The sequence below is a fragment of the Euphorbia lathyris genome, chromosome 6, assembly GCF_963576675.1.
Source record: "Euphorbia lathyris chromosome 6, ddEupLath1.1, whole genome shotgun sequence".
NCBI classification, from domain to species: domain Eukaryota; kingdom Viridiplantae; phylum Streptophyta; class Magnoliopsida; order Malpighiales; family Euphorbiaceae; genus Euphorbia; species Euphorbia lathyris.
The window spans coordinates 59167848-59239936 of NC_088915.1; the positions used below are offsets into that span (position 1 = coordinate 59167848).

At 35.4% G+C, this 72089-nt stretch overlaps 2 protein-coding genes and 1 non-coding gene across 3 annotated transcripts; 2 read left to right on the forward strand and 1 right to left on the reverse strand.

The window, feature by feature from the left end:
- The first annotated feature begins 12667 nt into the window (after positions 1-12667).
- On the forward strand, positions 12668-19522 carry LOC136234029 (ras-related protein RABA1d). Its single transcript, XM_066023784.1, has 2 exons — positions 12668-13077; positions 18840-19522. The coding sequence occupies exons 1-2, from the start codon at positions 12857-12859 to the stop codon at positions 19273-19275; spliced, it is 657 nt and encodes a 218-aa protein (XP_065879856.1). The 5' UTR covers positions 12668-12856; the 3' UTR covers positions 19276-19522.
- Positions 19523-36549: 17027 nt separating this feature from the next.
- LOC136231963 (probable WRKY transcription factor 65) lies at positions 36550-38215 on the reverse strand. The gene is made up of 3 exons (XM_066021001.1): positions 37867-38215; positions 37639-37788; positions 36550-37310 (listed from the first exon to the last, which is right to left on the reverse strand). The coding sequence occupies exons 1-3, from the start codon at positions 38043-38045 to the stop codon at positions 36767-36769; spliced, it is 873 nt and encodes a 290-aa protein (XP_065877073.1). The 5' UTR covers positions 38046-38215; the 3' UTR covers positions 36550-36766.
- A 26237-nt stretch (positions 38216-64452) lies between these two features.
- LOC136234475 (small nucleolar RNA R71) lies at positions 64453-64559 on the forward strand. The gene has a single exon (XR_010691357.1). It is a non-coding gene; the product is annotated as a small nucleolar RNA R71 (small nucleolar RNA).
- The last annotated feature ends 7530 nt before the right edge of the window (positions 64560-72089 follow it).

Sequence of the window (72089 nt, forward strand, 5' to 3'; positions counted from 1 at the left end):
CAGTGCCTTCTACATCTATTTCCCCCTTGAAGCTGATCTTGTGATCCTGAAGAATTTTGGTGATGAGAGAACCCATCCTGAGGATCCCGGTGCTGCGTTGGAAAGCTCCAATTGGAAAGACTGGCATGTTGAGTGGTTGATAGTTGAGCATATGCTAGATAAAGCATTGTTCAAAGTTAGATGCGGAGGAGGCAGCGTTGACCTTTGGAAAAAGGTAGTTGGTCAGGATGTAGTGTGCTTGTCTTTGAGGCTGACCCAAACTTGTACTGGCGACTTCACCCATATGATTCTTAGGCTTGCAGAACTCAGCCTTGTACTCAACATGCTTATAATCGTTTGTTCTCCTCAGCTCCGCTCCTTCTTCCTTGAGGTCTAGTAGAATGGCGAGATAGGAAGGGGTGATGATGATCTCATTGTTCTTGACTTGAGTTACCATATGGTCGATGTCATCGTCAACGACTTTCAGGTTAGCGTAGAACTCAGTCACTAGTTGTGGGTAGGTTGTTCCAAGGAGTGAGAAGAGAGTGGTCCATCCGTTCTTTGAAATCCACTCGCAGAAGGGTTTCTCAGCTTCAACGAAGCTTTTAGAGAACCAGCGGGAATAGAAGACGTTGAGTTTCTTGATACTGCTGAATACAGGAGTAAACTTCCTTTCCTTAGGTTTCTTGTTCTTCTTCTCCTTCTTCTTCTTCGAAGGAGTTGATTGGTTAGTACGTGGGTTTTCACCGAGGATGCTGACCTCACCCATTGGCTGGTCATGCTGACCATGGGTTTGTCGCTGGGACTCGGAGGAAGATGTTTCTTGATACTCCTGCTCAGCTGGAGAAGGAGGATCCATATCGGAGCAGTTATCCTCGTATTAGTCACTGAAATTATTCTAGGAATCGTTCGACATGGTGTTCTTGAGGAGTTGCAGAAGATTTGGGATTTGAGAGAGAGAGAGGTTTAGTGCGAAATTTTCAAGCGTAAGAGGGAATTAGTGAGAAATCGTTCACTATTTATAGCCGGTGCGTGTTGATCTGATAGGTCAGATTGGCGGTGGGTTCTTGATTCAACTCTGACATTAATGACACATTCGGCGTATGGTTTTCTAATCATTACGCTTACGTCACCCTAGGTATTCTAATTAAATACGCGTGTGACGCGGCCTCACGCGAATTGAGGAGGAAGGCCGATCTTAGGGATAAGTGTACCCCGTCGTTATCAAGTAATAAAATTCTGGAAAAGTCCAGGTATCGTCCACAGGATTTATTTCTGCAAGTATCAAGCTACTTGGTCTAAAGGTATTATCTAGGCTTTGGGGGTTTTGAGTTTGGTTTTTCTTAAGTTAATCTACTCCTAGGTTGAATTATACTATTCCTAGCTAAGTTATCTAATTCTAACTAAGTTATTCTACGCCTAATTAAGTTACTCTACCCCTAATTAAGTTAAACTACTCCTAAGTGATTTTTTACCAATGCAATTATCCGAAGGAACATGAAGGGATACGATGATAATGAAAATAGATTGGTTAAGCAATTGTATTAAAATCTAAGTCACTTGTGTCCGAGGCGATTAACCCGACCTATCCTCCTAAAGTCCCTAGTTCATGATTCCCTTGTAAGGTCGAAACTAGCTCTAAGGCTCAGTAATTTGGGCTTAATCTTCTATAGGGTCGTCAATCCTATAGGCACTGACTAGGTCAGATTCAGCTCGCAATATGTGCCAACTTAATTTTGGGATTATCAAATGAGTTAAACCAATCAGACAAAGCGTAAGACAAAGATTAAAGCATTAAAACAATTGAATGAACAAAAACTATAATATATATCAAAGATGAAATTATTGTCACGAAGATACAATGAGCCTAGGATTCATAACATGGATCAGAGGCTAGACAGAATATAAAAGAAGAAAAATCCCTTTCAGAGAACCTGTCTACCAATGCAGGCGTCTTCCTAGGACTTAAGGATGAAGCTTGAGCAATCCTCGGTGAGCGGAGCTTCGGAGGTGTCTTCAATGGAGGTTTGAAGGATATGGAGGAGGTGGAGAGGATTTCTCAAGATGAAAAGCTAAGAAAATTACAAAGATAAAAGATAATTAATTTACATTGGAAAAATCCTATTTATAGGCGCGGCTCGGGCCCTTTTCTTGACCTATTTCGTGTCCTTATGCAGGTAGGAAGTCGTGGGGCCGGTCGTGGAGTCGTGGGGGCGGAATTGGTCTTTTTGACCAATTCCCGCAGGTCAGCTCACCGAGCAGGGCGAGCTGCTCGGCGAGCAGGCACTGCTCGTCGCGAGCAGGCTCCCTGCTCGCCCGAGCAGGCCTCTGAGGGCCTGCTCGGTGAGCAGGAGCAGTGCCTGAGCAGTGCCTGGGCAGCGCCTGGGCTGCTCACCGATGCTCAATTCGTCGAGCGACTGCCGGGGGTCCCCGAGACACGATTTTTGCCTGAAATTGATCATGTTTTAACTTGCACACGCACATAAACTCCAAACAACATTAGTCCAAAGGCTAAATTGACCCGCCAATCGCTTATTTTGAGCAAACGCTTCGTTTGGTGCGACTTTTGACGGATCAATTAGCTTCAAAAGATAACGGAATTATAATATGCATGCCATTTTGGCCGTATTTGCCTAAATTGATCATAAAACGAGCCTGAACAACGAAAAGCAAATAAAACATTTCCAATTTCTAACTAACTCACACAAAAGCATTTAAATGCGAGAATTGCTCGCTTATTAACTGAATAACGCTAAAAACCGTTCTAAAACCGTACCCAAAGATAGGGTTTTTTGACCCCTATCAGCGTGCAAGCATTAATTGTTCAAGTTATTTAACTCAGCATCTAAGGTTTTCGACGTTTGAAGTTCTGAGTGTATAGTTTAGTGTAGAAGGGATACTCAGCATCATTTAGCAATCACTCAACATGTATAGCAACTCAGTATATAGTGATTTCATAGCATTCACATTTACTCAGCCTATGACAGTTACTCAACATGTAATAATCACTCAGCATGCATTAATCACTCAGCATTTATCGTTCTTGGAAATCTACTGAAGAGGATTAGATATACCAATAGCTTCTCTCAGTATGCTGAACTGTTCACGAGCCAGTGGCTTCATAAAGATATCAGCAAGTTGTTCATCCGTTGGGACATAGGTCAGCTTGATCTCACCTTTGAGTACATGATCTCTGATGAAGTGATGCCTTATGCTGACATGCTTCATCCTGCTGTGCTGGATTGGATTCTTTGACAAGTTAATGGCACTTTTGCTGTCACATTTGACTTCAATGGTTTTAGTTTTAACTCCATAATCATCCAGCTGTTGCTTGATCCATAGGACTTGGGCAACATAGCTTCCAGCAGCAATGTACTCAGTTACAGTTGTTGACAGGGCAACTGGCGACTGCTTCTTACTGAACCAAGACACTAGACAGCTTCTAAGGAAATGACATTCTCCTGAAGTACTTTTCTGTTGAAGCTTATCTCGTCCATAGTCAGCGTCAGTGTATCTAATAACTGTAAAGTCACTGGTGTTAGGATACCACAAACCTGCATTCACTGAGCTTTGCAAATATCTAAGGATTCTTTTTACAGCTATGTAATGAGATTCCTTGGGGTTAGCTTGATATCTTGCACAATAACATACTGAGTACTGAATATCTGGCCTACTTACCGTTAGATGGAGTAGAGAGCCAATCATACCTCGGTACAACTTGTTGTCTACTGACTTACCTTTTTCGTCAGCACAAAGTACAGTGTCAGTACCCATTGGGGTAGATATTGGCTTACAATTTTCCATTTTGAATTTCTTCAATATCTCATTGGCATACTTAGTCTAGCTGATAAAGATGCCGTTTTTGCCTTGTTTAATTTGAAGTCCAAAGAAGAAGTTGAGTTCTCCCATCATAGACATCTCAAACTCAGTTTGCATCGGCTTGCTAAATTCCTTGCACATAGACTCATTAGTAGCACCGAAAATGATATCATCAACATATATCTGTGCCAGCAGGGTATCTTTACCCTTTTTCTTAATGAATAAGGTTGTGTCAGCTTTTCCTCTGACATAATTTCTGGTCAGTAGGAAGCTGGTCAGCCTTTCATACCAAGCACGTGGTGCTTGTTTCAGGCCATACAAAGCCTTTTTGAGTTTATAAACATGGTTTGGGAACTTTGGATCCTCAAACCCTAGAGGCTGACTAACATAAACCTCTTCATTTATAACTCCATTAAGAAATGCACTTTTGACATCCATTTGGAATAATTTAAAATTCATAAAGCTAGCATATGCACATAATATTCTTATAGCTTCTAATCTAGCTACAGGAGCAAAGGTCTCACCATAGTCAATACCTTCCTCCTGACTGTAACCTTGAGCTACAAGTCTTGCTTTGTTCCTGATTACGTTCCCTTGTTCATCTAGCTTATTACGAAATATCCATTTTGTTCCTATGGCCTTTTGGTTTCTTGGTTTAGCACTAAATCCCATACTTCATTTCTTTTGAATTGATCGAGTTCTTCTTGCATTGCATTTATCCAGAATTCATCGCTCTCAGCTTCTGAGAAGTTTCTTGGTTCAAGAACTGACACGAAGGCTACGTTGCTGAGATATCTCCTGAGTTGATTTCTGGTCATCAGGGTGTTCTCAGCGGCATCAAGAATGCTACTTTCGGAGTGTCCTCTTGGAACCTTGATCTCTTTCGGTAATGTAGTGTCTTCAGGGGTAGGTGTTTCAACAATCTCTGCAGGATTATATTGGTCAGCAAAGATAATTTAAGGTTTGTTTTTACCTTTGCTCAGCCCTTGAGGTAGTGACTCAGCGGCTCCATTTTGGTCAGCGGAGGTTGAGCATGGGTCATCTTCGGCAGGCTGACTTATCTTCCCTACAGGGTCAGTTTCATCGAACTCAATATGTACAGACTCTTCTAAGACCTGAGTTCGTTTATTGAACACCCTATATGCTTTACTATTTGTTAAGTAGCCTAAGAATATAGCTTCATCAGCTTTTGAATCAAACTTAGCAAGGTTGTCTTTAGTATTTAGAATAAAACATTTGCAACCAAAGGCACGAAAATATCCAATGTTGGGTTTTCGTCCTTTCCAAAGTTCATAGGGGTTTTTCTTAAGTATGGGTCTGACTAGAGCCCTATTGAGTATATAGCAAGTTGTGCTGACAGCTTCACCCCATAAGTACTTTGGAAGCCTATTCTCACTCAGCATTGTCCTAGCTATTTCGACTAAGGTTTTGTTCTTCCTCTCAACTACCCCATTTTGTTGAGGAGTTCTAGGAGCAGAAAAATTATGGTCAATGCCGCTGACTTCACAGAATTCATCAAATTGTTGATTTTTGAATTCTCCGCCATTATCACTTCGGATGTGAGCTAATTTTAGGTCTTTATCATTTTCAAGTTTTCTAACCAATGTTGAGAACATCTCAAAAGCTTCATCCTTGCTACTCAACAGGATGACCCAAGTGTACCGAGAAAAGTCGTCTACAATGACCAGGGAAAATTTCTTACCACCCAAGCTCAGCGGCTGGACTGGTCCGAAAAGATCCAAGTGTAATAACTCTAATGGACGCTTGGTTGAGACTACATTTTTACTTTGAAAAGATTTCTGAGTTTGTTTTCCTTGCTGACAAGCATTGCATAATTGATCCTTTTCAAACCTGAGTTTGGGCAATCCCTCAACTAATTGCTTTCTTGCTAATTTGGCAAGGAGGTCCATGCTTACATGACCAAGTCTCCTATGCCATAGCCAGGAATTATCTTCCTTTGACACTAAGCATATATTCTTTGAAAACTTCTTTTCTAAATTTAGCATGAAAATGTTGTCAACACGAGGTGCAATTAAAATCAATTCATTTGTTTTACCCTCGAGTATTTTACACTCAGTGGCATCGAATACAACCTTTCTACCACTATCACACAGCTGAGCTACGCTCAGTAGGTTATATTCAAGTCCTCTGACTAGGGAGACTGACTCAATAGTAGGATTACCTCCAACAGTACCTGACCCTACTATCTTACCCTTTTTGTTGTCTCCAAAACTTACATTTCCACCTCGTTTATGCACAAGTGTGATGAACTGAGTTTCATCACCAGTCATATGCCTTGAGCATACGCTGTCAATGTACCACAACTTTGACTTCCCAGCACACCTCAGACTTGCCTGCAATACAACTAGTTATCTTTAGGTACCCAAGTCTTTTTGGGTCCTCGTTTGTTAGGGTCAGCAGGTGATACATCATACTTAATTTTTTGACGGCATACATTTATAGTGTGGCCATTTTTCCCACAAAAGTCACAATACACTTCCCTTTGGGGGTATTTCCATTTTTGGCCAGCACGTTAGTGATGAGCATACCAACACACCTTTGTGGTGTGTCCTTTCTTTCCACAACAGTCACATTGACCATACTGCTGAGTATTCCATCTTTGCTGATTAATACTTGAGTACTCAGCTTTTGGATAAAACCTTTTCTTTGCCGATGAACTCAGCTGGTTCTGTATGGATGTGATGTCCTTTCTCAGTTTCTTAGAATCTGATTGGACTTCAGAGACAAACCTATGCATGATTTTTAAATTTTCATCTTGCCTGGTATTGTCCTGGAGAAGATGTCGGAGGTCACTGAGTTTGACCTCTTCAATCTCATCACATCGCCTGCTGAGTGCTCGTATTTTCTTATTACCCTTTTTGATAAGTGTATAGAGATCACTCAGGGCATTTATCATTTCATTTCTGAGCAAAGGTAGAGACATTACCTCAGTTGAGTGTTCCTCAGGGTCAGACCCACCAGAGAGCTCAGCTTGCTCAGAGTGGCATGGGTCAGCAGATTCGTTAGCAATGAAACAGATATTTGCCGACTCGGTGGCATCAACTTCTGACGAGGTTGACTCATCACTATCACTCCACGTGGCCATCATTGCCTTTCTACTGTCCTTCTTGTCTTTCTTCAGGGTAGGACAACTTGACTTGATGTGACCAGCTTGATGACATTCAAAGCAAGTAACGGGTTTTGTGATGTCTTTCCTGTGTCTGCTGTTGCTCGACTCAGCTTTGTATTTATCATTTTTCTTAAATGACTTCCTGCTGTATTTGTCATTCTTTCAAAACAGCTTTTTCATTTTTCTGGTGAACATGGCCATTTCCTCATCATCTGATGAGTCAGCATCAGTTGAGCCAGCTTTCATGATAAGAGATTTTTGCTTCTTGTCTTCAGACTTTTCTTTTACTTCGAAATTCTTCATTGAAATCTCGTGGGTCAGTAGAGATCTAATGAGTTCATCATATTTGTAGGTAGTCAGGTCCTGAGCTTCTTCGACAACTGTCTTCTTTGCTTGCCAGCTTTTGGGAAGACTTCTTAGAATCTTCTTCACCTGTTCTTCTTCAGTGAAGTTCTTGCTGAGTCTCTTGAGCTCGTTGATTATGTTAGTGAATCTTGCATTCATCTCAGAGATGTCTTCATTATCATTCATCTCAAACAGCTCGTACAGCCGCATATGTTGATTCACCTTGGACTCTTTAACCTTGCTAGTTCCTTCATAGGTTACCTCCAGCTTTTTCTAGATTTCTTGTGCTGACTCACAACCTAAAATCTTATTGTATTCTGCAGCATCTAAAGCATAGTGAAGCATGTTTATAGCCGAAGCATTATTTTGCAGTTTCTTAAGGTCATCCTCTGACGATTTAGCCTCGCTTTTGACAGTTTTTACTCCATCAATGATTTCATAGGGAACAAAAGGGCCTTGGACTATAGCTAGCCATGCACTTATATTTGTTGCCTGAATGAAGTTTTTCATCCTGTTCTTCCAAAACGTATAGTTTGACCCGAAGAACAGCAGAGGCCAACTGATAGATAATCCCTCAGGGAGTATCTGAGTTGTTTGATTTCCTGGAAGGAAACGAGTGTCGTTCTCAGCCATTATAGGGATCAGCTCAAGATAGTTTTATCTTGAATAGTGAGCTGTTAGGCTTTGATAACACTTGTTGGTCCCGTGTAACGTAGTAGAGTTAATTCCAAGGGGGGGGGTTAGGAACTATTATAATTTTTTTAAAAATTAATGCTGACTTAATTATGATTTGATGCTTTAACTCAGTTTTAGGTCAGCACGGCTGAGTATGGTGTGAGACAACTTTAGACAGACGTTGACTAGAGCTGTTTCAATCGTGAGTTGGGAAGTAACACTTAAGTCAGTTTCCAACTTAGCACTCAGATTACTCAGTTTTAGCGTGTATAGATTATTTTACCGAGTAATGTTAAGCAAGCAATACATACATACATATATCAAGAGAAAGGGTTAGAAGTTACTCAGCAGACTTATCCTGGTTCGGCCTCTCCGCCTACGTCCAGTCCCTAGAATCCTTCCGAGCTTTTTCAATCCTCTACTGAGCTCTTTAAAGGTAGAGCACAAACCGTTTACAATAGCAACTGAGTATGCAAGAGTACCGTCCTCTATTCGTCTACTCAATCCTATCTACCACTGTGTACTATAACCGAGTACTCAGCTTCTTTCTACCACTGAGTACTATAACCGAGTACTCAGCCTTTCTAACCTTTAACAAATGATACAAGATTTGTTCTCACTTAGTGAAGAACACTTTAGATGAATAAAATCACTCTAGACTTTTACACAAAAATAGGAGTTGGTGTAAGGGCTTGCTTTTTCTTTTCAGACAGCTTCTATTTTGGACTTTGCAAATGAATTGACTTGATGAAGATTTGCTTATCTATCTTATTTGATCCAAGTGATGAATTGGTCTTTTTATAGTGATCTTTGAGGCGCCAATGATTTGAATTCCGACATAGCCGTTGTGGGGAAACGGTCTTCATTCGTCATCACTTGGTCAGCACTCAGTGCTGCAGGCCAATCCTGTCTTCTGTTTTCGTCAGGAGCCAAGTTTGCCAGGTTTGTCTTCTTACGCCAGGTTTGTCTTCTAGTAAATGTCAGATGGTCCATGCTCTTTCTCGAAAAAGTCTTCCAGACAGATTTCTGAGACTTCTGATTATTTCAGCAATTTGTCAGACCTTGTCTTCCAAGTTGACGGATCATTGACGCTGACCTGATGACTACTCAGCTTGACTCAGCGGCTTCGCCTTCAAGCTTTTCTGAAGAAGACATTTCATTTGTCAAAGCTGAGTTACATTCTACTCAGCTCTGGCTGTGTGAGTTGCATCTGCTGACTTCGTCTTGACTTTCTCTTATACATATTCAATTCCTGTTCTTGTTAATTTTAACTTACTCAACATTGAACAAACACATTAGTACAATTAAATCAAAGCACTTAAATTTAATTGTTGGAATATTTAATCATGGGATTAACTTACATAATTTTATCAAATCAAAATCATGTGGAAATGTGTTTCAATAGTCTTCAATACCCCAGATGGGATTAATCCATTAGAGCTCCAAGTATGGATCAATGTAGCATTCGACGGTTAAATCTTCTTGATGGACTTAGTCTCTAGAATTCAGTTCCAGTTGCAGATTCATCCTACAAAATAACATAAATTGTCGTTTCAGATTCAACTAAATTAACATTTCAGATTCATCCTGGGTAATATCGCTTCAACTTCTACCATTACTTTTGATGAAATTTTTTGAGGAATTCTGTGTAATCGTGATTACGACAAGAAATTTAGTTTTAAGGAAGCTTTAATTTTCGTAATTGTAGACCTAGTAAAGGATAAGAAAGCTTTAATTTTCGTAGACTCAATGCGTTTCCGATGTTGGAATCATTGTTTGTTTATAATGTGATGAATTTGGAGAAGTTATGGCAAGGACAACTCACAACAGAATTGTTTTGTAGACTGAGAATTCTGAAAGTGGAGCATTGTGAGAAATTGAAGAATCTATTTTCGTTCATCATTGCTAATGGTTTTTTTTGGAGCTTCAAGAAATCCAACTGATAAACTGTAAAAACATGGAACAGGTCATTGATATACTTTCCTGGTCATTCCGATGCTTTTTTTTTAATTCAATGATTTCTCCAAGCTTCCAAAACCAAGAAACGCTATAAACGCTTAAGCATTGCAGAAAAACATAGAAGCTTAAAAAATGCAATAGAAGCTATATAAAATTGTAGCAACAAAAAATGCTAAGGAAGCTTTAAAAATTACAGTAGCAAAAAAGGTTATACAAGCCTAAAAAGGAAGCAACTAAACATGACAGAAGCTGTATAAAATGCAATATAAAGCAAAACGTAATAGCAACTACAAAATTGCAGTAGCAAAAATGCAATAGCAGCTATAAGAAATACTTTTTTTTTTCCTTCTTTTTGACTATTAGATGAACTTACAGAACAAAATGCAATACGATGGGAAAACTTTTCCCTAATCAGCTTCAAATTTTAGAGAGAGAATGAGGAGAAGGTAAAGAGAAAAATAAAGTTCAAGAGAGAAATATTTAAATGGAATAAAAGTAATTATTAATTGGTGGTCCTATGATTTTTTTGGAGTTGAAAGGTGATGATGTGGCGGTTTGATCAATGTTGACCGGTCATAATTATAAGTTGTATATCATAGTGGGAGATCACTCATAAGGTCGTATATTTTAGTGTGACAAATTAAAGATTGTATATCAAAATATGAAATAGGGTAAAAGTTGTTCAATACGAATAACTCCAAAATAGATAGTTTAAAGATGATGTAGATAAAGAATTGGAAAGGAATTAAGAGCGAGGGTTTCAAGATTCTCGTTTTTAAAAAAAAAAATATGAATGAAAATGAATTTGAGAATATGAGATGCCAATAAAATTGTTACAATTTGATTTCAAATAAAAACAATTTTAAAAAAATACTACAATAAAGTAATAATTATATGTATATATATCATAATAAGAAACAAAAATTTAACCACTAATATTAAATAATATTATCACTTTATTCAAAGAATAAAGTAATAAATTCAAATATTATAATTAAAAGTTGTTCTATTTGCAATTGAATCACATGGGAGAGAGTGGTATAGTTTTTGGATTGAGTCTGACTCTGTTTATGGTTAATTTGTTTAAGGGCAGAGATGTAAGGGTTCTTTGGCAGGTTCGACAGGAATGACTTCAGGGGCTAGCACGCTGTGCGCTTATGAATTTCAGAATCTCTCACATTTACCACGAAGGAAACCAGGCGGCGGATAGCCTTGCGAGATTCGACAACACTGCAACAAATCTGATCTGGTGGACTGTGGCACCGTCATTCTGCCAATCCTTTATTTTTGATGACCTATGTAATGTAGCCCACGTTCGTTTCATTTAATTCCCTCTTTGTATTTTTTCATTTTTTGTTCTTTCGGGTTTGGTTGGGGCTCTTCGCTGGGGTGCCGACCTAGTTGGGATGTCAGCGTCGGGCCTTAACCTCGTCCCAACATTTCAATAAAAAAATATTATAATTAAAAAGATAATAAGAAATCAATTAAGGTATGTTTGAGCGGTTAAAGAGTTCAAGTCGTTTAAACTATATCTCGAGTTCGAGTCTTAATATATGTAAATTTTTTTAATTGTGAGCGGATCCATTTAAAGGGTGTCTGAAGAGTTTTAAACCGAAAAATCAGATAAACTATAAAAAAAATAAATAATCTTTTAAATAATTAATAATAAATTTAATCAAATAGTATTATATATTCCACAACGAGTAAGACTTCTACCGATTTATATTAATTAAAAAAGATATAAATAATTAAATATATTAAAAATAAAAATATCATAAATAACATTTGAAACCGTTTTTTTACCGTTGATCGTGGTGAACATCACTTTTATACCACCTTTTATCTTCTTCGGGGATAATACATGCTCTTAAGTGAATTGATACATTAATTTTGGTCTAAGTAAATAGATCCAAGTTGAAGTATGTAACATTTATTTATTTATTTAAGCAAGGTATCTACAATCTAAATACATAGTATCAAAATTTTCAAGATTTATAGACAACCTAATATAATATTAGCCAAAAATGGCATATCTACCGCTTGCAACAACATCAATCATATGATGAAATAAATAGTAAACACCAAAACCTAACTATCATATCTCAAATTGCCTAATTACATAAGACGGTGCACACCTATTGAATCAGTTTAATTAATCATATCGAATCGGTTTAATCAATTAGAGATTAAATCTTTAAAATGAGAATACAGATGTGATTAAACTATTTGGTGGAAGAGCTTTACCTCTTGAAAAGTTTAATAAAAGTTAATATTTTACTTGTGTTAATCCTAATCTTCAACCTTCAAAATTGAGTTAAGGAGAGTAATAAAAACTAATATTTTAACTTTAATTTACTTATATCCTTTGAACTTTCAAATAATATTATTAAATTTTAACTTTTGTTTTTATCATTCTTCTTTCATTCCATGAACTTGTCGTAACTCTCACCTCCATTAATCTTTCTAACTTTCGAACAAAAACTTACAATACAAGTAATTTTTTTTAAGAAAGATTCCCATAGTTAGAAAAAAGAAAATTGCCTAGCTACACGAAAAGATTGTATAATATGACTCAATGAAATATAGCCAAATTATAAAATTAGGACTCTCATTAAAGAAAATAAAGACATAAATCTAACCATAATGTTTTCAAATGACCAAAATGCCCTCTCAAAATAAATGTACATTAAAGAAAAGAAGGTTTGAACAATGGTGTTATAGTCATTTAAGGCATCGTCCACTTTCTCCAAATTTCATCTCTGGCGTACAGAGAGGCAAGCAGACAGCGGTCTCGGCCATTTCCACACTTGACTACACAGCACAAAAAGGGGTCAAAAAGAACGCACAAAAGCTTTTAGATTATTGAGAGAGATTGAATTTGAAATTATCACCCACAAATCTCTCTTCCTGTCTCTTCATTTCTCTTAAAGCAAAGCTAGAGGAGAACTGATGGCAGGTTACAAAGCTGAAGATGACTACGATTACCTTTTCAAGGTTGTGTTGATCGGTGATTCTGGTGTGGGCAAGTCCAATCTTCTCTCAAGATTCACTCGTAATGAGTTCAGCTTGGAGTCCAAGTCCACTATTGGAGTGGAGTTCGCTACTCGCAGCTTAAACGTCGATGGCAAGGTTATTAAGGCCCAGATTTGGGATACTGCTGGCCAAGAGAGGTCTGTCTTCTGCTTTTTCTCTTTTTGCTTATCTTATTCCGGATTTTGTGATCTGAGATTTTTTTTTTTTTGATCTGGATACTTCTAGTATCTTTGAGGTCTCTCGCGTTTTTTAATTTTGAGCTTTATATGGCTAATTGTTCTGTTTTCTTAGTCCTCTTTTTAAATATTTTCTGTTATGGTCGTTTTTTCTGCTCATCTGATCTGGCTCTTCCTTTCATGGAAGGTTTCATGCATTTTTTATTTTTATTTTTTTAAGTTTTAGGCCGGTGCTTGCTGAGGAAACTGCGGTATAATGAATTACAATGGATGTTGGGGGTAATTTGAAAGTTTTAGATTGTCGAGTAAGTGGCCTTGGCAATTACAAAAACATTCATGGTTTTAGGAAGTTCTGCGTTTAGATTTGTGATGAAGGCTAGTAGATCTTGACATTTTTTGCAGCACGAGTTGGAAATTAAGCAAAACATATTCAGCTTTTTGTTTAATATAGGTCACTGTATTGGATTGGATTTGTTATAGCCGTTACACTGTACCTTTTGCGTGTTGTCTTTATATGATAAAAACACGGTCATATTTTTTTAGTTGGAGTTACATTTGCATCATGGAACTTGCTATAATTATGTAGTTGAGAGTATGGTGGAGAAGCGGATGGTATCTTTCTCCCACTGCATATGGGCTTGAAGGGTTAAGGATAGTGAGCATGCTTACTCTGTACTCAATTGAATTGAGTACTTGTAAACCATACATCACTGTAAAATCAATGTTGCTTTAGTTAGTTTTTTTAGCCTCACCGCGTGTATATATATAAATATATTTGTCACCTATATTGGGTAAATTAAGTTTATAAGATTTCATCCGAGGCAGATGGATGATGGGATTTCATTATCTCATTTTGGCTAATGCTTTGAGAATAGTCCAGAAGTTTGCATCTAAATTAATAAAGAACATAGGAAGAAGATATTGGACCAGACCTGGCGATTATATAGTTTTTCCACAAATTAGTATTATTCTTTTTTTTTATATAAAAAAATAAAATAAAAGGGAAAAAGATTTGATTATATTTGCTTTCTACAATCTGCATTTTACCTACCATGTAAAATGTAGGTTAGGAACAGCTATCTCAATTATTACACAAATATTTTTTACCTGTCATCAGTTATAGGGTAGCATTGGGAAGATCCTCTCTACTTCAGCCCGTATCTGATTAATGATATTTGTGTTAGTTATACTTTAAGGTGAACTTCAGAGTAAAGGGAGAAAACTTGCTACATGAGATGGGGCAGAAAGGATATCAAATAAAGCAAACAAAGCTACATAGAGAGAGCAATCACCCTGCCATACTTGGACCTAAGTGTTAGGTGAGCACAGGTAAAGCTATAGTCAGAGAGACCAGGAATGAGAGAGGTGATTGCATAATAATTGAATGCAAACACAAGTCTATTTGTACAAACATAGTAGAAAGTACAAACACAGTGGAATAATTCAAATATCAATTTTTTTTTGTTGATTTACAGATGAGTATCTGTGATATTCAAATATCAATTTAGAATCAGAGCACAGAGCACTAGAACTAAATAGTAAACAGAAGTGGAAGTTTATTAGATCATTGTGTTGTCAGTTGTGATGCTCTGACTCTTACTCTTCCAATTCAAACGTGTATCTTTTGTTTTCTTTCTTTGTTTTTTGTTTATTTTGGATCCTTAGATGTGTCTAATCCAAGGGTGAACATAAACCTAGAATAAAACACTTTAAAAAACTGTAAATACATACATATGCCACCGAGGTGTGCCTCTGATCTCTGTGCCTTGGCGGACAAAGGCGCGCCTAGCGCACCCCAAGGTGACTATGCCTGTCATGGAGGGCGGTGAGGCGCTAGGCCTAGAACCTTCTGCGCCATGCGCCTTTTGGCATGCCATTAATAAATATGCACTCTCCATTGGATTCTCATAAAATCATGTCATGTTGGCATGATTTCCAATTTTCACAACACAAGCTACTTTTATATACCAGAAAATTCATTTCTTATAACTTCTTGCTTCCAGTATGAAATTTGAATAAAGGGAATTGAATTGAATTTCACCCAAAATGGGGTTTCCAAACACTCTTTTAAGTTGTTATTGATTGCTCTTCTTATCCTTGGCACTATCAGTGCTAATGACTTTTCTCTTGCAGCTGATGTAGTTTTACTGCACATATTTTTCCTACTATGAACTTGTGTATTTTGTTGCATATGATAATTAAGTGAAGCTAAACTTGGATAAAGTTTCAAATAATATGAATGAAGGTTTTCAAGTCTTGCCACTATGCAGTGTGATAAGAATCTGAAGTGGGCCTAGTGATGCTATACTTCAGCACAGGAAGGATGGACCACAGACCTGGAAAGTCTACACTAGGAGAAATAAAAAATGATCCATGATAGTTTGCTGAGCTGTCTCAGTGTGAGCTGGTATAGTATACCTGGGTAGGCAGTGAGGTGGGGTAAGAAGAAAAATTATTGGCAGTTTTGTTCTGCTATTGCAGAGGCTCTGCTCCTGGTTGGGTAGAGACAAAATCCATCATTCCCGAGGGGACTAGGGGTGTATTCTCTGTCCATTTACATTTCTTGTTGCCTGATAAGCTACTCATTTTCTTCAGCAATAAAGCTCATATTTTCCTCATATTTGTGCCATAACTGTTTTGCTGTTGTGTTCTCGTCTATTATTTCCTTTGCTGTTTTATTATTGCATTGTTTCCTTTCACAGTGTTACTTGTAGGTCAAGATTAGACCATTTCTATTGCCTGGTATTTCATCTTTGGTAATTATTTTAGGATCTTTGGTGTAGGACGTTATTTCCTTTCTTTTTCTCTTAGTGTTCCACACATTATGCAAACAAAACACTAACAGTTGGCTTTCATTTGCCTAGTAGCATGGAAATTATTTTTGCTTTCTCTTGCTGTGTCAGTTATATAATCAGACCCTGTCTGTGTAGAGTGTGATCTGTTTAATCATGGACCGCTTTTCATCTTATATCATTCTCATGGAACCTATTGAACTAAAAGTTTAAGCTCATACTTTTATATTATCTCTGACACCCCACACGTGAATGCCCTTGGGCTTGAAGTGTGTATGACACAGACCTATCTTACCATGTGTTGAAATTTAATCAAAATTTATTTTACTGCACAGCAACGCTTAATACATCATTTGCCCTTGAACTTGTCCAAAAATCTTGATTGGCCCCCCTAAACTTTCAAAGTGTCCCGATAGCCCCCTCAACTTGTATAAAATGTTCAGTTAGCCCCTAAACTTGCGTAAAATGTAATCAATTGATCACTCAGTTGCAAAAAAGTAAGTTGAATGCGGAAAATGCATTGCACGTGTCTTAAAAAAAGTAAAATGACCAAGTTCGGGGTATGTGGTTCTAACATTAGAGAAGATAAGTTTTACAGATGAATAAGTAAGGACTTCGTTTTTAATCTATTCTGTGAATTACTCCCTCCGTTTCATAATAATTGTCGTTTTGAGGAAAAAAATTTGTTTCAAATTATTTGACGTTTTACACTTTTCAATAAACATTAAATGTGTTTTTTCCAACTTTGTCCTCATATAATAAGAGCAAAGAAATTTGCAGAGAAATTTAAGCATTAATTGCAAGAGGGTAATAAGGTAATGTTTAACTACTTTTTAGGCTAATTAATAGGTTTCTTAATATGTGTATAGAAACCTTAAAAGACAAATAAAATGAAACAGAGGGAGTATATAATAACATTCTAAGACATGTGAAATACATCTTCAGCATTTAACTTACTTTTTTGCAATCGAGTGATCAATTGATTATATGTTATGCAAGTTCAGGGGGCTAACTGAACATTTTATGCAAGTTGAGGGGGCTATCGAGACACTTTGAAAGTTCAGGGGGCCAATCAAACTTTTTGGACAAGTTGAGGGGGCAAATGATGTATTAAGCCGCCCAGCAATAAATACATTCCTCTTATAGTGTTCCTCTTAACAATTCTAAGAAAAGCTTTACATTGAACTTTAGAACTTGTCCCCTTACCTCAGATTTATATGTCAAACCATCAACTTTGAGGTAATTCTTCATTCTAAGAAGTTACTAAATTGTTTTGGACGCTATTACAGATTTTGTGATGATTAGAAGAGGTAGTTCTAGATGTCAGGTGCAAAAGTTATTGCGGTTCAGGCCGAGTATACTTGTCTTTCACTTTCTTATCTGGTCCCATTTGATTTCTAAACCCTAAATATGCCAACTTGCTGTACTCTCGGGTGGAAGTAAAGCCTTAGACCTTTGTTCATCCGGGATAATTAGCACCTTAATTTGACCAGCGCACTTGCTTGCTGAAAATTAGTCTATACGATCATGCCAAAATTTTGCTTTAATGCAAATTTAGTTTTGCCTCGGGTCTCTATTAGTGTCTGGAACATGATGCAATTTTATTCTACAATGAATATTAAATAAGCCAGCTTTCTAGATATTTCCTTACAACCCAATAAACAATATTGTACCTACAGTTCCATCTTTGCTAACTGTAACAGAAATATATAGACTGATGTGCATACCATACCATCCTATTACGTTGATAATATCGAATGAAAACATCGAACTCATTGGTGTTATGCCGTCTTTGCCAGCTTCTTGTTTACATTCCACGGATATGTGTATCACGTGGATACACACTTTTTCTTGCCAACTTCTATGAAAGTTCATGCTTTTCTCTTAACATATATAGGGTAGTTGTACCTGTGGTGCCTGTATGCAATAGAATAGTAGTAAAGGTTAGCACTACAGTAGTTTGCTTCTGTACACGTGCAGTGTGATGGAACTGTGTGTCAATGCATGGTGGTCATCCTGCTCTCTGGGCCTAGACACTTAGTTGTCTTTGAAGTCCTTATCATGGTGATAGCAGTCGTATATTCTTTTAGTGGTATTGGTTGACTGAATCTCAAAAGTGTTATGGAACATAATTTTATTGCTTACGTGATAGTGTTGTCAATATTGTATTCATAGATTGTTTCTAGGAGGTTGAATCATATTGGTTGTACTATTTGGTGCTTATTTAAAATTTTAAATATACTATCCATTCATGCTGTAGACTTTAATTGGGAGAGAAACCACCTAAAATGTGTCTGACTATCCTAAAGCTGTAGGATTTACATACCCAAGAAAATAATATTCTATCTATTCCAGTTATACATGAAGATGGATTACCTTTTAACCATATTTTGTATTGGAAGAAGGTTATCTGGTTTTAAAACATCCTTGGATTGTCTACTTTCTGAATACGCGAGTGTTCATCTCTGAAATTATCATTCTTGGATTTTGGAGACTTTTCTTTTGGGATATAAACTTTTTTTTGGTTGAATTATTTAAAAGGAGTTTATAAACGTTATTACTTTAGGAAAATTTATTTGAGAATTGACATTGAGGCAGAATCTTTATATATCCATATAATTGTCAGTAAATACATCATCTTCATAAACATTCTCGATTTTGAAGGCATGTGTAAAGTGCTCTCTACGAAAATAAGTGAACATCTGAGGTCTGTTCTTAAAATCTTAGAGCAGGATTAGTTACTGAACTTCCGAATCTCCTTTATTTTTCTTAAGAAATTTATAGAAGCTGTTGAATATTACGCCATGAATCCATAAGAGTAAGTTTAATTAACAGTACTGTTCTTATGTATGCTGTTGTGCTGTGCTCAAATTGTATTATTCAGTAATTTCCTCTCTTTAGCTTCTTGTTGAACTCTCAAGTTTCCTATAGGTATCGTGCCATAACCAGCGCCTACTACAGAGGAGCAGTAGGAGCATTACTTGTCTACGATGTGACTCGCCACTCTACATTTGAAAATGTTGAGAGGTGGCTAAGGGAATTGAGGGACCACACAGATCCCAACATTGTTGTCATGCTCATAGGTAATAAATCCGATCTTCGCCACCTCGTTGCTGTCTCAACCGAGGACGGGAAATCCTTTGCAGAGAGAGAGTCCCTCTGCTTCATGGAAACTTCTGCTCTCGAAGCCACTAATGTGGAGAATGCATTTGCTGAAGTGCTTACTCAGATCTACCGTATTGTAAGCAAGAAAGCAATGGAGGCTGGTGATGAGAGTGCGGCTTCAGCCGTCCCTTCCAAAGGAGAGAAAATCGATGTCAGTAAAGATGTTTCGGCCATGAAGAGAGTAGGGTGCTGCTCAAGTTAGGAGTTTATTAATTAGAATTTGCTGCAGAGATGGAGCTGGTTTGTTTTGCTGCATCTGTGTCTATTATACACCAATTATTGTGTAAAATTTTCTCAAAATGTCAACGGTAGGAGATATGGCGATTGATTTTCATTTTTATTTTGAAAGATTATGCTATATCTGTCTGACAAAGAGCTTAACTAGGAACAAGCTATTACACTATTACTGTCAAAATGGTTCTGAGTGAAGTCCAAATCTGCATTATCTATTTAGTTTGTATTGAATATTGATGTTTGGAATTACAGATTTCTGCATCAATTGTTAGGTATTTGATTCAATTAAATTGCATAGTCCTTTTCCTAAAATTTTGATCTGTTTCGTGTTATATGATCTGCAAACCGAACTTCCATCTTTTAGTTTCATTTTTCTCAGTATCAAGTTTTGTTCCTTGTCCTTCTCAACAATTTACTTGCTGATTATTTTGTATATTGTTAATTTGTCAGGGTAAATTGAATTAAAGGTCAATTTCACAGTGCCATAAGTTCAGTTTAGTTCAAATCAAAGTTTAGGTATCAAATTCAGTTCTGAAATTAGTAATATTTGATAAATTAGTATAATTTGTTGTATTCGGCTAAATTAACCCTTAATTTGAGCTAAATTACATTCATGACTTTTGAACCTTAGGATTTCTAATATTATTTTCACTAAATTTCAAGCTACGAGGTTTTCTAACATTATCCTTACTAAATTTCGAGCTACAGTAATTTTTATCTAGTGAGTGACTGATTAAGTGAATTTGGTCCATCACGGTATAAAAGTAAACTTCATCATTGATTAGGGATGACAACGGATAGGATATTCGTGAGTAATGTCAATCCTAAATACTTATACTTTTTTAATTTGCAGGTACTTGCTATTCTTACCCTAAGAATCAATACATAAAACAAAAAATATTACAAATTTAACAAAGTATATATTTAATAAATAAATAATCAATCTAAAAATTGAATAAATTGAACCTTAATCAATAAAAATAAAGTAAGATAATATATCACTCAATGGTTGAAGAACGAAAGGTTGGAGTTTAAATCCCACATCTTACATCTAATTTTTTTAATATATAAAAGATTAAAATCCCACATCTTAGATAGATGAGATTAAAATTCATTATAGCCCTAACTATAAAATTGATCTCATGTTCAAACTAAAATAAACAATAATGATAAAAGAATAAAATGACAACAAAAGAGAAATTAAAAATTAGAGTAGAAAAAACGAAAATAGATGAGCAGATGATGTAATCGGCTCTTTTTCTTCAACTCCTTGTAAGTTTTCCTTGTGTCACTCTTTCAACTGAATAATGAATTCAGAGAAGTCTGAAATATTTCCAAGATGTTTATTTCGTCCCTTTTATGTTACACCATCTACTCTCTAAAATTAATGTATTTATAGGAAAAAAAAAGAGTCATAATCGGAGTAGGTTTGCATATCTTCCATCTTTGGAGTTATTGCATCTTTAATTTCGGACATGTTTTAGTCCGAATTTTGAAAATGATTTTTATTATTATTATTATCATAGATTGAACCTTTATGTTTTAGATTTTCAATTCAACTTAAATCACATCAATCTGAGGTCGTAGGAAAAGAAGTTATACCAAAATACTAAGTATCGCTTAAATTTGGAAACTTACTCATTCGCACTCCAGGTCAACGACTAGATAATGAAGTCGGCGACCTGCCCTCTATATCAAATACAATCTTCCCCTCCTTTGATCAACACTCGATTTTGACTCCAAATTAGCTTCATAAATCATCAAAAACTGAGGAGAATAAAAAAAATGATACCCGTAAACATATATTTATAAAATGGCTAACATTTAAATATGAATTTAAACCTAAATGCATTAATTTATTACTCAAAATCAAGAAAAAGATGCATGAAATGTAACTAATACAAATCCATATTCTAAGAATAACAACTTTGAAAGTTCATAAAAATCAAAGTTAAAGGATTACATATTCCTTGATTCCCAATCTAAAACTTTAGAGATAGTTTTGGTTACTAAGGAGATCTTAAAAGCATAAAACCAAACCCAAAATAACATTATTTCAATTCTAAAGAACTCAAGTGGTCATAAACTTTGTCCATAATCCTTGAAAAAATCCATTTCTGGTTTAGATAATAGACATTGAGTGAGTCCAACTAGTTTTGATAATTAGTTTATGCAATGGAAAAAAAGAGTAGAAGAAAGAGGAAATGAAGAGGATTTGGGGATTAAATGAGAGCATTTTTGTCTTTGCAAACCATTTCGATGACATGGCAAGAAAAATCAACACGTGGCTTAGGTAGAGTAGAGTCAAACTTTCAGCGCGTGCTTATCAGGCTTCTTTTATTTGTCCGGATCTCTCATAAAAAGAGATCAACTGCATGTCATTTGTGGAGTTGAGGTGGCTAAATGATCGGCCACTAAGTTCAAGTGGCCAAATGACAAAATGATCAACTTCAAGAAGTTGGAGAAGAGTTTGGTCAAACAAATTTACAGTGAAAATAATATGAAAAAATAAATTTTTTTTTTCTGTTATAAATAATATGAAATAGATGAATTAAAATAAAGTGGAATAACCTAATAATGAAGATAAAGAAAGTAGATATTAGGCCTAATGCTTCCCCAGTCCCTTAACTTGTCCAAATTGGTCACTTTACCCCCTCAACTCATCGAATGTCCTATTTACCCCATTAACTCCATAAAAATGGTATTTCTCACCCCCTCAACTTGTCCATTTATCCCTCCAACTCATAGAATGTTCTATTTACCCCCTTAACTCCATAAAAGTGGTATTTTTCATCCCTTACAATTCGTTATCGAAGCCTAAATTGATAACTTTTTTTAAACGTTGAACCTATATTTATGCTATTTTGTAAGTGGAACCTAAATTGGTACTTCCCCAAAAATCATAGGCCTATTTTGGTACATTAACTTGTTTATATTAATGTTCTTGTTATTTGTATTTTTTATTCGTTCTTTCTCTTTTCAACTTTTTTTACTACTATAAATGGATAAGAAATACCATTTTTATGGAGTTAAGAGGGTAAATAGGATCATAAGTGGTGAGAAATACCACTTTTATGGAGTTAAGAGGGTAAATAGGATATTCGATGAGTTGAGAAGGGGTAAAATGACAAATTTGGACAAGTTAAGGGGGTGAGAAATACCATTTTTATGGAGTTAAAGGGGTAAATAGGACATTCGATGAGTTGGAGGGGTAAAATGACCAATTTGGATAAGTTAAGTGGGCTAGAGAAGCATTAAGCCTAGATATTACCCATAAATAGGATGCGAAAGTACCATTCTACTTTTAAATTGGAAGGTGAGGCAGTTCCTACTATATTGAATCTTGTGGATTTCTCTTTGCTATTGGGCTTCTTAAAATTGGACGGGCTTTAGAAAATGAATTGTATCTTTGTATGGACTTGGTCCGGAACAGCTTTTATTATTATTATTAAGGGAAAATTATACAGAAATTCATCTTTGAAAAACTATTTACAACTATGTCAAATCATAATTTTGGATTATGTCAAACTAGTAAAATCAGTACTTTTAATATACTTTTAGGATTGGAATTTATAAATTAGAAGTCTGAATATATTTTCTAAGGTTTATGATTTATGAATTAGAGTCTACAATTTTTAAATTATAGTGTAAAATTATAATTTATAGAGAATAATGACATATTAAGAATTAAGTTTGAAGATGAGTTAGTTTTTATCTCTAAGCTGGGCTCTATTTTAACTACGTTTGTTCATCACATCTAGTAATGAAGGGGACGATTTATAAATTAATTTAAGAAGAGGAACCATTTATAGAGTGACGCTATGGTGACTTTGCATGTGACGTTAGTAGGCTATGCACGTGTTAGCTTTATGTTGGGTTGCAAATTCAAACAAGTTAATCCCATTAATTAATATCAATTTTAATATATAGTTGGGATTGAAAGGCTATTTCATAATATAATATCTTAAGATATTAATTAATATTCCCTTCGACACCTATTAAAACAACCAAGTGACTGAAATGAATATGGATCTCGATGTCAAGGAGTTAAAATCTAATATTTGAAAAATGATTTTGATCCAATCCTAATAACCATATTTCTTACATAATAGTATGTGTTTAGAGACTATTGATATAGTCTATCAATCTAAGAATTTATGGCATAGATAAAGTTGGCCCAATATTATCCGTTTCTCCTCAAATTGTTTCGAAAAGCTTAGTGACCTTTAAACTTTTGAAGCATTTTTTGGTGCCTTAAAGAATTAATAACTACTCCAATCCTTCTTGTTAAGACGGACATAGTAGCATCTATTACACGTGTCCATTATCAGCTATAACCATTATATGTATCTTAAACTCTCCCAACTAGTCTATTCTAAATAGTCTACTGTGATACATGCGCTCTTATTAGGTCTATCTAATATCAGCATTTTAACTAAAATTGAGTTTCGTCTCACAATTCATAGGTGCGCTCTAGGAGCCATTATGACTGCCCAATTTTAGATAGTAATCTACTCGTATAAATACTGAGAACCAAATCGTAATCTCAAAGTGATCCTTTAATTTGCGATATCAAGTCCAGGATGAGGCACAGTTCTGTCACCTTCATCTGTTGGTCGGACATTTCTTGATCTCTTAATGAAATAATAAGATCGAATAAGCAACGCCAATTGCTTCATTCGGGTGTACCCACGCTTCTCAACTTCACTAATCAAGTGGCCTGTGATATATTCTCTCCCATAGGATAGTGGCAATCCCTGGACTTCATTCATGGTCCCTTAGTGTGATTCAGGACATACATGGCTAACCCATACTTGGCACCAATTTAGTGGCCCGTTGGGCGATAATAAAGCATGTCATGTCTCACATAGGTCTCATAGTGATTTTGGGTCTAAGGACTCAAACTATGAGCATTATATGAGAACTACTTATGACATTGATACCATATGGTGTTCTCATAGCGGATCATCCAGAGTTTACTGGATTATAAACCCTTATGCCATTGGTTTGACACTCCATGTCTGTAACTGGTCAAACACCATTACAACCAAGCCATATACTAATCTTTTGTTCATTATCATTTCCATCTTAAGAACAGACTAGAGATATCTAGATTAGTATCATATTGCCTCACAGTTTCACTTGCCCGGATCCTTAACCCATCAAACCTGATCAGATACCTAATCAAGTATACTCCGTTAAGTTTATTCTCATAAGTGAATTGACAAAATATGTTGTTGTCTTACAATTAGCTAGATATATGATATGAACCTAAAAAGTTCATATTTTAAGTACCTTAATATCGTGTTTTATTAAATAATCCAAGTATTCATTAATAAATTCATGTATTATATCTCCATTATGTGTTTTATTTTACCTTTCAGGTACTTAAAATGAGTTAGGATAAAATTGCCCCTACAATTGCAAAGGAGCCAAGCTTATGAAGAAAGTTGAAATTCCAGATTGCGCGAGCGCGCAATTTCTAGATTTTTCACAGATGCTGCAGCATAAATTTTTCTTCCCAGATTTAAAGATCATAACATTCCAGAAACATTCCAAAAGACGTATCTTCTCTCAAAAATTGCATCTTATCATCCCAAAAGACACGTCCTTCTAAAAAGGTGTCTTGGAAAGACATGTCCTAATGGAGGGGTGCTTTCATTTCCTTTTTTAAAGAAGCCAAATACAGAATCAGATATACAGAGAAAACATCTGATAATTGTTACAGAAGAATTAGAGAGAAACTCATCAGTTACAAGTGAATTTTGGAAAAGAGATATCAAGAAAGAAGAAGAAGACTACATGTAAAGATAGAGAGATCATCATTCCCTTTAACTTCATTCTTTCTTTCTTGAATCTCTATATTTATGTTTAATGTTATGTTGATATTTATGAATTACAATTTTTCAATCAAATCAATATTCAAGTGTTCTTTATTTACTATAGTAAATTCCATTACAGAGTTTCCTTATATGAATGTTTTCAAGCTTTTCATATATTGATATTCTTAAGTTAGGAAACAGATTGAGAAATTGATCTAAACTAAGATTATAAGGAATCGATCATTCGATATTCACTAGAAAGATTGGGTTTATTGAATGATTTGCCGTATGTTAACTTATATACTTGTAATTTCATATGACAGTAAAATTAATTGTCTAAGTGAGAACTAGGAATTAATGCTTCATATGAACTTATAAAGGACTCTGATTTAGCTCGAGAGAGTAAGTTGGAAACTATAATTAACTTAGCCTGTAATTTTAGAATAAATATTTATAAAAACATACTTTAAGTACATTCATTCCATTTCATTTCCATCAAATTCATTTATTTACAAAAATTGTTCCTAGTTTACTTTAGATTAGTTTAGATTTTTAGAATTAGATAACTTAAACCAACAACATTCAGATTTACCGTCAGTAAAAGAAACAAATAAAAGTGATAGAGGGTAATAACTTTGTTCCTCGTGTGATCAATATCTTTTATTACTATAAGGAAACCGTGCACTTGTGGAAATTCCTCAACAATATAATGTCTCAGGACTAGGGCATACTCCAACAGAAGAGGAATATGAGACCAAGGAACATGAAAAAGTCGAACATATCAGGTGTAAAGTGCTTCAACTTCCTACAAAAAGGGAATTTCGTAAAATATTACATGGCCCCTAAAGTACAATTAGTTAACTCAAGTGTGAGTGAATAAATGTATCCAATATTGTTCTATGAATCGAATTCGATCCTTTGTATATTGTTGATTCAGGTGCAACAGACCATGTGACAAAGGACAAAGATGCATTTGTTCAATTTCAGCAGGTGCCAACTCGAACCAAGTGGATCTATGTGGGGGGAAGTTGAAGAATTGAAGTCCATTGGCATCAGAGTTTGTAGATTAGATATGCGAGGTGGTCAAACTATAATTCTTCAAAATGTCCTCTATGCTCTTAAAATTCAGAGGAATATTTTCTATGTAACATCCTTTTTGAACCTTGGGTTCAATTTTTATTTTAGTGATAATAGTTTAATATTGTGTTTGAATGATGAATATTTTGGTTCTAGTTACCTTGTAAATAGTTTAAAAAGTTTGGATATTGATTTAAATATTAATAATAGTTTTCCCTCCACATGTCTTATTATTATTTTTTCTTCTTATATGAATGATAAAGATGTTAAGTAGTGGCATGTTAGGTTTAATCACATAGGCTAGGATCGAATGAGTCAATCAGTAAATAAGGCCTATTAGGTAGTTTTAGTAAAGTTGAATTACCTCCATGGGAATCACATGCCTTAAGAGAAAGATTTTAGAAAACCATTTGGGAAGGATGTTAATGCATAATTTTCTTTGGAACTAATTCACTCAGATGTCTGTGGTACAATGAATATGAGAGCTAGGCATGGGGTCCACTACTTCATCACTTTTATAGATGACTATACCGGGTATGGTCACGTCTGTTTGATGTCTCACAAATCTGAAGCACTTAGCGCTATTTCAAAAAGTTTATGAACTTCATCGAGGATGAAATAGAAAGAAAGATTAAAGCTTTAAGAATTGACCGTGGTCGAGAATATCTCTCAGATGAGTTTAAATATTTATATGATGAGAAAGGGATAGAACACCAATTGTATATTCCATACACTCTGTAGTAAAATGGTATTGTTGAGAGGAGAAATCAAACTCTCGTTAATACAGTTAGGTCTATGATGGCTGAAGCAAACTTGCCCATCTCTTATTCAGGAGATGCTTTATTCACAACAATATATGTCCTAAACTGAGTGCCCTCTAAGATTGTGACATCTACTCCATATGAGTTATGGACTAGTCGTAAACCTGACTTAAGTATGCTTAAACCATAGGGTTGCACTACTTTAGCCCATGATACCTCGAGCAAGTTTTTTGAGAGGTAAAAAATGTATCTTTAGAAGGTACCCTAACGTTTAAAAAGGATATGTTCTAGTGGGAGAAAATTAGGAAGGTCATATGATATAAATTGACTCACAAGATGTTGTCTTTATAGAGGAAGAGTTCTCTAAGTTAGGGCCAATAGATCATAATCTCAACTTGTTTGAGAAAGTTGATTCAAATAGACCTCTCCATTCGAGTGGGAGGAATTTTGAGGATGAGTAAAGACTTTACAAAACTCAAGACCTTGATCAAGTACAAGAACTTGGTATCGAACCTAAAAAAACATTTCAAATATGATAGATCCTAACTCAAGTGGGAGCGTGATTCCTGACTGCAATGAGAATATGGAACACAGTCTAAGACAAAAAAAATTATAGGTTACCATGAGTATATGAGATATGTTTATAAGGACTCAGAGCCACATCCTACTAACAGATAGAAAGTCAAACGTCGATGATATAATATTGAAGGCAAGACTCTTTTAGTTATTTAAGGCGACGAGGTGCATAGAAATGGAATCACTATTTTGCCCCAAAAAAGACAAGTGTATTAAAATGATGCAGGAGGAAATGGAATCTATCAGATCAAACCAAGTTTTGTAGTTGGTTGATCTACCAGAAGGATGCATAATCATTGGGAAAGGTGGATGGTAGTATCGAGAGATACAAAGCCCGTATGACCGCTAAAAGTTATACTCCATATAACGGATAGACTTTGATAAGACATTCTCACATGTTGTAAGGTTCACATCAATCAGATTGATCCTAGATATAATGGCAAGTTTGGACCTAGAGCTACTTCATATGGATCTAAAGACTACTTTTCTCAATGGAAAATTAGACAAATAAATCTATATGGAACAATATGTTGGTTTCGTCGAACAAGGTAGTGAATAAAAAGTTTACAATTGATTAAATCAATTTATGGCCTCAAACAATCTTTTGGACAATGGTACATTTGGATGTTACAATGAGATGATATCAGATCATTTCAAATTGATGGAAGAAGAGCATTTTGTTTACACAAAGAGCTCGGGTAGAAAATTTATCATCAGGACACTAAATGTAGATGACATCATTATATCAAGAAACAATGTCAAGTATGAGAACCAAGTCAAGGCTTGGCTCAACTCAAGTTTTGAGATAAAAGATTTGTGAGAAGCATCATATATTCTCAAAGTTAAGATTTCGAGAGACCGATGGAAGTACATGTTGGCACTATCTCAACAAACTTATGTCAACAAAATTCTATCGGTTTAACATGCGAAACTGCAAGCCCTTAGATAGCCCAATGTCAAAGGATTCAATCCTTAGTACTGACATGTGTCCCCAAACACAACAAGAAAAAGGACTATATGGAAAGAGTAACTTACGCAAGTGTCATAGACAACTTGATGTACACAATGCTGTGTACAAGACCCGATATCTGTCACCATGTTGGGATGGTGAGTATATATCAAGCCAACCCGGGACAAGCACATTAATTGTTCAACTGCTAAGATCATACTGAGGTATCTCAAAGAAACTACCGATTATTCTCTATGTTATCAAGGCAAAGATCTCCGATACAGAGGATACACAGATGCTAATTGGGCAAAATATCTAGACGAGAGGAAGTCAAGACCACTGATGGGTGTCGAATCCACCAGATAAATAATTGTCACAGACCGAACTACTGGTTTGTAGAAATGGTAAGTAAAGATCGTACCCGAAGGATTATACTGATTCAATACGTATATAACTAAATCTAATTAATGTAAATTGGGGGGTGGGAAATGATTGTTTGGTGGTTGACTTGAAATAAGCTCCGCGAAATTGAAATGAAATTAAACTTGGTGATTACTATATGAGAGAATATCGATCAAGGGATATTCGCAGGCATAACAATTATTTCCTTGTTGATCATTGAAAGTGAGATGATATCATAATTAACATGATCTGGATTGGTTATAGTCGTTCCTTATTCATTCCCGACCTAATCATTCCTTAATTGTAAAGCAAATCCTAGAGCACCTAAAGACAACCCCCTATTCGGCCAGACAGTTCTAGCTTAGCGCTTAGAATTTAATCTGTCGAAAGCATTAGGGATTAGAAGGACCCAATCTAAGCTAACCGAATTCTTAGCGATTTCGATTTAAACCAAGTCACACATTTATGCGCTTGAACATAGTTAGGATTTTGGATGATTACAAATCCTATGGCCTAACGTTGTTTCAATAAATGAAAAAACCGAAGCCCGGCCGAACTGTGGCCTTAACTTTCATTGAAGGTCTGATTTTATAGATTAATAAATATGTGAACAGATCAAATAAAATTAGATTACTGAAATTAAGAACAACAATCTCACAATTGGAAATAATGCTAGCCTTTGATTAATCCCTTAATCGATAGAGGAAATTAGCTACGCATAGTCATGAATCGACTATGATAGCTTACAAAGGCAAAAATGGTGAATGTAAAGTAATATGAAAATAATGCCGAAGCCTACAAAACCCTAACAATGAAGATAAAATTGTCAAATCAAAAGTGAATCCCCAAAAATAATGGTGGAGTTCCTTTATAGTGTTGGTTACAAAAATCTTCAATCTTCTGAGTTCCTTCCTTGATTTCAGGGATTTTCTTCGTTCAAAACATGTTGTTGAGACTGTGGAGATAAGTTAGTTTCTGATTCTGCTGACTTGGCGATTTGAATAAGTTGGCCCCCTTAGTCTTGGCCAAGACTAAACCAGTGGCGATCGAAAAACTGAACTTTGAGTGAAAAAGGTCCAAAACAGCCTTCCAAGCATTCTTTTCTCCAATTTGATCCCTGAAAGCACTTATGCAATAAAACAAGTAAAAAGGCCCAAAATGACACAAATAAAGGGGAAACATCCATAAAAAGGACCTAGTAAACTTGCCATTTTGGACACTTATCAACCACACTACATTTTTATTGGAAATGAGGCTATATCATAAAGTAGAAAGAAACAAACGTGTGTAGCATTGTCCACTATGGAAGCAGAGCATGTCATACTCGTCTGCAACATAAGAGACAGTGTGGTTCAAAAGATTCATGAATCATCTGAATCTAACCACCTCCAATACTCGCAATGATAAATAGTGATAATCAATCTGCTATTGCATTTTCCAAAGATTAAATATTCTATGGCAAGAAAAAACGTATAGAGATTAAGTATCACATTGTTAGAGATTTGATCACACATAAAGAATTTAATATGAAGTATATGTCTACTCATGATACGGTGGATGATCCCCTTACAAAACCAGTCAAGAGAGATGCTTATGTAAACTATAGTAGATCCCCAAATTGCTTACGGTATAAACATACCTTTATTTTCCATGTATTTGTAAGAACATGATTATTCAATAAAGTCTTCGGAACTTTTTCAATACACTAGCACATATGTTATTTATTAATATTTGCTATTAAAATTTATTATGCATGACGGACAGAGAAGTAACTCACTCACACACATGTTTACCCTTATCTTGTCACATGGTGATAAGAGGAGTAAGGATGAGACTGTTTTGAGTGAATCGAGAGCTATCTCAATAAACTAAAGTCGCACTAGATAAAGGATAAAAGTAGTTTCATTTAAAGTGAGAGATGGTTGTGTACGTATATCATGTCGTACAAACATATTAGAGGCTTATATGGTAACAAGTTAGAAGTAACTTGAGATCTTCTTTCCTTACAACCAAAAGTAGTTTCTATGCAGTGTAGATTGATGTTAGATGTGTTTGGCATATCTAAACTAAAACGTCAGCATGTTGTTTTTACTTTGAGAAAGACATGCTCTCCTTTTAATAACACAAGGATAGAACACCATGACAAAAGTATCCATACCATGTGTGCCTTGCGACCACGTGATGGAAGAAATTTAAACATAATGGATCTCCACTTTTTCTAGTGTGAGACTCACGTTACATTTGATTTATCCTTAGAAACCTTAACTCTTTTTAAAATTATGATATGTTCCGACTTATCTTTGAAGGAAATTTTGAAGGTCATAAGATAATACGAACTGTAAAAAGATATGACCATTTAAGTGAATTAAATCATGATGGAAGGAACTGAGCAAGAGTGAAATAACTCAATTTGATCACATCTAAGTGTTTCTATTTGTCACTATTCAGACATTTATGCATATGTGCATATTTGTGAGAATAGAAAACTGTAAATAAGATCAGAAAAATTACATGTGGATGTGAGATGGATTATAGGGTAAGGCATATGACCTGTCACAGTACATGTTCAACCTGTAAAACTATATATCTTAAACAAGTATATAGTACTAAGTTTGAAATATGCTTTTCAAGATGCTATATATCTCCAATGAGTATATAGCACTATAGTTCTCTAGTGTATGTCGGTCGTACGAACTATTTATGAGTGTGGAGATCGAGAAAGAGATAAGAATAAGTTTTATTAATTATATACGAGTGGAAGATGTTGGAAATATATTCGGGTATGAGCCGAATATATAAGCCTACTCATTAATGGACTGGGCCGAATCTTAATATATAGAAAGGAGATTAGAGTTTCACCGTAAGCCCTGCATATATGTATATAGTTAGGCCCCGTTTGGTACACTGTATTGAACATTGTAATGAAATGCCCATTACAATGGATGCTCATTACCATGTTTGGATTAGTCATATTGTTTTTGTCATAATGGAATTACAATTACATCACTCAATTTTTCTTTACAAATTTATGTAATGGGGATTACATAAAAAAATAAGCATGAATTCCCATTACGACTAGTCCTAATATATATATTTTATTATTTATATTTATTATCCACAATTCTTATTAAACGATAAAACATAAAATGAAAAAAATATGAAAAATACAAAGAACGGGGAAAATGTGCAAAACCAAAAAACACGAAAAATGGAAAAATATGAAAAACGAGAAAAGACATGAAGCTCGAAAACCGAAAAATGAGAAAAAATGTGAAAGATGTGGAAAACGTGAAAATGCGGAAATAGAAAAATGGAAAAATGTGGAAAACTAAAAACGTGAAAAACACGAAAAATACAAAAAACATAAAAAATATGAAAACGTTAAAAACGAACAAAAACTAACAAGTTCTTAACCATCATATATGGATTATGTTCCCATGCGTATAAAATTTTGAGAATAATTGAAGTTTATACATTAGATGAAGCAAACGTAAGTATTGTAATAGTAATTACATTTCACTATTTTAAAAAAAAAAAAATTATCAACCAAACATTGTAATGGAATCACTATTACATTGCATTACAACTTTTTCGCATTACATCGTACCAAACATGACCTTTTAGGGTTTTATATAAACCTTAACCTTGCCTCATTAAGCTAACCGGAAACCATAAGCAAGTCTATAATAACATAGTGCCCATGTAGATATTATCCGCTTTGCCTAAAATCCAACATTTTGGACCTCACGAATTTAAAACGCGTCTTTATGTATTTGGTTTCTACCTTACTAATAAGTCACATTCACACTCTCTGTATTTCCGATGTGGGATTCAGTTCATTTTCGTGCCATCACTATCCTCTTAAAATCGCTCATTGCTCAGGCCTTCTACCTCGACACTATCCACTTTAAACCAGGTCATTACAATTTACTGCTTATGAGATAAAGACAAAAAGTTTCCCCTCTCCCATGCTATCCAATTATATTCCTAGTAATAAAGGTATTTCTTAATTTTTATATGGAAGGTGCATGTTTCGAGTCTTTATGAAACCAATACTATACCTTTTGAAGTTTAATTTTTTTTAATATATACATTAAAATTTTGATGAATCTAGTCAAAAGGGTATCTTCATATCTTGATCTATCAATTTTGTCTTACATGAATTATCTCATAAGTCATATGTTAAATTATATTTCATTTTTGAGAATGAACTTAGGAAATACTTAATTTGGATAAAGTTTATTCATCAATTGTAAAGTTTAAGAAATCAAGTGATACTTTTTTAGCTTTGACTAGATATTTATTATAAATTCTTATTTAAAAACTGTAATTGGTCCCACTTTCAACCCTCCCTAACCACTCCTAGTTATATATATAAAAGATAGGTAATAATTTTAATAAAATTAATAACCATGTGCAAATGAATAAAATACACTGAATTGTTTAGTATATTATATAATTAATAGAGGTGGCAAATGTGGAATATTATCCAGCTATGATATGATTCACCTAAAAGTCAAAACCTTTAGGTAATTGATATTTGAAATTGTGGTTTTGGGCAGTCAATCATTTGAATCTAATCCAAATCATAAGAATCAGAATCCTCATCCTTCTCCAATGCTTTTTTTTTTTTTTATTTAAGAGAAATGCATTAATGAACCTCAATCGGATAATAAGTACATGAAAAGCAAAACTCGAAATACTATAATAAAATTAAGGACAAGAGCCTATATGGGAGTGTCGAGCAAAGGCATGAGTCTATTTATATTCCAACATGCATTTACATATAAACTTTCATACAATCGGCCAATTATAACATGAATTTGGCACAATAATTAATAGGTCTGTTAATTCGGAATTCGATTCGAACTTGAGCACAACGAAACTCGACTAGAAATTTCGTGAGGAAATTCGATTATAGATTAATAAACAAGTTCATAAACGAACTCGATTATAATGTTCATAAACAAGTTTGTAAGTGAATTTTGTTCGATTATTTTTTTTTAATAATAATATTTCAATTAAAGAGAAAATATAAAACAACGTAATTTTTTTAGGTTTTTAAAAAATTATATGGTTTTATATTAATTTTTCTTTGAAATGGATACAATTAATGAGCCGCCCATGGATGGCTCACATAAGATATCAAATTTGAACTCGTCAATTTTCAAACAAATTGAATATGAAAAGATCAAAGCTCGACTTGACCCAAGCATAATCCTAATAATTAGGCATCTATATTCTATATAAAACAGTAACGATGGAGCTGAGGTGTCACTTCCTCATTTTTTACTGATAAAAAATATAATAAAAAATATAATATATTAACTTTAGTTATATTATTATATTTATTTATAAAAAGATTATTTTATCCGTATTATATCTAAGAGTTCTACAGAATTTAAATTAATCCCTAAAATCTCTCTAATTCTCTGCATATCTATCTATATATATAATATAAAACAGTAACGATAGAGCTGAGGTGTCACTCCCTCCTTTTTTACTGATAAAAAATATAATAAAAAATATAATATATTAACTTGAGTTATATTATTATATTTATTTATAAAAAGATTATTTTATCTGTACTATATCTAAGAGTTCTACAGAATTTAAATTAATCTCTAAAATCTCTCTAATTCTCTGCATATCTATATCTAAAAGTTCTACATAATTTAAATTAGTCCCTAAAATCTCTCTATTTCTTTGCATATCTATATATAATAGGCAAAAAGCATCCTGAGGCCCCTGATCTTTCATTGTTTGGTGTATTAAGCCCTCGATCTTTTATTTAGACACATTAAGCCCCTGATCTTTCATCATTTAGTGCATTAAGCCCTCGATCTTTCATTTAGATACATTGAGCCCTTGATCTTTCATATATTGGTGTATTAGGCCCTTCCGTAAATCAATTAATATATAGGCTTATTAAGGGCATGTTTGGTGTGACAACAAATAATGTTCTAAAAATAACAAATTCTAAAATAAAAAATATATTATACAAATCAATAAAAATAATTTAAATAAAAAATAAAAAAATTATTGAACACAATAAAACCTTGTTTTTCGATAATTATGTTCTAAAAATAAAAATAATGTTAAAATTGAAGCACATTTTGTGGAAATAAGAAGGGTAATTTTATCAATAATTTTAAATAATGTTTGGTTAGGTTTATATAACTGCAGCGTTTCGCATTTTCTCTGGACACTGCAACATTTTGGAGCTTTTCACGAAAAGCTCTTTTCATGAACAGTTGTTTGTAGTTACTTGTTATTGATAAAATTACCCTTCTTATTTCCACAAAATGTGCTTCAATTTTAACATTATTTTTATTTTTAGAACATAATTATCGAAAAACAAGGTTTTATTGTGTTCAATAAATTTTTTTATTTTTTATTTAAATTATTTTTATTAATTTGTATAATATATTTTTTATTTTAGAATTTGTCATTTTTAGAACATCATTTGTTGTCACACCAAACATGCCCTTAATAAACCTATATATTAATTGATTTATGGAAGGACCTAATACACTCATATATAAAAGATAAAGGACTCAATGTGTCTAAATGAAAGATCGAGGGCTTAATGCACCAAATGGTGAAAGATCAGGGGCTCAATGTGTCTAAATAAAAGATCGAGGGCTTAATGCACCAAACAATGAAAGATCAGGGGCCTCAGGATGCTTTTTGCCTATATAATATAAAACAGTAACAATGGAGCTGAGGTGTCACTTTCTCCTTTTTTATATCATTAATTATAATTATTAATTATATTTTTGTTAATATTTATATATTAAGATGAATCCGTGCATCGCACGGGTCAAAAACTAGTTCTCTTATTAAAAAAATAAAATAAAAGAAAAGCAGTTCTAGTTTTTAAACAAAACCTACCATTATGGAGTTTTGTGGGGGAAATAGTTCAATCTAAATTATTGTCATTATATAATTTTTTAATATAGGAATATAGCTTCGTAGTATGAGAAAAATACTAAATTCTCTTTAAGTGGGGCTTTCTGTCTTTTCCTCTAATTATGAGATAATGTCAATTATATGAATTATCACAGACATCAGGATTGACTATGTACATATGCATTTAAACCGTGTATTTTTGGTATAATACAAAACTATGCACTTTAATTTATTATGTCACTTCGAGTAATTTTACAGAATAATATCTTCGGCCAATCAAAATCGTTTTGAATACCACTATATGGACATTGTTAGTGGAAAGAAAATATATATATATGTATCATGAATTAATTGGTTAGAAGTGTTACTTCAAAAGTACTCTAAAATTTTTCTGTTATTTCTCGCATACTACATATTTAAACTTATCAAATTAATAAATAATAATGCTGGAATTTCAAAATTAATGATAGATTTAAGTTACGAAAACAACGGTAAAAAGTGATACATTTAGATACATGATTATGTATTGACTATACCTTATATTTAATTTGTTTACATGAGAAAAGTTATGACTCGATTAGAAATTTGATTAGGACAACATTAAATTTTCATAATGAGAGAATCATAGTGAACTTTGTAATAAACTAAAAAATTTGATTGATGTTGTTGTAAATCCATTAAATGAAATAAATCCATTTCTGAGACGGCAAATGCTTGATAATTACAACAGGATCGCGACAGACTTCAGAAATTAGATTTTTTTATTCACTTATTTTCTACACTGAAATCAACGCAAAATGAAAGCTAAAAACAAGAATAATGTTAAGAAACAAAAATTAAAAAAAAAAACATGAATTAACAAAAAAAAAAAAAAAAATTCAATTTAAGTTTTTGTTTTGTTATCTTGTGGTGCACGATACGTACGCGCACCTTTGAATTTTATAAACTATAACCCGTGTGTCAGCAGATCTGGACTTGCGGGTCGGCTCCACGGTGGTGCCGGAACACCGTCGAACACTCCGGTAACTCCCCAAGATCAGCAAAGAGTGACTCATCCTCTTCTCTCATAGGAAAAAACAACCCCGCCTCCGCCTCTGCTTCCGCCGTGCTCCTGTCGTCGGCAAAAATGGGGCTTTCGAGAATGGTGGAGGAGGTGGTTTCCATTTCTCCGAACCAGCTAAATTCATCTCTACTTATAAGTGATTCATCTCCAAGATCAGTGAACTTCTCTTCGTGTTCGGGTGTGGGTGCAGGTTCGGGTTCCGGGTTTTCTTGAATCCGAGGTGGTGTGGAGATTTCGGGTTTGGGTGTAGTAGTAGTAGTGTTGGATTTGGTGGAGGCGTTGTTGTGGTGGTGATGATGGTGGTGGGATTTTGAAGGCGGTGGCCAAGGGTGGTTGTGCTCACATGAATAAGTAACTACTAACATAGACGGGTCGACCCGACTCCTCTCTACTTGTTTTCTCGCCGGACAACCCTTTGAACTACTACACCTGTAATATCCTCTGTAAAATACACAACCAAAGGATCTAATCAGCGTTTTCTATGCACGGAGATTTAGAAAAAGATAAATTCTATTATCCCGATAATTAGTGACGAATTCATGATTCATTAAAAGTGTTCCAAGAAGTTTTGAACATCCATAAAAAATGCTTATGAAAATATTATATATCATTTTGAAATTTCTTTAGCACCCAAAAAAGTATGAATTAAATATGCATGTATCATGAGTTGGTTAGAGTGTGTGGCTGTTAACGACGGAGGTTCTAATGAAGTGAATGTGTGCATGAATTGTTGTTGATACGGACATAAATTAATGATTGTTAGTGTTACCTAGGATAAGGGGAACCTTTGATGGGTTTCTGGCCATACTTCCTCCAAGCCCAAGAATCGGACGGCGGAGGAGCAGTCTCGCCCTTGAGCCGTGCGCCTTCGACGTCCTTGAGCGGCACTGAGATTACTCTTTTCTGAATTGCCCGTTTGCTGATAAATTCAAATTTTCACAATCAATTAACAAAAAAGATGCAAACTTTTTTCTATGATGAATTGAAGAAAAAATACCTTCGTTTAGGGGAAGTGGAAGTAGAAGAAGTGATTTTGAAGTCGTTAAGGAAGGTAGAAGGGGGAGAATCAGGACCACTTTCAGTATTATTATCATAATTATTATTGTGATGTTGATCGTGAATGTTGTGGAATTTTCTTCCTTCCATAATTAATGAATTAGATAGGAGGGCCTTCATGGAAATTCCGATAACTGATGATCGCCGTTGATTATGGTTGCCGGCGGAGATTACAATTGGAAGAGAGAGAGAGAGATGTGAAAGTTAGAGGGAAAAGGAAAAGGGAGAAGGTGAAGTAGGAGGAAGAAGGTAGTTTAAAAAAAAGGCCGCCATGTTGACAGATGAGCTTTTCTTATTTGTTTATAGAGGACGTGCAAGCTAATGTGTATATCAATTTAATTCCAACTTTTTTTAATATTTTCCATTTTTGAAAACGACCCCCCTTTTTTTTTATTAAGAAATAAGATAAGGTCTAAAAAGGATCTTATAATGTTACCAGTAAAAAACTATTCTATTCTCTTCCATTTTGCAGCGGCGGCTTATTTCTTCACCAAATTCATCAATCGATTGTTGTTATTAATTGAGTATTCTTCTCTTTCGAGTTGTAGTTTTTATTTGAGGAGGAAAAATGAAGATTCATTTTTCCTTCTTGCACAGTTCTATTTTTTTTCTTCTTCTTTTCTTTGTTCTATAATTTTTTTGTTTTTGGATTTCATATATTTACCGGATCTTTTAATCCGTTTGAATTGCATCCGTTATTTATTATCTTTTTCATTTGTAATGTTTTCTGATTTAGCAAGAGCAGAAATGATAAATCTTATATGTAGATCACTGCATCTACATGGTTGCAAAGGAAAGGACTTCGATCCGAAAATTCGGAAGAGTTTAAATGATGAAGATTGGATTCTAGATGCTTCTCTGCGAATTTGAAGTTTCAAGAAATATATGTATCTGTTTATGTTATTAGTACCTTTAATTGTTTGTTTTGCTCTTTATAATCATTTTCTTACCTATATGGATTTTGTATTAGGCATAGCCTTGTGTAAGGTTTTATTCCTTACTTTTCTTGTTGTAGTTGCAATTTTCTTATAATGAAATGATGTACTTATTTTCAAAAACTATTCTATTTATTAATATCTAAATGGTACAATTAAAAAGATAATATTGAAAAACTTGAATTAATTTTAGACATTTTTAAAAAATAGAAATATTTTTATTTTCATGATTTGCTTTGCACGATTTGCAAATCATCAGTTTGTCCAAACATTTTTTATAATTTCAAAATAATTTTAGAGATGCAATACATACAAAAAGTAAAAAAAAAATCTTGGTTTGCTCTGTTTATAAGTAAATGTTTCTGATTTAAAAGTTTGTAAATAGAAATCCGTGGTATGTTTTTTATAGAGAAGTCCACATGTTTTATTCACAAAAAAAAAAAAGTATTTCGAATTAAACTGTTATTATTACATATCAATAAAACACAACTTTCTATGTTTTTTTTTACTAATTTGACAGTTTATAAACTAAATTAATATTTAAACTCATTTTACATGGCTGCAATTCGATTTTGAGGTCTGTGTTTTGTTAATATATAAATGTAATTTAAAATAAAAATAAAAATGCTCTTGATTATTAGAACTTAACAGTGTAATTTCAGATACTTAATATGATAAACCATATGCATTTTTTTTTTGTATTTTTCCCATTTTTTTAAGACGTGCAAAACATTATATAATTTTTTAATTTTTATTTATGGTCCCATTTGGTTTATCTGTTGTTTGTTGTCGCAGAGATTCTCTGTTTTTGTAAAAAGCTAATTTTCATGTATGAAACGACAAACACCAACTCCTAACCAAACACTTACAACTTTTCAACATGAAAAGGCAAACATGAAGTGAAAATGAAGTAAACAAACACCATATATGTGTTCTTATAACCTATTTCTAATGAGAGATAATATAACATATATGGACATTGAAGATAATAAAATTCGTAACTCTAAATACGACTTCATTAATAAAGTCTAAAATTTATTCAACTTACCAATGTTAGACTCTGAATTATATAATTTATAACGTTAAGAATAATTGCTCTTAACTAATAACAATGGGGACATTTTTGTACCATATCACTAAAAAGTTTTAATAATAAAAAAGCTTAATACATACACGAGGCCTCCTAAACTTATCCTAAAAACCGATTAACCACATATGAATTTATAAGTGTCTCATTAGTTTTGATATTGCTTAAAATGATATAATTAATTCTCAAAGTTCACGCATAAGAACAAGAGAGGAATTTGACAAATTCAAATATATATCACGTTAAACAATTGTTGAGAGAGACAATATATCTATGTAATTCATGTGGCCGATATAAGTAAATTTAAGTAAGTTAATGAGACTAACGAGATACTTAATAAATTTAAGGAGTCAATCAATTTTTTTAAACGAGATTCCTATGTATTAAGCTTAATAAAAAAATGATGTTCTAGTTATCTTGACTCTTGAGCTAGGCTACGGATTGGGGTTGTTAATTAATTAAAACTCTTAATACAGTTCATATCTCTCTCTACATATAATACAAACCTAATCCCTCTTTTTTATATTGTTTTTGTAAGGGTTTTCTATAATTATACAAATATCATGAGTTATCACTATATTTGATTGGTAATTATATTTATGGACAGTTTCTATCAAATTAAGGTATGAAAAAGAAAAATTGGGTTTAAATTATATAAATGGTAAAAGTTTCTAAAAGAACTAGTCTAGTTCTACAGGCAGTATCAAGTTATAAACGGAGAAACCAATGCAAAAAATAAATAAAAGTTTATTGATCTGAGTACTTGCACATGATTTTTTGCTTCATTAAGGGATAAAAAGATATGATAAGGTATCCACTTCCTTAATTTAGATTAATTAATGTTACATCCCATTAAATATTATATAGTTTGGTAATAAATTAATGTTTTTATTTTTTTGATGATCTCATCAATTTGGCCTTGTTTTTCTCTTCATTCAATGGCAATCACCTTCTCCCATCGACTCTTCTTAATTTGTTAATTAAATAGTTTCTATATTTTTTGGATAATTAAATAATTTCTATATTAATAATTGGGAAAAGTCCAAAAACCTATCCAAATCTCCTTTGTTAATTAAATGGAATTGTAGCTTTTATTTATGAAATTTTTCAAAAACCATTTTGGAATTGTTTAAGTTTTTTCTTGTGCTTGAAAATTTAATTAAAATGCGTTGATTTCACATACATGTATATCATATTGTCGGCAACTATATGAAAATCGTCGGTTTATTTCTCACTAGTAAATTCTCCCTAATTTCCTTTTCAATTATTAATTCACATAAATTTATCACTATCACTTCTTTAATAATAATATTGTTATTATTTAATATATATAGAATATTATTTGTGTATGTATATTAGGAAAATTTTGAAAGGCCAAACACATCATGCAGCATATATCAATTTTTACATCCTAAGGTTGCCAGATCATTCTTTCTATTTGGAAAAACAAAGAGTATTGTTAGTTTTCATCTATAATCATATTAAACTCATAAAAATTTATTTAAAAAAAAATTGTTTTATTCATTGCAAGATAGTATATTTCCACAAAAAATAAATAAATTACAATTTATAAGTATATGAGAAGAGTTTGTGAAAGATAATTTTTAATCTCTAAGTAGGGCCGGCTTACCTTCTAGGCAGCCAAGGCCACCGTCTAGGGCCCCTAAAACATGAGGGTCTCATATATATTTTAGTTTGATAGAATCTGGGAAAAAAATATATCATATTATGTTACAGATTAACCAATAAAAAAAAGAAAAGAAATGGAAGTATGAAAAAGTAAAAATCAAATAAAACAAATTAATGGTCACCCCATCTTTCTATCCAAATCCAATATATTCTATCCAAATCCAAATATATATATTACCGTTTAGGTGCCTTCTATGGTTACTTTGTTTTTGACAAAGTATCATTACTTGGTATGTTTTCACCATTGGATGATGGAGTATAAAATTAATCCAATGGTGAAAACATACAAAGTAAGACTTACTTTGTAAAAAACAAAGTAAACATAACCTTTACCTACCGTTTATAATAAACTGCAACATCAATCATTTTTTTTTAACTCAAACAATATAGAAAATAGCTATATATATATATATACTGATGTAACTTGTAGATTACAAACTTTTTCTATTAAATTTCTTTACGATTTCTCATCTATTTACAAAAATAAAATTTTAATTCACAACTAGTCTTGATTAATTTTCATACACCAGTGATCTTCATCCAAATAAAACGTCTACAAACAATACGTACAAAATTACATGTCATCTTGGTAATTTATTTTATACTTTGTTTTAATTTTTGGGTTTAATTTGGTTTGGTATATTGCTTAAAAATTATTTGTCTTCTATTATGTCTCAAAAAAGATTAAATGAATTAGCTTTATTATTTATTAAAAATGGGATAAGAAAAGATATTGAATATAAAAATTTAATTAGTAGTTTTGCATCTCAAAAAACTAGAGCAGTTTTTAGATAAATATTAAATTTTTATTTTATATGAATATATAATTTTTTTCAATTCTAAGGTATTTCTACGTCAAAGAAAAGAGTATTGCATATATATATATATATATATATATATATATATATATATATATATATATATATATATATATATATATGTTTACAATTTTACTTATATATAAGGGGTCTACATTTCGTATCTCGCCTAGGGCCTCGAATAGTTTCGAGCCGGCCCTGTCTCTAAGGGACGGGTAATGAACCCGGATCTATCAATAAATATACAACGGATATAGACTTACACCTTGTAACGTAGATCCGTTAATTTGCAGCGGAAGAAACACGAACCGTGACTCCGTATCACTGATTTAGATGAAAGCTACACTAGAGGAACATTCACAGTAGGTTCATGAACCAAGAACAACGAGACCAAGGAAGAGGGATGAGGCTTGTGTGAGGGAGAGAAGAGAGTAATTGCCTTTTGTAGTCTTAGCAATATTTGTTGTGTTTCTGTATCCTCTTCGATTAGGTTTAGCCTCCCCTAATTATCTATTTATAACTAGGCTAAACCCTAACCCCTAACTCATAAGGTTACAGGTGGACTAAGGCCCATTTGGTCCATTAATTCTTACATCTCCCACTCGCACGTAATGGAAACATACTCCATTACTCCATCTCGTTCATACTTGCAAATAGTTCGTGCGACTGACATACAATCAAGAACTCAAACGTTGTATACTCATTGGAGATATACAACCTCTCGCATTGCATGTGTAAATAAAAAAGAGCATGCTTTATCCTAGACTTCATATCACATCCACTGTAACCATTATCATCTCAACAGTTATATATTTTCACAAATGTGCACAAACGCACAACTATCCGTATTTGTGAAACATAAAACCTTAAAATGTGAACTTAATAAGTCTTTTCCTCTTACTACCTTCTTTCCATAGTAATTCAATTTGTTTGCCAAGTTGGCCCATTTTCTAGTTGAATTAGCATGTAGCTCTTAAGAGCATCCTTCTAAAGTAGCCAAAGTGAATAGTTAAGGGTATCAAGGACAACGTTTCGAGAAACACATGATTTCACGAAGTGAGTCTCACTGATGTGCTGCAGTCTGTGCTAATTTATTATTGTCCAGGGTTGTGATAATTATTGAATTCGTAGCATTTGGGTTTTAAAAGTAGGCTTATTATGATTATTATTTCTTAGGAGGCCTAATTCACGCTCTCTACCATTTTGGACAACAAGACAACGTTTTTTGAGTAAAAGAGAGAAAAACTTGGGCAGTAAGAAGCACAAGGAGAGGCAAGGAAGTAATTCATGATTTTAATAGGTTTTGGTAGCGTTATCTAGGACTGCCACCTGTTATCTTTGTACCTTTTTCAGCTTTATCTCTTTTGCTTTTGAATATTTCAGTATTTTTCCATCTTTACTTTAGGGTTAAGTTTCATTTTTAGAAGCATATATAAGGAGAATGTTTTTTTAATCCAAACAGATCATTTTTAGATCACTTTTATCAATACATTTATGCCATTGTTGAATGTGAGAGCTTTTAGCTCCTTTCCATCTTTATTTTTTTTGTTATGAGCTTGTGCATCCGACTTATTCTTCTTAATCTCGCCATTATAAAGAGTTAGTAGATCATCCATAATAGATTAAGTGTAAGAAAGGTAGAGCTAGGTAAGACTCGTCTGTTTAGTATTCATTTATTTAGCGTTTTTAGACATGTGCTTATAGTTCGTGCTAATGGCCATAACACTATGTGCTTTTCGATTATTGCTTTGAGAAGAGGATACTTGATCTAGAGTAAGATCAGAAATTTGGGAAGAGTAACTGTCATTGCTTCCAACCACTCATATTGTTCTTTGATCTCCTCAAGATCTTCTTCGGTAAGGGATCCTAGGATTAACTTCCTTAGGTTTTTTTTATCACCTCTACGTCTTCAGAAGGTGGGTTTTGAGATTGGGATCGACAGACTTTGTTAGTAGCAGCTTTAGGAGTCATGAAGAAAAGAGAAATTACAAAAAAGATGAAGAAGAGAGAAATTACAGAAAAGATGAAGAAATAAGGGGTATAAAGAAACTTACGAGTTTGCTAGAAAAATTGCAGAGGTAGAAGAAGAAATGACGTCTGTAGTTGTACTACAATTTATAGAAGAAAGGGAGAAATGAAGAGTTTCGAATTCATCTAAAGCACTTATTATTGAGAGGTAATAAACACTTTAGGAGGAAAACAACGCATTAATTGGGAAGTTATAAAAAACATCATTATTGTCAGAAGTAATGATGACATCAAAATGACCGAACAAGCCCTAAAGGGCATTTCAAAAAAGACTTGTTATTTTGGGGGGCTCCTGATATGGTACGAAATAATGTAATGGGCTTAAGCAAGTAAGCCCAGACTCATTGTTTCATATATCTGGCCAGCCCATACAACTAGGAAGGGTCTTTTCAAAATTAATAACAGGAAAGGAGCTTCGGACTATAAAAAACACGCTCAAATCATTTTATTGTGGAAATATAGATTCCGAACTAATGACAAGCTGATACGTGTGCAATGGCACAAACACTAATGTAAATAAATGTTTATAAACACATAAATCAGGAATTAGGTATACAACTTTATCCTAACTACTTTCACTAAATAACTTTCAAATTACGTATTCCTCATACTAACTTAGGCATCGGAGAGGGTTCGCCGGTCTCCAACCTCTATCTCACTGTTTTCTTTTTTTTCAGGTGACTTAAAGCTCATTGTCAGAAAGTAAATATCTCGATATCACGTCCATTTGTCCTAAATCGACAACCCAGACTACACAAACATGCAAGGGCTTTTTAATCGAAAAGCACAAACTAGATCTCAAACAAAGGGCTTTCAATGCTACTATTGATTATACCATTATCAACCCTAAACAGTTGCTGAGGAAAATAAACACTCTCATTGGCGATAAGGAATTGATGATGAATATAATTCACTAATTACTAATGGAACATGCTAAGATCTATTGTTTCATTTATTACGATGATCTAACTGTTACAGGTAACATTTCTTTCCTTTCCTTCAATGTTTTATTAAAAAACATCAGAAATAGTTTGTTCTTTCACAACCTTGGTAACCTGTCCCATTATCTTGCTTACAAGTCTTGAAGAATGCAATTGGTAGGCATCTGGAAATTGATTTCAATTTTTTTTTTTCTGAGATTATGTAATTTCTCGTAGACGGTTGATTGTTCGTTTTGTTTTGTGTGTTCAGAGAATCAGATTGCATGTCTATCAAGAATTATACGAACTAATGAGTCAATTCATGAAACAGCATATTTATTTTTGTGAACATGTTTATAATCCGAACTTGTTGAATATAAATCCTAATTCATTTAATTTGCAAACTACACTAATTCTATTATCATGTTATGCCAATTTTGACAGCACAATCAATAGTTTGGAAGTTGAGCTTTCTGTCCAAGAAATCAAAATAGAGTATAAAAGAAAAAAGGTAATGAAATAAAGGTGAATTGATCTAGATGGGTATATGAGAGACAATAATAAAATTCTTAGAAATATGGCATGATTCTAGATAGATATTATAAAAAGTGGAATCATATCCTTAATTGACGAAGTCAGTCAGTTATTGCTATTTTCTTTTGTAAAAATGCTGGTAATTGGCCAATTATGATAACATATTATATACTATTAATTGAAGAAGAATCTACATTATATTATTAATTTAAAGCCTGAAGTAATGTGACAATGACAAATTCTCTACTCCTATTGATAATTGATAATTAAACTCATAAATAAAGATTTTAAATCTCTGACTTTCCATTAACAACGCCAACTTTTATGCTCTCTCATCCTATTCTTTATTCATTTACAACAACTCTATTTGCAAGGAACAGAAACTTCCTCATGCTTTCCTCTCTTACTATATAACTATATTTTTTTTTGGTAAGAAAGATCATATTAAGTCATTGGTGATTATAATTTCATTTACGTTTTCAGAGTTTTAGGTGCCTTCTATGCTTACTTTGTTTTTGACAAAGTAAGCGTTACTTGGTGTGTTTTCACCATTGGATGATGGATTCGAAAATTAATCCAATAGTGAAAACACACAAAGTAACGCTTATTTTGTTAAAAACAAAGTAAGCATAGCCTTTACCCAGAGTTTTAATAGTTCGAAAGTATGAATATGATAATAGAGAAATTACTAAAATATTATTTGAAACCGTATGAAATACAATGTCAGATACAGATAAAATGAGTAAGTTTTTTTTTTTTTAATTAAATGAATTAGATGTAGCTAATTAATTTGATAAGTAGAGAAATGTGACAACAATAAATAAATACTTACAAATCTGAGTTCACCAAAATTGAAATCAACTTAATAATATGTAATTATGAATCCTTTTCCCAAGCTAAGCATACTAAAAAAATAAAAATAAAAAAGTGCCAGCATATGCTTTCTCTGCAAGACATAATGACATTTAATGTTTGAATTCTTATTTTATGCTAAATTAATAAAATATGAAAGTATAGAGAGGTATGGATCAAATTAGATTAGATATTGAAATGTCATTACAGGCAACCTCTGATCCCAAGTAGATAGATGGAATGTAGTTGATCACATGTTGATCCATGTAATATGGGACAACAAACTATCAAATCATAACATTGCAGATGCCAATTTAATTTCACCCATCTCCATCTTTTATGTGCACTCAGATTTGTTTCCAATCATTAGTTTTTTTTTTTTTTTATAATTAACATAGTAAATTATATGGTAAATAATTTATTAGTCCCCTCCCTTTTATCTAATACACTGTTTAGTCCATCTATTTTAAAAAACACATTTTAAGGTCTTTATTTTGTGTCATTATTATCCCTCTGGTCTTTCTGTCTATTTTTTTAGATTTTTAACCGTTATATTTGGCATTAACAGACAGATAGAAAATAACAGAGTAACATGGTCATTTTGTGTTGTACTATGGATGTCGTGAAAGTTAATAAATGTTCGGTTAAAAATAAAAAAAAATATAGACAAAAGGACCAAAGAGTTAATATAGACAAAAAAAAAAATAAGGATCTTAAAATGTGTTTTTCAAAATAGAAGGACTAAAAAATGTATTAGATAAAAAGAAGGGGACTAATAAATTATATATCGGTACCTTCTATGGTTACTTTGTTTTTGACAAAGTAAACCTTACTTTGTTTTTTTCACCATTAAATGATGGAGTGTAAAATTCATCCAATGATGAAAACACATAAAGTAAGGCTTACTTTGTTAAAAACAAAGTAAACATAGCCAAACCCTAACCGACCAGAGTTATTAGAATATTTTTAATTTACTTTTTTCTTGGTGTTTATCTCTTTCTAATGTTATTCTTTTCTCTCCTTATAACTTCATGTAATTCTCTATCTACTTTATGTATTCTTTAACAATTTAATTCAATTTCATCAGTTTCGATATGGTATTAGAGCAATCGCAATTCTACAAATCATTTAACTGATTGTTTGATTTCTTCAATCTGATTCTTTCTTTAGAAATTTGAAAATTTCAATTTCAGTTTCATCTTGTTCGTATTTTCTTCTACGAATTCAAGGTCTCCTCTCTTTTCTTGATATGTCGATTTATCAATTTTAATTTTTAGTCTCTTTTTCGATCTAGCATTTTAGTTAAAATGACAAACATTAATACACCAATCGTCAATTCTAGAGTAGTCGATCCATCCCAAAATCCATCTAGTTGCTACTACATGCACCCAGGGGAGAATCCTAGTCTGGTTTTGGTAGTGCAATTACTGGACGGTAACAACTGTCATTCCTAGAGTCGTGAATTCAAGAGAGCCTTACAAGCGAAGAACAAGATTTCTTTTAACGACTCAACGCTTTCCATTCCTACTTCTACAGATACAGACAAAGCATCTTGGGAAAGATGCAATTCAATGATTTTTTCCCGGATTTGTAGGTCAATAATTCCTTCTATCTCATAGAGCATTCATTGGTTCGATAATTGTGTAGATGCTTGGGATAGCTTGAAAAAAAGTTTTGATCAAGGATATTCGATCAAGATTTGTAATCTTCAAGAGCGTTTATACACTTTTACACAAGGATATCTAACTCTGACCCAGTATTATACAATTCAGATGACCTATGGAAAGAATTGATAAATTTTCTACCGTTAAATGTGTGTAAATGTGTTCCTACTTGTAAATATGCACATCTGTTCATTAAGGCTAAGGCTTGTGAAGAAGAAGACCATGTAATTAGATTCTTAAAAAGTCTTAGACCAGAATATTCTAATGCTATGTTTTAGATCTTTCTAATGAAACCACGTCTTGATATAAATGTAGCTTTATCTTTGATTTTGCAACAAGAGAGGCAGAATCTAGGTAGTAGGAATATGATAGAATCTTCTGTTAACATGGAAAAGGGTATTATGATAACAATAATAAAAAGGGACCGAAATGTTCACACTGTGACAAGCCAGGGCACACCATCGATCAATGTTATCGAAACAAGGCTTTCCTCCAAAGTTTAAGTTCACCAAAAGCAACAAATATAATATGATTGGAAATGTTATTGGTGAGGCACAAACTGTACCAAATGCTTCTTCAACTAGTTCAATTCATGTTAGTTCAATTCAAATAGAGTTTGTTGCAACTGGAATAACTCTATCTAAAGCACAATATGCGAAACTTATGGCTGCAACTGGTGAAAAGAGAGACAAGTTGCCTATGAGTGGTTGCAACTTGTTTGTAGCCAAAAGAAAGATCATTTCTAATTCATTCTCAGTTTGTATATAATATATGGAACCTAGTGTCATTAAATGAGTCAAGAATAGGGAATTTAAATGATTGTCGTGTTATGATGTAATTGCTTATGCGTATTGCGCTGCGTTCGGTGTTCGAAAAGCCTAATAGGATTGTCATAATTTGATTCTGCATATTCTTCCAATCTGTTTGCAATAAAGTAATTGATATTTAGGAAAGTCCAAGCAGATCTTTTTGATAGCCTTTGTTTGCTTGAAAAGTTTTTTCTACCCTCCTTCTTTGAGATAATGATTCACCTAACCCTCCATCTTGTAAGAGAAGTCACGTTATGTGGCTCGGTTATTTTTAGATGGATGTACCCGTTTGAGAGGTATATGAAAGTGTTAAATTCCTACGATACACTACACATAAATAATCGAGAAATTTAAACACCATACTTAAACTCACCTGAAAAACAATAAATTAACCCAATCCGATATAATAGAATTGTTTTGAAACAAGAGTATCTTTGTTTCAACTAAGCTATCAAATATATATAGATAATAGAATAGATTAAATAGTTTTTGATTTGTACTCCATGGTAAAGGCCTTAATATTTCAAATACTCTGTTTGTAAAAAAAAAAAAAAACTACAAAGTGAAATTATGTCAAAATCATCCAAGTATATTATTTATCTTTTTGATGTGTGAAGCGAGAACATCTTCTTGAAAAGATTCCACATCGAACCCGAATTCTTTTTTATCTTGTTTCTCCTTAAATGGCCTGATTTTGATTCTATTATTGATAGTTTTTGCTAATGATCATTATATCCTAAGGGCGACACTATAGGCTTTGAAGCTCTTCATTGAACTCTTCCCATAACATATCCATCTTCTCTTCCCTATAGCGTTTTTCATCCCAATTTGGATCCGGATAAACCACATAAGACGCGTCCCAGAAGGAAGATGAGAAACAAAAAAATGAGGAAGCGAGTTTTTTATCTTTGGAAAATCGAAATCTTCATGAGATACCATATTGTTATGAGTCATCTCAGAAATTGATTGAAGATGATGAACAAAAAGAGAAAAGAGTTACGAGTGTATATAAGTTTTAGATGTTGAAAGACACAAACTGGTCTAGAATAGACAATATTATAGCAGAGAATATGAACATTTTTTTTTATCAAATTTAATGCATTTTTTCTTCTGCAATTTACTGATTCGAATTTTCATTTATGTAATTTGGATTTTGAATACAAATTAAGGATTCTTAAATGTTATACCAATTTTAGGCTAATTTAATTACATCACACAAATATGTTACATAAATTTATTTGTTTAAATATTTTTGGTGGACGTTGATAAAAATTAATTATAGGAGGAGAAGATTCTATTATATGTATTGTCATATAATTTGAAAACATTAAGTTTTATCAAATTTTGAACATTGATTTCTAAAATTAAGTTAAAAGGGTTTCTAATTTGAGGTTAACAAATCGTGATAGTATTAATTTAAAAGTTCTTAATTTTGCTAATGGTGGTAACCTTAATTAGTCCTCCTATAGCAACAAAAAGAAAACCATAAACACACATTTGTAAATTGGTAAAACCATATGGTTATATTTAGAATTTGTCGAATAAAAAATAGAATGCAAATTAATATAATAATCTAAATGAATAAATAAAAATAAAAATATAATTTTATTGAATAGGGTAAAATCTTGTTTTTCGGCAATAATGTTATAGCAATAGAAATAATAGTAAATAATAAATATTAGTAAAAATTAGAAGGATAATTTTGTCAACATCAAATATATACAAACATCTTTTCATCAAAAACTCCGAATATAAAATTTTCGTGAAAAGCTCTAAAATGTTGTTGTTTCCGCAAAAAAATGCTAAATGACGATGTTGTATAAACCTAATCCAATTTTCTATTTATCTTTTTTTTTAAAATTTCTTAATAGGTAATAAATAACCCAAATATAACATAATGCTTCAACTTAAGAGATAATATAATCTATTACTCCTAATTTTCTAATTAATTTATTTTTGGGAAAAGTACAAACATAAACCTTGTGGTTACACTTGTTTTCGATCGGCACCTCTGTGGTTTAAAATTTTATAAAATGGTACCTTGAGGTTCATCCCGTTAGCAAACACAGGCCAAATTGACTAACAGTGTTAAAAGTCAAAGGGAAAAGAATTAATTTTAGTCCTTATATTTAGTTTTTTATAAATTAACCTCCCTTATTATCTAATTATCACAAACAAACTCCAAAATAAAAAATAAAAATCAAATACACAATTTTCTCAATCTCTCTTTAATTTCTTATTTTTATTTTTTTTTCTCTTTCTTCTCTATCCTCTTTGTTAATTTCTCTCTCTAAAATCAATTAAACTTTTATCTCTTTCTAAATCTAATTAGCTTACTACAATATTTGTTAATTATGTTATCACATTATCAATTCAATATAATTAGGATAATTGAATTGATAATGTCAAACTCAATCAGAAAAACAGCCGCAGCTGTAGTAGCTAAAATCAATGAGTTGAAATCAGCTGTTGTGTTAAACACCAAAGTATCACCAGCAACAACACTGGACTACATGAACGGAGGACCCAAATTGGTAGCTCCAGACAGAGACCTGAGAGATTCAAACTCGAATTTGCTGAGGGATGATTGCTCGGATACATTCAAAATGGGGTTCAGAGACAATGCATCAATGGTTGTGGCTGTAACTCGAATAATTCCGAGTTCGACTCGCCTTCCAAATCGCCGATCTTGCTCTTGTTAAACCTTCTTCAATCTCCTCAATCCGAGTCTTCATTTTCACATCCGAAACATTATTAGCTATAATTTCAGTGTTCAAATTGTGACTTGGAAATGGAGAAATAATGGTGGATTTTTTTATAGAAATACTCGTTCGATTTGAAGAATAAGAAGAAAAGTGAGTAAAAAAATGGAAATTATGATTGTTAATGGTAGAGAAAAAAAGAATGAAAAAGAGTGTAGGCCAGAGTAGCAATGGAGGAGAAGAGCAGCTGATAGCCATGGATATGGATTTTCTGCAGATTGAATTAATGATTATTTCATTACTTAGCGTTAATTATGAAATAATTAATCTTGAGAAGTAGTTGAGGATTAGAATTTTAGAAAAATATGGAAACTAAAGAGAGATGGAGAAGATTAACAAAGAGTAGAGAGAGAAGTAAGAAGAAAAATAAGAAATTAAAGAGAGATGGAGAAGATGGTGAATTTGATTTTTATTTTTTATTTTGAGATTTGTTTGTGATAATTAGGTATAAAAAATAAATATAAGAACTAAATTAACTCATTTCCTTTTGATTTTTAACACCGTTAGTCAATTTGGTATGAGTTTGCTAACGGAATGAACCTCAAGGTACCATTTTGTGAAATTTTAAACCACAAGGGTGCTGATCGAAAATAGATGTAACCACAAGGTTTATTTTTGTACTTTTCTCTTTATTTTTTTATATAAAAGAGATGTTAGGATTTTTTTTTTATAACTGATAGTATCATTAAATAACCCAAATATTCAAAAATTATCTGAATTTATTTTTAGTGATGTATTGATTTTTTAAAACTCAAAACCTATTGTGTCGCCTTAGTATGGGTTCTCGCCTGCGACACTAGGTTTCTAATTCTTCGCTAGGTTTATTGGCCATTTCATCAGTGTGCGGACTCTGATTTTGGTTACGTAGTTCGACTTTCCTTGCTTTTCTGATTATCCTTGGTGTGGACATGGAGGAGGCGGTGGAAGGTCTGTTGAGTAAACTAAAGCTGACAGAAGAGGAGGAAGTGGTACTGGAGGTTTCGACCACACCGATCGTTGGAGATTAGAACAACTTACGATTGGCAGGGAAACTGATATCCCCAAAGCCATTAAATCTGAAAGTGATGGCTAATGCGTTCAATAATATTTGGCGTACTAATAAAGGCTTCAAATTCAGTGACTGTGACGACAACATGTTTATGATTGATTTTCAATCCTTGCGCGACAAAGAACGGATCCTGAACGAAGCCCCGTGGCACTACGAAAGAAATCTAGTGATCCTTCGAGCAATAGTGGACGTGGAGGTGCTATCTGATTTAAACTTTGATCACTGTTTTTTCTGGGTTCGAATGCATGATGTCCCATTATCTTGCAGATCAGAGAAAACACTAACACAAATTGCAAATAGAATCGGAGAGGTAACCACGGACGAGAATAACTTGAAAAGCTGGATCCCATTCCTACTGGTCCGAGTGAATGTGGATATAAAAAAACCTCTGATCAGAGGTATTAAGGTACGAATTGGAAAGGGACAAGACAGATGGATCAGCTTCAGGTACGAAAAATTGCCAAATTTTTGTTATGACTGTGGAGTCCTTGCGCATGTTTTTAAAGATTGTGAAGTTGTTGATGCTGGAAGAGAGGATGGAATCTGGAATTATGACCCGACACTCCGTGCTACACCGTCCAAATTACGCCAAGTGAATTGTGGAGTCATAAACTCAAGGGAAACACTAAGACATGATGGGGAAGGAAGCAGCAAACAGTCGACTTCCTCAGTAAAAAGGGGACTATTTCGTGATAACCGGCCATCACCAACTAGGGAGGCATTGGACTCTGTGAGCTGTATCCCAAATACCGGCAAGACTTTAGCTAAAGCGGAAATCGGGGAATCCCAGAGGAACCCTAGCCCAGAACAACAGATTGCTCAGGTGGCGGCCAATCTGGAAAAAACCTCTTTACAAGCAATTGAGGAGAACTCCGGCCCTCATGGCTTGCTAGAATCAGGCAAAGCTAAACCAATACGAGTGAAATTGAACCGCCTGGCCAGATGACATCTCAAAGGGAAAGACGACCCTAATACAGCCTGTCAAACTGAGTGTAGTAAATAGAAACGTCTTTACTCGGATATGGAGGGAATCGAACAAACTACTGAAGGAGGAAAACACATAAGAATGGACATGGAATGTGACCAGAGGGTGGCGTCCTACGAAGGACCCCACCCTACATTATGAAAATCTTAAGTTGGAATGTCCAAGGCCTAGGCAATGCCTGGACGGTCCAATCCCTAAAAAGGTTAATTAGGGCAAATTGTCCAGATATATTCTTTGTGATGGAGACAAGGAAGATAAAGAATGGCAGTAGAGCTTTAATCAATGTTATGCATGAATATAATCAATGTTTGACCGCTAGACATAATATAGGCTCCACTCCTCTTTGGCCGTAGCAAAACAAACTGTTTCCAGCGAGTTTAGCATTTATCTTTACTAATCTGCATAAAGACACAAATCAGTCCTTATTCTTTGCCCTATAGCATAAATAACACCCAAATCCCTTGAAATTATCAAGTTAAACGTAGTCAATTTCATGCCTAAAAAATACCCCCAAAATTGAACCTTTGCTTGTCCTCAAGCAACAAATTGTAAGAAGGAATCAGAAGAAGAGTTAGGAATGAAATTTGTTCAGAGAGTGAAGAAGGGAAAACAAAGATTGTTTTGTGTAATAAGGAAATGAATAGATGCACGCTCAGATTTCATTGACGAATTAACGCTTGTTGTAAACATTGTGACCTTTTAGCTCAAGACTTTCCTTAAATCTTAAAATTTAGACTTCCTCCTTCACAAAGAGCTACCTACTTGCCAGACATGCCTCACTAAGGAATGAAATAATTCACTCACTCTCGCATGGCATTTACTTACCACAGGAAAAAGAATGCGATTTCACTCCTCAGCTCAGACACCACACCCTTAGGGTGCGAGTTTGCCTATCGGTCCCGAATCTAAGGGTCAGAGTTCCTTCAGACATAGTCCAAAGGACTTTATAACGGTTGTAATGTAAGGCTTAGGTTCAGGTTTGACAGTGAAAGGCTATTTCAGTGTATGAACTCTGTCTTTTTGCGATTTATTTAGCCTACACAGCCTACATTGATTACTTTTATTCCCTCATTTAGCTTATCTACACAACCTGTTTCCTCATGGCCCAGTACTCTTTTTATCGTTTTTGAACAGTCATTCAGGTTTCTCCCTCCCCACATTATATTTCCGAGTTCTTTCAGTCTTATTCTAAGCAATGTTTGCTCAATCGCTTATTTCTGTATAACTTAAGCACGTGATTCTATTTTAAAACGATTGGTTTTTCGAAGCATAAGACAGAATTCGGGGTGTTTTAGAGTTTTAAGTGAAGGGAGAGGGCTTATCATTCGTGGTTCTTTAGAGAAAAAAAAATCAGGTCATGGCTCGACTTGGCTATCCTAATCATTGGAGTGCATAGCACAGGTGCCTTTTGTGTAGCGGAGAGGGTAACTAAATGCCTTTTTCCTCCTCTGAAAGTCAGAACTAATCACCATATCAACAGGGCACCAAGGCAAATTCTCCCTAAAGATAGTGAGCGCTGGCCCACTCAGAAAAGAAACGATGCATACCATAGATGCTTTCTTAGGCTTAAGTTCTCACTATATTTGGGGAAATGCAGTAAGGCAAGGGTTACTAATTTTGAAAGAGGAATTAAAAATTTAAAATTTTTGGAACTTCCTGATTTAGGGACACAAAATGCAAACAAGCAAGTAATACTAAACTACTACATCAAAACATGCACAGTCTGTTCTTTGATTCCCGCCGAACATAAAACAATTTACTAGATGGTGAAAAAATAGGCAGAAGAGAAAATGAACACAATTATCACAATAAGTACTGAGGATATATGCAACAGAGATTCTCAAGGGATATTTGTTCTACATCAAATTACTAATTAAACAAACAAAATTTAAAACATTTATCATTCAAAGCATTTATCATGTCATGCCCGCATAAATTGTGATATACAATCCCCACCCCCAAATGAAAACCAAACATTATCCTCAATGTTATGAACACGGCAGTAGATTGTATACAAGTGAAAGGCTAGATATTCATGCAGAGCAAAACATGATAGAATAAGGGTGTTAGAGGTTACCAGATGCTAGGACAGCGACAATTTGGACAGATCAGGCGGGTTGGGAAAGAGAGGAGTTAACCTCTCTATCCACAGTGTCATGAATTCCATCTTCTTTCGAGGGCGTACCAGCATTAGCATTAACATGAGCACTAGCAGGCGTTTCAGGCACTTTTCTTACCGAACTTTTTTCAGAAAAACCAGAAGGACTTTCCTTTCCATGCTCCTCAATACAAATAGTCTTGAGCATATCGATCGACCCCTGTTGAGACTCATAGTTCTGCTCTAAGGCGAATATTCTTTCGCGGTTTTCCAGACTCTGGGCAAACAGGGCGTTGAATCGATCCATTATATCCTCGCTGGAAAGCTTTGCACACTTCTTATAAAAGTCCAGGTCCTTTGGCTTCTCGACTTGTTCAGAATTAGAGGAGACGGACATAGTTGGTTCGTTTTTCCTTTTTCGGCTTGCTGTCTGCCTAGATGTAACAAAGTCGGACATCCATACCCATTTCCTGTTCACCATTTTTCCGAACAGCATCTTCTGTAGGTTTGAGAGATCAATCGGATCCGGGTGATTCACAATCGTGAGACGAGAGTGGTCTTTGGGTTTAAAGACTCCGATCGATTCAGCAATCCTGGTGACGATGCTCCCACAACAGATGAGGGAAGAGTTCTTCTTGCTGAAAGCGCTGATGTATTCTCCAAACCAGTAGCCTAGATTCATTCTCGGTCCAACTGCCATACTCCACAAGGCGGTGAGATCTGCATGTGGCATGGTGGCTTGATTTTCTGGGGCAAATATTGTGTCGGAAATTAGCTTCTGCAAATAGCGGACTGCATAGTCGTCAACATTAGAGGCCTTAGACACGCTACCGTCATAGTATTTCTGTCCCGAAATTGACTCCCAGAAAGCCGAAGGGTCAAATACATCTGGCGTCTTGGTGAATGCTTCTTTGTATCTTTCCGATTCAAGGTCATCGTCATCGGTAGCACCTAACATCTGATTGAATAGGTTGAGCGACGGCCGCTGGGAGTGACCCATGAGTCGAAAGCTGAACTTTCCCTCTTCTTCAGGATCGGTGATCTCCACGTTGTGATTAAAAGTGGCCAAGAACTCGAGTGTCAGTTCTCGATAGGCAGGTTCCTTCATTTCAAAGAAGCATTCAAAGTGTCATGCCTTCATGAGAACGCGCACACGATCCTCAAGCTTTAGCCGCCTTAGGGTTTCCCAACAAACAGTTCGGATGGGTCCGAACTCAAGCTTTGTTAGCTCTTCATAATAAGCCTATACCATTGCGTCTTTGAATTGGGATAGTTTCTTCACCAGTTTCTCGTCTGGAACAAAAGCTACAGTGCTCGGCTCAGCCATCTTCGCTTTCGCTTTTTCTTTCTTGGATGATCCCTCAACTTTCACGTGTTTTCCTGAACCACGAGTTCTCATGTCGTTCTCTATTTTAAGTAAGGTTTGCCAGTGGTACAGGGCACAGAGCATGAACTGCTTCTGTGAAATGAACTATCAAAGAAAAGAAAAAAATATGGTGAACGACTGACCGTAATGAGATAGAGCTTCTTTAAGTAGGGGAAACAGATACGTCCTCTTGTCAATCTGTCATTATTAGGTCGATTCAGAGTATGCCACCTGGACAGATTGGCAGAAAGGCGTGTATTTTCGAATTGGAACTAGGGGCGACGAACGGTCATGATTTTAATTTAGAGTTTATTTCACCCTATCCGTTTGATCTTATCGAGGAAAAATAGGCGGTATGAGTGCCTATGGGTATAGGAGTGGACGTGTCCACCTACCGCCCAATTTTCCCAATAGACTGCGCCCCTACGGAACAGGTACATTTGTAAAACTACACCTTTAGGAAAAGGTTTGAGTTTTACCATTGTGCCTGTTCAAGAGATACCTATTACGAATCACAGTTCTTTGTTTAATGAACCTACCATGCTTGACACTAATTAACTAAATTAAAGTAATTAAAATGCAAAATTACTCGTGCTACAATTGGTGTTTGTAGCGAACACCCTTTTTGTGCTTTTACTGGCTTGGGGGGTCCTAGAAATGAACGGTGTCAATCTTCCTTGTTTGATCGTTCTCTAAATATGGCTTTAATCTCTGTCCGTTCACTTTGAAAGGTTCCTGACCTTCCCTGCCAATCTCAACTGCTCCATGACTAAACACCTTGTGCACCATAGAAGGTCCCGTCCATCTTGACTTTAGCTTCCCAGGAAACAACCTGAGTCTTGAGTTGTACAGGAGGACTCTCTGGCCTTCTTGGAACGTTTTTGTCTGGAGTTTTCTATCATGCCACAGCTTAGTCTTGTTTTTGTAATTCACGACATTCTCATATGAGAACAACCTGAACTCTTCCATGTCGCACAGTTGAAGTCTTCTCTGATCTCCAACAGCCTGTTGCTCAAAATTTAAGAAAGTTAATGCCCAGAAGGCCCTGTGTTCCATTTCAGTAGGAAGGTGACAAGATTTTCTATATAATAATCTAAACGGAGACATTCCAATTGGTTTTTTTTTAGGCAGTCCTATATGCCCAAAGAGCATCGTCAAGCTTGTTCGCCCAGTCTCTCCTAGAATTGCCAATAGTTTTTTCTAAAATTCTTTTGATTTCACGATTGGAAATCTCTACCTGTCCACTTGTTTGTGGATGGTAAGGCGTGGCAATTCTGTGAGAGACTCCAAGCTTTCCCATCAGCTTCTCGAAATTGGCATTGCAAAAGTGGGTTCCTTGGTCACTAATGATTGCTCGTGGGACACCGAATCTGGCAAACAGCCTTTTCAGGAATTTTACTACCACACGGGCGTCTTGGTGGGACTAGCCATTGCTTCGACCCACTTGCTCACATAATCTACAACCACTAAGATGTATTTATTTCCTAAGGATGTAGGGAATTGTCCCATAAAATCTATGCCCCAGATGTCAAAAATTTCGCACACAACTATGTTGTTGAGGGGCATAGCATTCCGAGCCGAGATGTTGCCTGTTCGCTGGCACTCATTACAAGGGCTAATGAACAGATGGGCATCTTTAAAAAGTGTTGGCCAGAAAAAACCTGATTGAAGAACCTTCACCGCAGTTCTGCTAGCGCTATGGTGTCCTCCGGCTTCACGGTCATGACAGTGGCTTAGAACATCCTGTCCCTCTTCTTGCGATATACATCTTCGAATAATTTGATCCGCGCACAACCTGAAAAGATAAGGGTCATCCCAAAAGTAATATTTAATTTTAGCAAAAAAAATTCTCCTCTAACGGCAAACCATGGCGCAGACTGTGCAGTGTATAGATGTTCGTCTGGAAACCTTTCAACAATCTCTGGTTGTTCCTGACTGCCTTGGTGATCAATTCTTGACAAATGATCAGCTGCGACATTCTCCGTTCCCTTTTTATCCCTTATTTCCAGATCAAACTCTTGAAGCAATAATAACTATCGAATCAGCCTCGGCTTAGCATCCTTTTTAGCGAACAAGTATCGCAACGCAACATGGTCTGTGTGAACAACCACCTTGGATAGCACTAAGTAAGGTCTGAATTTGTCGAAGGCATACACAACTGCAAGAAGTTCCTTCTCGGTAGTTGTGTAGTTCTGCTGGGCCTCGTTTAATGTCTTGCTTGCATAGTAAATGGGTCGGAACTTCTTCTCAATCCTTTGTCCAAGGACAGCTCCCACACAAGTATCGCATGCGTCGCACATCATTTCAAAAGGTTGCTCCCAGTCCGGTCCTACCAGTATAGGTGAGTTGATCAGCTTGGTCTTTAGGAGCTCAAAAGCCTTTACACAGTTTGCATCGAAAGAGAATTCGACTTCCTTATGAAGTAAAGCCGACAAAGGAAGCGCAATCTTTGAAAAGTCCTTGATGAACCTGCGATAAAACCCTGCGTGCCCCAAAAAACTTTGCACATCCTTTACATTGGTGGGCACAGCTAGATTTTCTATCACCTCTACTTTAGCTTTGTCCACTTCCATCCCTTTTTCTTAAAATTTATGCCCAAGGACAATTCCTCCCGTGACCATGAAGTGGCACTTCTCCCAATTTAAGACCAAGTTGGTTTCCTTGCATCACATAAGCATGATAGCTCCCATTTATATAGGGTTTTTAGGATTAATTTAGTTTGTTTTCTCTTTGTTTCTATTTAATTTCAGTATCGTTTTATTACTTTTTAGTTAAAATTAGTAATTTCCTTTATTTATGGTATTTTTGGTGTTTTCATGGATTTTCAGGGACCTTTCGTGCATTTCCGAACCAGACCCAAGCCTATTGGAGCATTTCCGGATTATTCAGGGACCGTCAGAGCACTTTTGGGATTCATCAGGGACCATTAGAGCACTTTTCGGAAGCCCAGGGACCTAAACAGATAAAAGCCGAAGCAAAATCGCCCCTTTTTGGACCTATCTCGTCGAGACAGGCCCTCGTCTCATCGAGACACTCCTTGTCTCGACGAGACGAGGCGGGGGAAGGCGCGCCTGCGCCTTCCTCTTTGCTGAAATTCGCGGATCAAGGCCCTAAAAGCCCATTTGACACTTTGTAAATGCCATTTTTACCCCTGAGGCATTAGGGTTTCCTCCGTAACTCTATAAATAGGGAGCTAAACCTAATCTTCTAGGGGGGATTAGCCATTCAATAAATTGGAGAGCCGCTAGGGCTTTCTCTCCTCCACAATGTAGATTTAGCTTTTATTTCAGTTTTATTTTCATGTTTCTAGATTAGGTTTATTTCAGTTTTTATTTTCTTTTGTCAAGCACGATTGATGGGAGAAGCTCCACATCTTCTATTTTTATAATTGGAATCGGCAAAACGGGTTTTGGATTTCTATCTCTTTCCCTTTCATCTTTTGCGATTATATTCAATTGAAGCTTTTTCCATTGTTCCTATTTTCCTATTGCTATGATTGGTTTGTCTATGAACTGATCTCCATCCAATTTGGGATGGGGATGAAATTGATTGTATGAATATGTATGATTAGGGATCTAGGACCTTTGATTGATTAGTTTATGCATGCTTAATGCCTAGAAATTGTTAGGAACATGATTTATGCTAGAATGAACATTGATAATGATCAACTAGCCTGTTTATGTATATAATGTGCTTAATGCCTGTGACCCTGACATTAAATAGGATTATAGATAGATGAGAACCTGACCATGGAATCGTCTATACCGAAATTGTGTAAATCTGACTTCGCTAGAGACCACTAGGAATGAGGCTTTGTGGTTGGGCTACGGCTTTAGCCTTAGTTGTCAATAAACCTAATGCTTTGCATGACCTAGGGTATATGCCTAATCAAGCCGTCACCCGAATGCATGTGAATAGGTTAGACAAATCCCGTACAAATTTGTCTTTCACTTAGGACAATTACCTTCAATCATTGGTAAAATATAAATCTGAACTCCCTAAACCCATACATAGGATTTAATCAAAGGATTCCTCAACCTATATTGTGCCATCCGTCAATTCACCTTCTACCCTGTCAATTGTTCACTTTATTTTGTTATCTTTATTGCTTTCAATTAGTTAATTAGTTATCAAAAACCCAACTTTTATCCAACCCTCTAAACAATTAGATCATTCTAGGTAGATTTGCTAGTTATAACGAATAGTCTTTGTGGTTCGATCTCGTGCTTAGCACAATATTACTTGTTGCGATAGGATACACTTGTCCTATTAAATGCTATATACTTTACGAGCATCAAAGCACAGCTTCGAGGTTGTTTAGACAACTATCAAAAGAGTTTCCATAAACCGAGAAGTCATCCATGAATATTTCTACGGTTCGCTCCACCATGTCATGAAAAATGGACATCATACATCGCTGAAAAGTGGCAGGAGCATTGCATAGCCCGAACGGCATTCTTCTGTAAGCATAAGTCCCATATGGACATATGAATGTTGTCTTCTCCTGGTCCTCGTAATGAATTGCGATCTGGTTGTATCCTGAGTAACCATCGAGAAAGCAGTAGAAAGCATATCCTGCTAACCGCTCCAGCATCTGATCAATGAAGGGCAAAGGAAAATGATCCTTCCTCGTGGCTTCATTGAGCTTTCTGTAATCAACGCAAACTCTCCACCCTGTAATCGTTCTTGTGGGTACTAACTCGTCTTTCTCATTGAGGACTACTATTGTTCCTCCCTTCTTTGGCACAACGTGAACAGGGCTTGTCCACACACTATCAGATATTGGGTAAATAATGCCAGCATCGAGAAGCTTGATCACTTCTTTTCTCACAACTTCCTTCATGTGGGGATTCAGCCTTTATTGCGGTTGAACAGTTAGTGTGTGCTCTTTTTCCATCAGGATTCTGTGAACACAGACTGCCGGAGTAATTCCTGTTATGTCATCAATTTTCCATGCGATTGCACTCTTGTTTCTTCGCAAGACCGCCATGAGTTGCGCCTTTTGATCAGGAGTTAACTTTGAGGATATGATGATCGGATTTCCGCTGGGTGGTTCCAGGAATGCATACTCGAGGTGTGCAGGCAATGGTTTTAATTCCGGTTTAGTCACCGGCACAGTCGGTATCTCCGGTGGTTCTTGATGAGTAGGAACAGTAGGATCGAAAGGAGGTGCCGGTAAGCTGGTTTCAATAGAACAGCCTGTTTTTTCGCATATGTTCACCTCTTCTCCCAATAAAGTTTCTAAAGTGTTCTGTTCCTGCAAAGTAGAAAGACTTTGAAAATCATCCAAGAAACAGCATGTGTCATCATTATTATTTGCACGTCTCATTGCCTCGTTCATCTTAAAGATGACTTCTACCCCATTAATTCTTAAAAATAATTGTCCCTCACCTACATCTATCAATGCCTTTCCCGTGGCTAAGAATGGTCTACCTAGGATGATAGGAACATGCAAGTCTTCATCTATGTCCATTATAATGAAATCAACGGGCAAAATAAATTTCCCTACTTTGACTAGCACATCTTCCACAACCCATCTAGGATAGCATACTGAACGATCAGCTAATTGAATAGACATGCGAGTAGGTTGGGGTTCTCCTAATCCAAGTTTTGCATATATAGAGTATGGCATGAGGTTTATGCTAGCTCCTAGATCACACAGTGCATTTTCAATATTTAGCTTTCCAATTGAACAAGGAATTGAAAAACTCCCTGTATCTTTTAGCTTCTTGGGCAGCTGCTGCTTGTTTTGGAGTATTGACGAACAATCTCTGTTGAGTTGTATCATGGAAATGTTCTCCAGTTTCTTTTTGTTCGATAGGATGTCTTTGAGGAATTTGGCGTATGTCGGCATTTGTGTCAGTGCTTCCACAAAAGGAATGTTGATGTGTAACTTCCTTAAGGTATCCAACACCTTCGAATTCTGCTCTTCCAACTTCTTGTTGATTAGACGCGTTGGATATGGCACAGGTGGGACATATGGCAGTGGTGGTTTATACGTTCTTTCCTCCTCCTCTTGACTTGGCTTACTTGCTTGGTTAGCCTTCTTTGTTTCTTCATTACTAGGAACAACCTGTTCCTGTTCCCCTTCAGCTTCTTTGGACGTTCCTGCACACTCAGCATTCTTATCAGTCAAAACAACTGGTTGAGTTTCCTTACCAGACCTTAGGGTGATTGCCATGATGTCGCCTTTAGGATCTGGCTCTGTGTTGCTTAGCATTATTCCCTTTCCTTTTGATGTGGATGCGGCTATCTGGTGAACTTGTGTCTCCAGAATCTTGATCGACGCATGCGTCTGTTTCATGAACTGCATCATCATTGTTTTCATATCCGGTTCGACATCTTCCTTTTATGGCACAAGTTGCTTGTATTGCTGCTGAGGTTGCCATTGGTACTGTCCTCCTTGCTGTTGTTGATACCTTGGCTGATCTTGATACCGTGGTTGTCCCAGCTGGTCTGGTTGGCCTGTCCATCCAAAATTTGGATGGTTCCTGGTTTCAGAGTTGTACGTGTTAGAATAACGGTTAGGCTGGTTCCTTTGATTATACCCTGCGTAGTCACATTCAGCCTGTTTGCCCTTTCCTGACTTATCTCCGGGACAATTTATGTTGAAATGAGCTCCTCCGCAAAAATCACAAATGTCATTGAATGGAGGTTCATTGTGTATCGAAGACACATTTATCTTTCCCAATTGTCGAGCAAGCTGTTCTACCTGACTTGTTAGTTTCGATACAACATCATCATTTCCCATCTTCTTCCATTCACTTCTGGCTGAGTGCCAGTTGTAACTTGTGCTGACTACCTTCTCAATAAGGTCATACAAAGCCTGCGGTTCAAGATCTTCTGGATTACCGTTAGCAATGGATTCGATTTGAATTTTGTAAATGTTGGTCACACCATTGTAGAAATTTTGCACTTGCATCCACATAGGGATACCATGATTTGGGACTCTCCTCAACAACTCTTTATATCTCTCCCAGGCTTCTGCCAGCGACTCATCCTCTTCTTGTATGAACCGAGACACTTCATTTCTCAGCTTGATGGCTTGTCGGGGTGGGAAATATTTCATCAGAAAAGCTCGCGCCATCTCTTCCCAACTTGTGATTGTTCCTGGCTGTAAATTTCTTAGCCAGTTCTTCGCTTTATCCCTCAGGGAAAAAGGAAACAGCTTCAATCTGATCACATCGTCAGAAACACCTCTGTTCGATCTGAATGTGTTGCACAATGTGATGAATTCTTGAATATGCCCATTTGGATCTTCAGATTGAAACCCATTAAATTGTACGGAGGCCTAGATCATCTGTATCATGGACCCCTTCACTTTGAACATGTTGTTCCCCTCGTTGGGTAACACGATACATGATGAATGTCCCTCTGTGGTTGGCCTCGACTAATCTCTGATTCGCATAACAGGAGGGTTGTTATTCTCTCCTTCTTCTTCTTGGTTTGGTTGAACTGGTTGTTCGGGTGGTACCCTTGCAGCCATTCTTCTTTCTCGTTGTCTTTCTCTCTGTCTAGCATGTCGAGCTCCCGCTCTGTTTCGTCTACACGTTCTCTCTAACTCGAGATCCATAGGAAAAACAGGAGGTCCAGTTCTATGCATAAACAGGTTAAGAACTTCTTTGTTTCCTACACGCCTAAGCAAACGGATTAAAAACACCCTGTTTCACAGAAATTTCAGATAGATTTGTTGCTTTCAATCCCCGGCAACGGCGCCAAAAACTTGTTGTCATATGATGAGACTCTAGCAAGTGCACTAGATACAAGTAATAAAGTGATAAGTTAAGTATCGTCTCCACAGGGATTGAGATTCAAATGTATATCAGAAATTGTTGCTAAATAGCGTGTGTGTGTCAAACAAGCTTTCTTCTTTTTAAGTTGATTGTGTGATGTTGGTTTCGTAAGATGTAAGAGGGTTGATGCAGTAAGAAATAAGACAACTTGGTAATGATTTAGAAAATAGAACAGGCTCGACACTGCCGAACAGGTGTGCAAAGCCTTACAACATTCCAATGAATACAAGATAATGCCAATGAAGCCAAAGTATCAGTTTTGACGTGAGCTTGAGTCAACTGTCGTGTGTTCTCAAGCTCCTAAGAGTTACTAGAACCTTTAGCGTCCTAAAGATACGTTCTTTCTTGCATTAAGAACAAAACTGCATTTCTAATTAAGAAAACCCATGACACAACCATCTAACTGGTCAACTTCGAGGTTGGGAGATTAATAGAGATATCAGTGTAGATGTAAGCAGTGTCCTATCATCCATCTAACACATGCATAAATGCCGAAGCATGAAAGTTAAATCCTCATCAATCACAGCATTGACAAAATACTAATATTCATTAAAACGATGTAAAACTTACATTACCGGCTCGGCCTGGCCGTGCCCATTCAAAATAGATTACTTACTCATATTGAGCAAAGAGTAATCTGAAGTTCTTGAAACGTTGAGAGACTCCATTAGAGCTCTTTTACAGACAACTATTCTACTTCTTAAAATTAATAAACGTTCCGAACTCCCTATCTCTCCTTTGCTACGTCTATTTAAAGGAGGAAGACAGGGGCAAAAATGGTACAACCTTCGTACCTTACCATAAAATAAGTCAACTAAAAACTAAGACAAAATAACTAAAATGATTAAAGATCGTTTGACCCTTGAACACTCAAGGGGTTGATATTTCATGTCATCATGCTTCTTTCGATAATGCCGCCTCTGCACTTCTCCACTTGCTGATCTGTCTCTGCCACCTCTGATCTGTCGCTGTCCGTCATTGGATAATCCGGCGTTTGACCGCTGGACATAATATAGGCTCCACTCCTCTTTGTCCGTAGCAAAACAAACTGTTTCCAGCGAGTTTAGCATTTATCTTTACTAATCTGCATAAAGACACAAATCAGTCCTTATTCTTTGCCCTATAGCATAAATAACACCCAAATCCCTTAAAATTATCAAGTTAAACGTAGTCAATTTCATGCCTAACACATGGCACCATCTGTTCCCGTCAGCCACTATTAAGATTAAACCAAGAATTGGCTCGGATCATAGCTCGTTCATATTAAACACCGACAGCCAGTAGCAAGTTAACAATAAGAAGCGACATCAGTTCTGGTTCGAAAATATGTGGACCAAAGACGATAATTGCCATAAAATAGTGGAAGAAGCATGAAGTTCGAATCAACTTGGGAATCGATGCTATGCTGATAAACATGAAAGAGTGGCGAGAAAACTTACAGAATGGAATAGGAATGAGTATGGATCAATTGGAAACAATATCCGATTACTGAATGAGGAGCTAAATGAGCTGCAGTCATAATCTGATCCGAGGAAAAGAGTGAACGAAGGCAACATTAGCAGAAAGCTAAGTGATTTATTAGAGAAGGAAGAAATAATGTGGAAACAGAGGGGAGAACTGAATGGTTAAAATCCGGAGGCCGGAACACTGCCTATTTCCACGCAACTGCCTCGGCCAAGAGGCGTAATAACAAGATAAAATGAATTCGGGATGCTGGGGGAAATTGGAAAACGGGACAGACGGATATTGCAGGGATTATTATGGGCTACTTCCGAAATATCTTTACCACCGCGAGCCCGTCGGGTGATGCTGAATTCGTGAAAAATGTGGATAATGAGCTGAATGATGAGGAACAGCAGCTACTAGATACGACATTTACAAAGGAGGAGGTAGAGGCAGCACTTAAACAAATTAACCCGTCAAAAGCCCCGGGACCTGACGGTATGTCTTCTTGCTTCTATCAATCTTTTTGGGATGTCGTGGGTTCTGATGTAACAAATGTTGTTTTGAATTGTCTGAACCATGGGATTATGCCGGAGTCGCTGAATCATACAACAATTGCTCTTATTCCTAAAATTAGGAATCCGGAAGCAGTTAAGGACTTTCGTCCGATTGTGCTACGTAACGTAATCTATAAGCTAATGTCAAAGACACTAGCAAATTGGATGAAACAAGTCCTCCTTAAATCAATCAATGGAACACAATCTGCCTTTGTGCATGGAAGACTAATCACAGACAATGCAATCATTGCATTTGAGACTTTCCATAGCATGAAAGGGCGTATGAAGGGGAGAAAAGGTGCTTTTGCCCTTAAACTGGACATGAGCAAAGCCTATGACAAGGTTGAATGGAATTTCCTCTGGCTCATGATGGAGCAGATGAAATTCCCGGATAGATTCATTAAAATAGTAATGATGTGTGTTTCATCTGTACCAATGTCAGTCAGAATTAATGGAATGCTTGAAGGCTTTATACAACCATCGAGGGGATTAAGGCAGGACGACCCAATTTCTCCGTATTTATTTCTGATCTGCATAGAGGGACTCTCTGTGGCAATCAGACAAGCTGAGGTTAGGGGTGCTCTTCATAGGGTTAAACCGAGTCGCAATGGTCCTAGTATTTCCCACCTTTTCTTTACGGATGACTCCCTCATCTTTGGCAAAGCAAATCTCAAGGAAACATAGACAATTGCGACAATTGTGCATGAATATGAGAGAGCATCGGGACAAACGGTAAACTTTGAAAAGTCCGAAATGTTTTTCAATGAGGGGGTGCCGATGGAGGTACGAAATCAACTGCTTATAGTGCTACAGGTTAAAGAGACAAAGAGTTTACCTAAATATCTCGGCTTGCCAACTTTAGTTGGGAGATAAAAAAAGACGGTTTTTATTTCCATCAAGGAGCGCATACAACGCAGACTAGCGGGATGGAAAGAGAAGCTTCTATCAGTCGGTGGCAGAGAAATTTTAATTAAAACAGTGATCCAAGCGATTCCCCAATATGTGATGTCGTGCTTTCTGCTTCCCGACAATTTGTGCCTAGACATACAACGTATAATAAGCCGATTCTGGTGGGGTGGACACGAAGGGAAGCGCCCGATGTACTGGTTGGCGTGGGAGGCGTTATGCCAATCAAAGGTGAAAGATGGACTTGGTTTTCGCTGGCTGAAATCTTTCAATTTGTGCGCACAGGTTCTGAAAGCCAAGTATTTCCCAAATTCAAATTTTTTGGAAGCCCCAATGTCCACCAATCCAAGTTTCTTTTGGCAGGGTGTGCGTGAGGCCTGATTTTTAATTGAAGTGGGAATGATGTGGAGGGTCGGTGACGGAAACCATATCGATATATGGAGAGCCCATTGGGTACCGGGGGTTAACGCCAGACATTCGCTAGTCTGTCTCGATAATCCCATACCGAGGCTGGTAAGCGAGCTGATACGAGATGACAGAATGGCTTGTTGAGATTCGGAACTGCTGAATCATTTTTTCACGCCATCAGATATGCAAGAAATTAGTAAAATCGAATTGAGTATCCGTCGACCCGCTGATGAATGGTACTGGGGTAGAACGCGAAATGGAAGCTTCATGGTGAAGTTTGCGTATTTCCTAGAAGAACAAAGACGAGAATCACTATAGCATCGACATCGTCAAACACGGTGTCGACCTTTTGAAAACAATTATGGGCTGCTAAGCTACCGCTGAAGGTAAGGCACTTTACATGGAAATTATCCCGTAATATACTACCAACGTTTATGGTTCTCACAAGGCGCGACGTCCCGTGCTCCACAATTTATCCTCAATGCCACTGTTCATAGGAGGATGCGATGCACTGTCTGAAAACATGCCCGACAACTAAAAACTTCTGGAAAGAGGTAGAGCTACCTTCCCGGATTGACAAAATGGAAGCGACGGACACAATATCATGGCTACAGGTTTGCTTAGAAAAACTAACAACTGTTGATTTTGCTAAGTTTGCGAGTTTGACGTGGTGGCTCTGGAACCGGTGCAACAATCTAATACATAACAAAGTCTGGACCCCGGATGAGGTTCTAAGGATCAAATCTTTAGACTTCTTGACAGACTGGCAGCCAAGTATGAGGGAGGCAGTGTCGAACCTTCACCCGACGATGGCTCCTGACTCTTACAAGACTTGGTATCCTCCCCCACGGGGTATCACAAAAATTAATTGTGACGCTTCACTTGGGGAAAAATGGCCTTGTTGCAAGAGTTGGGCTTATTGCACGGAACAATGAGGGTCAGATACTCGCATCGGTGGGATTCCCAATTGAACCATATGGCTCGGTTGAAGCAGCGGAACTTCAAGCAATTTTGGAATGTCTGCCTCTTGCACGAGATTGTTTTTTTTACTCATATTCAGGTTGAGTCGGATGCAAAAATTGGTATTGATACACTTAATGGTGATCGGTTACCGTTGGCTTCCTTATGTTTTCTTTATGAGGATGTCCTCAGTCTTAGTTTGGGTTTTCAATATTGCACTTTTAATTTTATTCATCGGGAAGGAAATATGCTTGCTCATAATTTGGCAAGATGGGTAAGGGATATTACTTTTCCGATGATCTTTATAGAAGATTGCCCGATTATTATTTGGGACTCGGTCTGTAACGATGCCGCAAGGCTATGATTAATATATTTTCCTCTATTCTCAAAAAAAAAAGCCAAATATTCCAACGTTATTCTTGATGTAATTAGCTTGTATGATGATTCAGCTTGTATGATGATTCTATATATTGACGTTAGTTTTTACAAACATATATAATAGATAATAGGTAATATAATAGATTAAATAGTACTAATATTTTCATCAATTATATGGTAAAGGCCTTAATATTTCAAATGCTCTATGTTTGTAAAAAAAAAAAAAACTACAAAATGAAAAATCATGTCAAGATCATCCAAGTATATTATTTATCTTTTTGATTTGTGAAGCGAGAACGTCTTCTTGAAAAGCTTCCACACCGAATCCAAATTCTTCTTTATTTTATTTCTCCTTAAATGGTATGCTTTCAATTCTGAAATTGATATTTTTTGCTGATGATAATCATCTTTTAAGGGAGACATTGGATTTTGAAGCTCTTCATTGAACTCTTCCCATAACATATCCATCTTCTCCTCCATGTAGCGTTGTTCATTCCAATTCCGATCAGGACAAAACACAGAACACGCACTCCAGAAGGAAGGTGACGAAACAAAGAAATGAGGAAGTGAGTTTGTTATCCTTGGAAAGCTGAAATCTTCATCAGATACCATATTATTATGAGTCATCTTAGAAAATGACTAAAGAAGATGAACAAAAAGAGAAAGATGTTACGACTATATATATATATATATACTTTAGATGTTGAAAGATACAAAATGGTTTGGAAAGGACAAGATTTATAAGAATATGAACGTTTTTTTTATTATCAAATTTAATGCAATTTTTCTTCTCCAATTTACTGATTTGAATTTCCATATGTGTAATTTGGACTTTGACTACAAATTAAGGATTGATTATCAAACGTTATATCAATTTTAGGCTAATTTAGTTACATATATCACATTCTACAAATACTTTACATAAACTTATTTGTTTATTTTTTTTGGTAGAAAAGGAAAAGAAAAACGAATAACAACAAACTACCCAGGAATTAGCCTAGGGAAGCTAACCCCAATCCTATCTTCTAAGAGAAGATGAGAGATGAAACTAGGGGAAACAGGAAGGGTAGTAACGCCTAACGTCCCTTCATGGCCCGCCGCCGCCAAGCGATCAGCAACACGATTCTGCTCTCTAAAAATGTGTCTGAACTCTACGAACTCAAAGGAGGAGCAAAGCCTTATAATAGCTTTGATGAGGTTGCGACTGTTAAGACCCATAGAATGATTCTCAGAAATCATTTTGATTGCTTCCAAATTATCAGACTCCACAGAGAGCCTCTTAACACCCAGCCTTTTAGCAAGATTGATTCCAGTAAGAATAGCCCAGAGCTCCGCAGAAAAGGAAGAACCCAACCCTAAATTCTGGGAGAACCCAGAAAGCCAGACGCCCCCTACATCTCTAAGCACACCTCCAGCCGCAATCTTACCGTTACTGAGGCAGGAACCATCAGTATTCAGCTTCACAACCCCCTCTCTTGGCCTGCTCCATCCCACGAGATGGACATCACAACACTGAGAGGCTCTGGCAAGGGACTCTCCTTTGAAACTATCGATAATAGAGAAAAGTTTTTTCGAGAAGAAATCAGCTAAGTTTGTCATAAAAACAGTTTTATCTCCAAAAATCTCCTCGTTTCTCCATTTCCAAACTTGGTGACAGATAATAGCAAAGAAAATGTCACCATGCTCCATGTATGGAAGCAACTTTCCTCTAACACCATCAGAGAACCAGTCGACCTCAGAATGTGCCATGAAGGAAGAGAAAATATGGTGTGGGAGAATTTTCCTCCAAACCTCTTTACTATTAGAGCAATCTCTAAGAGCATGGCACAAAGTCTCAACATGGCCTCTGCATCTACTGCAAGCTCCAGAATCAGCCAAGTGCCTTCTGTGCCTATCCGAATTAGTAAGAAGCCTGTCCTTAACGCCCAGCCACAGGAAACTCCTAATACGGAAAGGAACTTTAAGGGTCCAAATCGACTTCCACACATCCGAGGGAGGATCAGATCTAAAGAGAGAGAAAGCTTCAAAGGCCGATTTGCAAGAATAAACTCCATTGTTAGTCAGCGCCCAACAGTGCCTATCCAAGTCTTCCTCTTGATTACTCACCTTCACTCCCCGCATTCT

Excerpts from the sequence above, each read along its gene's own strand:
- LOC136234029 (XM_066023784.1), top strand. The coding sequence starts at position 12,857 with ATGGCAGGTTACAAAGCTGAAGATGACTACGATTACCTTTTCAAGGTT. Across the intron at positions 13,078-18,839 it reads GATACTGCTGGCCAAGAGAG|GTATCGTGCCATAACCAGCG; the intron begins GTCTGTCTTCTG and ends AGTTTCCTATAG.
- LOC136231963 (XM_066021001.1), bottom strand. The coding sequence starts at position 38,045 with ATGAAGGCCCTCCTATCTAATTCATTAATTATGGAAGGAAGAAAATTC. Across the intron at positions 37,789-37,866 it reads TCCACTTCCCCTAAACGAAG|CAAACGGGCAATTCAGAAAA; the intron begins GTATTTTTTCTT and ends TGAATTTATCAG. Across the intron at positions 37,311-37,638 it reads AAAGGTTCCCCTTATCCTAG|AGGATATTACAGGTGTAGTA; the intron begins GTAACACTAACA and ends TGTATTTTACAG.